Raw genomic sequence first — 72,089 nt, forward strand, 5'->3', positions numbered from 1 at the left:
GCACAATGTACGCGTCATTATCCCCGCCCCTGGCCCTGCTTGGCCCCAAGCCATATTCAGACACCGCGTGAGGTTAGCGTATCCCGGTTTTTGGTTCTAGCGCAACATGGAAAACGGCCAGTGGAGAACCAGGCAATAGAAATGTGGGAGGCACTGTTGGCACGTCCATATAAAACTGCACATGTTATCCCGTGGATACAAAATGCAGGTTAAGAGGAAGAATCGAGGCACGGTGATAAAAAAAAAACGTGATAACCCAGCAGGGTTTGAGCCAGGATAGTGCATAACAGGTCTAAAAGTGTGGTGTCGGGCTACATGGTGGGCAGCAAAGGGCAGTCCATCAAAATTGGTTGTACTATGCATACTATACGTCTTCACCAACCCACATTAACCAGAGTGGTGAAATGTGGATTTGAAGCTGTCGTGACTGCAAGGATCCATACTCTTTGGTTCTATTGGGTAAAGTCACGTAGGTAAAAAATAAACCAACAAAAATCACGACGTTTTGGCCACAACACAAGTGGCCTTCTTCAGGTGAAGGAACAGAACTGTCGGGACGACAGCACTTCAATTGAAATGTGGTCAAGTAACCACCATGATCTGTGTGGTCACGGGGAAGCTCTCGCAGAAGCTGACAAGCTTCCATCTTGGCAGTAATCATGTTGCCTCTTTTTTACTCTCAGCGTCTCTGCAGCGCTTGCCGCGCTCGCACTCCTCGCCCCATTCACCCCCACCCTCCCCCTCTCTGACTTATTTAACTGCCCTAACCCTGGTTTCTCTCCCACTTCAGTAAAACAGTTTCCTTGCTCTGGTTGTCACACCTGATGATGAGTGCTTGTGTTGCATTCGAAACGTCGTGATTTATTTCTATTTTTTTTCACCTACGTGACTTTACCGAAAGAACCAAAGAGTATAGCTGACAAGCTGTCAGGGCAAAAATGACTTTGCATATTCCAACTAATATTTTTTGCCCTGGTTTGTGTCTGACCATGCTGGGCACGGCTTTGTTAAAGTGTACGATATTCAATGGGGTAAAAGTCCCCTAATGGTAATACAACTTTATACCACAGGTGTACTCACACTGGAGCAGCGTCGACATTTATGAGAAAGCTTTACACATGAGTACCATGTGCGGTTCTTTACCGACATTCCCATCCCTGCACCTGCCTCCCCTGTCCCTAATGCAATGAACCCTCTACCCCCACATTACCTATGCAGAGCTCGTGGAGAGAATGAATGAGGAGGAGGGAGCGGAGGGGCATGAGGCTCAGCCTTCAACGGTGCCGCAAGACTTTTCGACGTCATCATTTCAATCTACCCTGGCCCAGGTACGATGCGGCACAACGTGGATTTGCACTGCCTATAAATTAGCTTGGCTAATGTCAAAGATGGGAGATTCCTGGTATTTACAGATTTAGTTGTTGTTTGCATTCGCCAACTAATGGGCCCCAAAGTGTAGACATGGCTGCTCCTCATTTATAGATTTGCAGCCTTTGCAGCAGTGCGTTTTGGTGACTATACTGTGCTGATGAGTCCGAATGAGGATTACACCGGTCCACAGTTGCATATCACTGCATAACTGCTGCTGTTAGTCTGTCACATTTGCTCAACTTTATTTTGATGGTGGTTTAAGATAGCATTACCACAATGCACTTTAGAAAATACTGATGTTTTTTGTATAATGCACAGGGGCTAGATGCTTTGTGTACACATTTCTCCAGGTCTCTGGTTTCCTCCCATAGCTAAATGACACAGTGTAACTGGTATTGGCCAAACGTACCAATGCTGAAAAAATACATGCAAATTATTCAATTGGAATTAAACTAAGCAACTTCGTTCTCGACTGCAAAAAAACAGAACTTGGTAGGACCCTCCTTGAAAATAAAAATGTAAACTCATTGAGGTTTTCCTGGGTAAACAAGTACATCATCATAGCAATAAACAACTTGCATACAAATAGCAGATTAACTTATGTCCTGATACATGTATCATGAGCTTATGAATAAATATACATTTCATGCATAAGCTATTACATCTCTCATATTCGTGTGTGTGCTTGCCTTTGCGTGTAGGACACTATCTACTTTTGCGATGGAGTCCGTCGGATCGATTTCATCCTCGCGTTCGATGATGAGGTCCATTCTCAGGACGCCATCAACAATCAGGTGAGAACGAGGAACCTACAAATAATGCTCCACCTTCCTGCACCCAGCATTATCACCCCTCCCCACGTGCAACACCACACGCCTCTAAACCTAGGTTTGACGCAGTGGTGCCAGCTCAGCTCTCTGACTGCTGAGTCACCCTGCCACCTCCATACGAGTCTTTAAATCCACAGTATACATCCTTTATCAAACTGTATCGTCAACTGCAGACCATGCTAGTCAATGAACGCTAGACTCCCATCACTCAACTCGCACATCCATACCCTGAACCATACGCCTCACTGCTTTGGCGAACAACAATCAATTATCGTTACGTATCACACTCCATCCACAACTCCTCAATAAATACACCACTTTCATATTGCACACACCGACACCCAGACATAACTTACAGGATATATGTAATATCCGCATTCTAACTGCCAAATGGAAAACTATTATAACAGTGCTGAAGTACCCAGTATGCATTCTCTGCAATATTGATGTTTTTGTTTATTTTGTTGCTATTGTACCCACGCACAATGGATCTATCTCCCTTGTAAAATAGCAAAGCAACTAGCTAAGTGAGACCATCCCTGTAACAAATAAGGTAAACTCAAAGAGTTGATTGACAAAGAGCTGTGCAAATTTTTATTTTATTAAGGTCTGCTGAAGTGACACCGACTGAAGCAGTTCAGTGATGCTACTTTGCAGAGCCGTTCTCTGATTGATTCCCATGTGAGGCTCTACTCACTGTAAGAGTTCAAGAAGTTTCCTCACCTCTTGACTTGACTCCCACAGTGACACAACTGAGAACAATGTATAACACAGATGGTCAATTTTGTTTGACAGAAGAAGAGGACCGAATATCAGGCAAGCCTGATGAAGATGGGGCTAGATCTCGAGATTGAACCCAAGGAGGTAAGTTTCCTGCGTGTCTCTCTGCTATAGATGACAGACACTGTATACAAATAAAAAGGTGTTAGACTGTGATTGCTTCATAATTTCACTGCTAGCACACATTCCTTGAGTAAGAGCGCTAAAGATCCCCGCTGGAGGGTATATGGCCTACTCTTCTCTGCTTGCCAGACGTCTTGAAAGAGATAGCGAATACCCATACTTTACCCCACCATGCACAATCTTAAGATGGATTAATTGTGGCTTACCCATTTATACTGGAGGGTATAACAGTCTCCACCTTAATGTGGCATGCCAGCTATTTATACTGTAGTAATAAGTGTTCGATAACTGCACGTACGTTATGCAATTTGCTTTTGGGTTGTGCCACACGTTGATCGGCACGAGGTGCTAACAACACGTGACACAAGCACGAAAATCCACGCGGCCGTGGACACTCTTCCAAATGAGACCATCCTGTTCCCTTGAACTCTCACCTGGTCAAACAAAGTCTAATAAATACAACTAAATGCACTCATCTAGAGTCTGACGATGAACTTCGTGCCATCCACTAGGAGTCGGTGAGCGGACGCACCACCTTTGTGAAAGTACACGCGCCATGGAACCCACTCACCACCTATGCCGAGATTCTACACATCCAGGCAAGATTCTGATGGTCATTGTAATGATGATCATGATGATGCCGATGATTGTGATGATGATTGTGGTGATGATTGTGATTATGATGGTGATAATGAATGTGATGACAATAATGTTTGTGAAGATTCATCATGGTTGTGATGATAATTGCGATGATCATGCATGTGATACAGAGTATGATGGTGAGGGTGATGATTGTGATGATTATAATTTATGACGTTCAACGATAATAATCGTAGCACTGACATTACGAGATATCGAGAGACGTAAATATACAAACGGATTAGAAAAACGTACATTTGGAAAAATATGCATATTAGCAACATATTGACTCTTTTTAGAAAAGTGAATGGGCTCGGGAAGGGCACGTTGCTTGAAGGGATGATGTCTGCTGGCCGAAAATGACATTGGAGTGGCAGCAGAAGGAGAGAACGTGCCCAAGATGATGTATATCATAGAGATGGCGAGATAAGATTGGCTCATGTGCGTGTGCTCATGACTGGGGATATTGGTGGGACAACTTGAAGAGTGGGTGGGATATGCAGTGGAGGCTTTTGGCATATTAATTGTTGCATTATAGGACTTGTTGTATTATAGGACTTGTTGTATTATAGGACTTGTATTATAGGATTTGTATTGAATGTTGTATTATAGAACTTGTTGTATTATAGGACTTGTTGTATTATAGGACTTGTTGTATTATAGGACTTGTTGTATTATAGGACTTGTTGTATTATAGGACTTGTTGTATTATAGGACTTGTTGTATTATAGGACTTGTATTATTATAGGACTTGTTGTATTATAGGACTTGTTGTATTATAGGACTTGCATTATTATAGGACTTGTTGTATTGTTGGACTTGTATTATAGGACTTGTTGTATTATAGGACTTGTTGTATTATAGGACTTGTTGTATTATAGGAATTGTTGTATTATAGGACTTGTATTAGAGGACTTGTTGTATTATAGGACTTGTTGTATTATAGGATTCTTATAGAACGTTGTATTATAGGACTTGTTGTATTATAGGATTTGTTGTATTATCGGACTTGTTGTATTAAAGGACTTGTTGTACTATCGGACTTGTTGTATTATAGGACTTGTATAGATTGCAACAACTTGGGGAGACCTTCATCCATTCGTGGACTGATTTTGGCTGATGATGATTCCATGTGCTCGAGGCAAAGGGTTTAATACATTTAAAATCAAACAGGTGCCACTCAAGGAGAGCGACCTCCCCCAGGTGTCAGGCTCAGACAGTGGGCCTCTTCACTACCTGGGAAACATTCACCACCTGAAGCCGGGAGCCGTGCCCAAACAACCGGACTCTTTCACGGCACCCTACCGGCGTTCGCAGCAGGACATCTATCCTATAAAGGATCATGACGTCCTCATCCCACCGGCCGTACGCAGCCAAATCGTACGTTTGTATCAATAATGCTGTATAAATAATGCCAGAATGGGGTGGTTTTTTTGCAAAAACATGTTAATTTAAAAGGGTTTTGTCGTGTTTTTATCATTTTAATTAAAGTTTTCAGCTCTGTATCGCAACTTGCGATCTCTGAGTGACATGTGGTTAGAAGTGTAAATCATTATGGTTTATTAAGAATGCCTGGATTTATGATTTATGGGTTGTGGTAATATGTGTCCCTGTAGAGAAAGCTACCAAATTTTTGGGATTCTTAACCAGGAGACATGGTGAGCTAGCAGCCCCACCCTTTGTAAGTCCTGCCCACATTATATAACCACGTCCCCTCAATCACTCTCCCCTGCACAACAAAAGAATGAAATACTACTGTTGATATGGTTCTTGGTGAGCAGGTATCCTGTCGAGCCAATATTGTGGGCATTTGGGGTTTTGATAGTATTGTATTCTGAATAAATTGCCTTTGTGCATGGAAAGCATGCATAAAATGTCTCCTTGAAATCTGGATATTGTACTTGCTGAAATTGGTACATATCTGCTTCAGTTTTTGGGGTGTTCTATGGACCTTTCCGAGTCGGGACTCAATAAGAGTTGTGGGCCCATTATAACTGTGTAGGCTGGTGGTGGTTGGAGAGGGGGAAACATTTCAGAGTGGAGTGAGTCAATAATAGCTTACCCACCCAGCCCTATGTTTCATGCATGTTATGTTTGTCATGTGTGTCATGTGTGCTCACACAGGTCCACTACATGCTGCAAAACCCCATGCCACAAGACAGCACGAACATATTAAATATCAACCAAATGATTGAAAATGGCTGCTATACTGCAGCCTATCCACTGCATGACGTAAGTTGTTGGGGGGGTAGGGGGTGGAGGGCACACTGACACCCTACGGGAGGCCCAGGTACGACACCTGAATTGCACACCTGTATAGGACGCTATAGCATAGTCTAAAGCTTACCACATACTTAACATTAGTGTCCCACAGAGATGCGCCGCATAGGTGTCCAGGTTCCCCAGCTCACTAAACACACCTCTGATTTGCATGGTTGGCTACATACGGTGCAAAAGAAGTTCAATATCCATGCATTGGAAAGGACTCCACGAGCACTCTAGAGAGCCATTCTCAAGGGTATTTGGCCGACTATTTCACGTGGGACAGAAGTCTTTGGAAGAATTAGAAGTACCCACACTTCATCCCACAACACGTGAACAACCAATAGATTAACTGTGGGTGCACCCATTTACACTGCTTGCTGGGAAGAAGCAGCGTGATTAAGAAACGTGGTCATTGTTTTAACTGTCGTTCCCATGAAATCAAATGGGCGACCTCTAACTTTGCAAGTCCAGTGCAGTGTGCAACACCATTACACCACAGCAGCGCCACGGCAGAGTTTTGGGGGGGTGGAGCTGGTAATTTGTGAATGTCTATGCAGTGTTTGTGACTAACAATTGCTTTCCCCATGTCAGAGTGAGTCTGTTCATCCCACCAAAAACCCGAACACGCTGGGCGACCGCAACACGCTGCGACGGGAGTGGGCGAGAGCCGGGCGCTCTTTCAAGGAGCAGCCTCTTGACCTTGTGCGGTAAGTTCATGCCCTATCCACTGCTGGATGAAGACTTCCCCAAGCCTTCGCCATCTCTCCCAGTCTCCTGATGCAACGATCCATGTGGCTCCTGCACACATGCTGATTTCATTACTTAAATCTCTGTGGTGCACATCCTCTCAGACGCATTCCTTCTCTTGACTGCCACATCATTCTTAGTCTCGACCACAGGCCATCGTACCTCTTAGGGACGTGCCCTGTCCAGAAAGGTCCTAAGGCTGGACTTGAATGCTAGCTGGGAGTTGATAGCACAGACGGCTGGGGAAATGGAGTTCCAGAATAGCATTTGCCCATGCCTTCCCTGCTCTTCACATTTCCCTCCAGCCCATGGTCCTTGCTTACATATTCGATAGCTACACCACTGGTGCCATGTGCGGTTGGTGATGTTTGCGCTGTGTGTGCGAGTGATGTTGTCGGCACAGGTCATACTTCGGGGAGCAAGTGGGGCTCTATTTTGCATGGCTCGGCTTCTACACAAAGATGCTGATCTTCGCTGCAATCGTCGGCCTGATCTCCTTTTTCTTTGGAGTATTCAGCAATGACCGTGACATCACTAGGTACTGGCCCGACACATGCATACAGACAAATGCATACAAACACACACACACATACACTCATGTGTCAGATGTAGAACTCACACAGATCTCCTGTATAGCAATACAGACTGAACAATGAGTATCAGCAAGCACCTACTAAGGCTATACACAAGTACATATACACGTAAAGTACATATAGACATACATATACACTTATATACAATCCCATGGGATGCTGCCATGGCGTAATAGTTACATTTCTAGAATTGCAGTTTATAGATTTCCAGTGCGATCGCCTGGCATGGCAGCTGAAATAATGGCTAGGTTTCTTCAGTTATCCCACATATGCTCAGCAGTATAAACGGAGACACCGCAGTTAGATGATTGGCAGTTCAGATGTGATGGGGTAAAATGTGGGTACTCCCACCGTGTCCAAGACGTCTGGCCATCATGGACGAGTAGGCCAAATATCATCTCGAGGGGCAATCTAGAGCATTCTTTAGTGGAGGACCTTCCACCAGCAGTGGCATGAGCAAGCAATTTCAGGGCCACATCTTTAACATTTCACTATTAAAGTACATATGCACATATATACAATCTCATACAGTTTATATACATATACAGTACAAATATAGTACATTCAATATATTGTATATGTATATATGTTCCAAATGTCTCTGTTTCTAAAAGTAAATCCAAAAAATCAAGCCTAGCTACAATATTTCGGACAATCCAGGGAAAATTAAACATTGTTTTGGATTGCTCAGAAAACATGACATTGCCCATTGTGACGTCACTCACGACGACACGTATCACGTGGCATCGGGTTTCGTCACTCTTGTTCACATGAATATATTGTACATTCTTACCAATTGTAAATAATCCGAAAATCAAAAGCAAAAAATATTCAAATCCAAAATGTTTAAATGTGAAACGTATCCTTATAATACGACTTACACACATAGACTCTTTGGAGCTGCATGACGGACAGCGGGGAGCAAGTGCAGGAAATACATTGCTGTACTCTGTGTCTGGAGTCTTCGCTTCCCATATTCAACCCGTACTGACCAGTGTGGGATGACTAGAATTAAATAGCCCTCATGACCCACGAGGTGTGGGGAGGCCCTCAGCCAGAAGTCGATTGATAAAAGGGCTGTAAACACCCCTGGAAATCAATACATAGAGATGTTACACCACTGATATCAACGAAAATTATAATTAAACATCAGCAAATACCTTCTTTGGATCTTTCGGTAAAGTCATGTAGAATGAGAATAAAATAATAAATTGATAGAATAAAATAACACAATAATATTCTCACGACGTTTCGGCCACAACACAAGCGGCCTTCATCAGGTGAAGGGACGAGACTGTCTGGTAGGACAGCGCTGGAGTGAAAGAGCCACGTTCAGATCACGGCCTTTAAGCTGTGTGAGAGGAACAACGCGCCTTGACAAAGGAATTAGCATATAATTTAGCATTGAAATGGCTGAATGATTAGCTTGTGACTGGTCACAGAAATAGCTATGTTAAAAGTTAAAGCATACACATCCGCAGAGGCACCCCTTGATAAAGGAATTAGCATAGAATTTAGCATTGAAATAGCTAAGTTAAAGCATACACATCCGCAGAGGCACCCCTTGACAATGGAATTAGCATAGAATTTAGCATTGAAATAGCTGAGTGATTAGCTTGTAACTGCTCACAGAAATAGCTACGTTAAAGTCAGAGCATACACATTCACCGAGGCACTTAGTACAAATCAAACAGGAGAATTTAGCATTGAAATAACTAGGCGAATTTAGCATTGAAATAACTGAGTGATTAGCTAGTGACTGATCACAGAAATGACTATGTTGAAGTCAAGGCCTACACATCTGAGCTATTCACAGTACTATATAGTGAACCAATAAGAAAACGTGCCAGTTTGTAGGTGGGGGAGTTGATAGTAGCTGCGATCGTTGAGAACTACTCAACGATGGCAGCTATACAAAAATAAAAAGAGATCCCACCAACAGCCTGGTCACCAAAACGAACAAAATCATCTCTGATTCAACAGCATTAATTGATGAGATCAAACAGTTCTCGTTGAAACCCTCTGCTGCCAGACCACCAAGATTATATGGCCTTCCAAAGATACACAAAGAAGATACACCCCTTCGTCCCATCGTCTCTACTATCAACTCCCCCACCTACAAACTGGCACGTTTTCTTGCTGATATACTGCGACCTTTCACTGGAAAAACCACCTCTGCGGTACTAAATTCTACTCACCTGGTATCGACAATCAAAGGCATTTCCCTGTCCCCAAACGACCTGCTTGTCAGTTTTGATGTGGTGTCCTTGTTCACCAAAGTCCCGGTACCTGACACCATCGCTATCATTGAAGACCTGGTTCATCAAGGACTGCATACTGATGTACCCCCCCTGGTGAGACATTGCTTAACCAACACATACTTCACCTGGAATGGAACTTTCTACAAACAAACTGAGGGCACCCCAATGGGCTCCCCCCTATCTCCGGTTGTAGCCAACGTATTCATGGAAAAATTTGAAACTGACGCCATCCAGACTGCCACTCTACGCCCGACCTTATGGAAGAGGTACGTTGATGACACCTTTGTCATCTGGCCACATGGCCAGCCTGCTCTAGACCAATTCCGCGACCACATCAATTCCATACACCCAGCAATCAGATTTACCATGGAGGTCGAAAAAGATGGCAAACTACCCTTTTTGGATGTCTTAATTAAAAGGAGACATGATGGTTCAATGAGCCACTCTGTCTACAGGAAAGCTACCCATACAGATGCTTACTTGAAACCGGATTCCCACCACCATCCATTCCAGAAGAACTCCCTCATCAAGACTCTATACCATAGAGCCCAATGCATTTCCGACCAGGAACACATTACCAGTGAACTCAAGCACGTACACCAGGCTCTCAGGGCTAATGGCTACTCCGACTACACAATCCGCAAAGCCATCACTCCAGTCATGAAGAAGGATCCTCTTGTGGAGCCACTCAAAACCATCACCTTACCCTACATTGCAGGGGTCACTAAAAAGATCTCCAAAATCCTGAATAAACACAAGATCCAGGTCCGATTCAACACAGTACATAAAATCCGTGATTTAGTTCCATCTGTAAAAGATGCTGTTCCAGACATACAATACCCGGGCGTTTACAAACTAAAGTGCCTCTGTGGTAGTAGCTACATTGGAGAAACCAAAAGACATATCTCGGACCGCATCCGCGAACATAAAGCAGACTTGAAACACGGTAGGACGAACTCCTCGGCCGTGGCAGATCACTGTTATAATTCAGTGGGCTCACATGACATTGACTTCTCCAAGACGGAGGTTCTTTGCAAACCAACCGGCTACCATGAGAGATTCGTTCATGAGGCCATTCACATATACAAGCACAGAGACAATTTCAACCGAGAAGATGGATTCTGGCTTAGTAACCACTGGAAAGATGTTTTAAACCATTTCTGTTCTTAATTAATTGTATTTTTACGATGACCTTCAGACCGCAGCTCTTTCGCCAGCATTGACTCTTAATACCTCTCACACCACGGTTAATGGTATGGTTTTACAACATGGAGTATAATAGCGCCTCGCAGCTGTCTCTCTCCCCCTCCTCTGTTCCGACCATGGACGAACTCGTCCGTCTGAACGGGGCCCGTAGCTATCCGTGGTGCTAAAGTTGAGGGTAAGAATCCACCCATTTTTTCGCCATATAGCATTGTGATATATAACGACTTATTGTTGGTAGCTTAGCTGATTGGAGAATATAGAGTTTATTGATAACATTAAGGTAATTTATATTTTAGTTTTTTATTGGTTCACTATATAGTACTGTGAATAGCTCAGATGTGTAGGCCTTGACTTCAACATAGTCATTTCTGTGACCAGTCACTAGCTAATCACTCAGTTATTTCAATGCTAAATTCACCTAGTTATTTCAATGCTAAATTCTCCTGTTTGATTTGTACTAAGTGCCTCGGTGAATGTGTATGCTCTGACTTTAACGTAGCTATTTCTGTGAGCAGTTACAAGCTAATCACTCAGCTATTTCAATGCTAAATTCTATGCTAATTCCATTGTCAAGGGGTGCCTCTGCGGATGTGTATGCTTTAACTTAGCTATTTCAATGCTAAATTCTATGCTAATTCCTTTATCAAGGGGTGCCTTTGCGGATGTGTATGCTTTAACTTTTAACATAGCTATTTCTGTGACCAGTCACAAGCTAATCATTCAGCCATTTCAATGCTAAATTATATGCTAATTCCTTTGTCAAGGCGCTTTGTTCCTCTCACACAGCTTAAAGGCCGTGATCTGAACGTGGCTCTTTCACTCCAGCGCTGTCCTACCAGACAGTCTCGTCCCTTCACCTGATGAAGGCCGCTTGTGTTGTGGCCGAAACGTCGTGAGAATATTATTGTGTTATTTTATTTTATCAATTTATTATTTTATTCTCATTCTACGTGACTTTACCGAAAGAACCAAAGAAGATGAATCATTGCAGTCACGAAAGCTTTAAATCGAAATCAGCAAATACATTTTACTTTGGAAAATGCTTGATGTTGGAACCCATAATTTAGTCTGACTTTGTTTAAAGGGAGGGTATGACACATTCAAAGGTGGCATGACCTTTAGGCAAATTATATTTCTCATCCAAGTGTACTATGCCCATTAGTCTGTTTATGTTCGTGCGTGTCTATGTGTGCAGTGGAGAAATATGCAACAACACCATCGGAGGATCCCTGGTCATGTGTCCCCAGTGTGACCAAAAATGCACCTTTTGGAGGCTAAATGATACCTGCGAGACTGCGAAGGTATCACACAAATACACCATCGATGTTCCCTCTAAATAAGGATACTTATTGGTTTTTGGTGCTGTGCATCATTATCACAAAGCCAACTCACGTTGCTGAGATTGTATCATTAACATTAACCATGATCACTAGATTGCAGCACATCATGCTAAACACTATGCTGCCATTCGTGTGGGTGTTAAAATGTTTTATACTAATAATACACGTGTGATCATTTTTAAGGTAGTTAGTTATAGTTTTAGCAAATAGGGCATTTTAATGGACTAAGTCGATGGTTAGACAAATACATGAAAATGAATGCATCGTCACATCCCAGCGGGAGTGCAAAAGTTACTTTGTCTGAGTAAATCCGACACGATGTATTTCATGAGTATTTCTCCACGATCAATACAAGTGGACAAAGTATTTTGAAATCTGAATTTCAGTGCTAATTAGTTGACATGTCATGCCGAAATAATGATTATTCACTTTAAAGTGTCAGAAATGTATGTCCACAATCATGGAACTGCCTATTGCTTATTTTGCTCTTTCTGTCACATTTATACAGATTTGTTTGATACATGAATAGCGCTATAATATCAGACATTGTAGAGCATTGTCATCTCCACAATTTAATGGATGTTTCATGAGTGATTAATCTATTTTAACTTAAAAATCAATCGATGCATCATTACTTTCCTGCTGTTGATATTGAAAAGACGTGGATGCTAAGATTTAAGGTTTAATTGTGACTAACACCTCTGATTGTGCCGTTGCAGACTTCACACATGTATGAAAATCCGGTCACCATATTCTTCGCAGTTTTCATGGGACTTTGGGGTAAGTGATGCTAAGCATTGGCACACATTGTCCAGACACAGTGACAATTATCAACATGTTTGCAATGATGATGAGCACATTTGGCCACATACAGTGTTAAAGAAGTTCAACATACATACGTACAACCATATACAGTACCATCATGTCTTGCAATGTTCGTATGCAGTGATCCTGACAGTCCTATTATGAACCCACTGCTCAATGAGGGCAAATTTGGACCATGACTTGCACACATTGTCCTACTCTTACGAATGATAACCGATAATCTTTAATGTCCACTGTGAAGCAGATGGTGTGTATTTTTGTGTAATTAATACACGGGCAATATTAATCAGGGCAGCCACATAATTTGAACCACGAACCTCTGCAACAAGCAACGAATGCGGTACCCCAAGGCGATTCCATGAAAAATGCAAAGTGGCCAGGTGGCTCAGAGTTCAGAGTGCTGCGTTGCCGCCGCTGAGATTCTGTGTTGAAATGAAAGTGGCCACCTGCGATTAAACCAGTTTCTCAATTATAGCAAGATGATGGTCTCAACTCAGTCACCGATATCTGCACAACAAATACAAAAAATCCATAATGTTAAAGTTGGTTCTGTACTTAATTAGGCTACATTCCAGCTCTGAGAATAAAAATGTTAGCTTGACTATCACGTAACAAACGCTCCATTCCGTGGCAAAGCATTTGGGAAAGAGCTACCCCTACTGTGTGGACCAGAGATCACAGAGGTAGCTCTGTGACATTCACTTTTGTGTAACGTTTTGTAACACGAAGAGCAGCACTGCTCTGTTATAGATCCAAAGGAAAACTCAATCTCATGCTATGCCACTCAGTGGAAGTGGGATAAAATTGTGGCAATGTACCAAAAAAAGCCAATAAAGGTATTTATGAAAGAAAAAAAAGTATTAATGAAGTTACTTTGAACATTACATTTAACAGACTACATTAGGTAACCTTTGAACCCTTGAGCAATCGATAGTGAAATTACTTTTCTAAGTAAATCCTCCTCGTGTGGTGTGTCGCAACAGCCACGGTGTTCCTGGAATTTTGGAAGCGTCGCCAGGCATCGCTCGCATACCGCTGGGACCTGACGGCAGCGGCGGAGGAAGGAGACCCCATCCGGCCCGAGTACCTGGCTCGCTGCACGACCACGAAATGTAACATCATCACCATGGTAATGCTTTTTGCTGTCACCACGGCGACTACTTCATTGCACACACACACCTCTGTTTTGTAATGTTGCATGTGTAACTGTTCACTGTTTTCCTAGTTTTTCTTCTAACATATTTGTTGGCCTTTGGTCAATTGTGTTTTCCTCCCAATATTATCCCGATTGTCCTATCGGCATCGTTATGAAACAATGTCCATTTGGAACTCTATGTTATGGAAAGGTTTGCTGAAGCAGATGTTACATAATTACTTATAAGATCCCTTCAAGTGAACACACACTAGAGGGTGGCCCTTTCGCATCAGCCCTGCTACAAAGAAATGTTCATGATGGTCAAACTCATCTTTTTTAATTCTGAAAGGTGAAATTTGTCCAAATTAAGAAAAGAAACAAATGTAATATTGGTGACCAGGCTGATCGGCTTACTACTTGGTTTTATTGGAGGCAGCTGCCTGGATTAAAACCAAGAAATATCAGCGCTGCCAGCTCAACTCTCAGACATCAGGACCATCAAATCCATTCCTTTATATCATCGCATGCTTAACTAGTAGTGGGGAAAACAAATAATAGTTCATCAGTCAACCTTAACGGCTCACACTAGCATTGGTCACTCCGACAGACTAATCTATATACAAATGCTTTTCCGTCTGTATCCGTGCATTGTGAGTGCAGAAGGAGGAGCCTCATATGCCTAAGAGGATACTGAGGTTCCGATACTGCCTCTCCGGGATCATGGTGTTGTTCTGGGTGAGTCCGCCAACTCAACAGCAACATTGAACCCCTTCTCCTGATCCAGTGAGCTATGGCCAAGTCACCTGCTATGTGCCTCATCTTGGAGGCGAAGCAGGTTTTGAGCCTGGGTACTGCACGAATGGGTAACCATCATGCACAAAATGGACTGTAGGCTGCTGCAGAGCTACCTTGTGGCCAACAGAGAACTGCATTCTTTTGCTTCCATCCTTTACCAACCTGTACTGGTGTGCATGGTGAAGTATGGGAAAATAACCCTGACAACCTGCACAGGTTTGGGGAGGCCATCATCCAGCAGTGGATTCATATACGGGTTATACACATATATATTTTTACTTGACCCAATCCTAACCTCCACACTCTGCTCCACCAGTCAGAATCGCTCTCAAACTATGTTGTTCCTCCTGTGTGATCCATTGAGTGATTACAAGTGGGGGTATAGATACATGCATAATTATATAACTTACAGCCCTTTGTCAATCCAATCACCTGAAATATCTACAGGTGGCCCAAGGCAATGAATACATCATGAGCCGTATCATGTTATCCACCTGCTCCTGTCAACCTCGATTTGGGTTTCTCGAGACCAGTACTCGGCCTTAAGGCCAGATGGAAAAGATTTCCTCAGCTCCTTGGCCTTGAGTGTGTGGCCTCAGTCCGAGGAGGTTTCTTAGAGGTACCGACCTTGACACTGGCCTCATACTAGCGCACCCAACCTTGAGTGACCTTGACACTGATTGTGGCCTAAAAAGCTGCCGCCTTGGCCTCACCTTGGCCCTGTGGCTTTTGGTCTCAACTTCACATCTGAACGTGGCTCGAGGTCAAGCAGGGCCAGGGATAGTAATTCCTTTCATAACCTTGCATCATTTTCTACAATTGACCACGTGACGTTACCATTACACGTTCATTGTGTGTGATGTTAGCGAAACAGCTCAGGTTTTGTTTAACATGTAGGCTTTTCGCGACCAATATCATCCATAATATTTTTTTTGGATTAGATCGCGTAAATATGTGTCATTAAACCCACCACCACCCGACAAAGCCAATTAGTAAAGTTGTTCACGTAAACAGAACATGCCAATTCGTTACTAGTATAGCAAATTCACAATATCTACAATCTGAGTACGACATTTTGCCAGTCATTTGGTTCTGCTGTAGACAAACGAACTGGCACCTCCTGAGCCAAACCAGGCTAGCTCGGCACAGCTAACTCACGGCTTGGTTATATAGTGGAAAAGAGCTACAAGACTGTCAATCTCACCCACCTGTGTGTTTCTTGTGTTACTGGCAGATCCTCCTGATTCTTGCTGCAATTTTGGGTGTGGTTGTTTACCGCCTGTCCATCTTTGGCATACTCTCCTCGAGTATCCCCAATCATGTGACCAAGATCAAGGTGATCGGTGCCCTACTCACACCTGATATGGTTACCACCATCACGGCCTCCATCCTCAACATCGTAATCATATTACTACTCAACAAAGGTTACGACAAGCTGGCCCTCGTCCTCACTGATCTGGGTAGGTGTCATCACCATCACGGTTTGCATATGTTTATTTTATTATACGCCACAAGAGAACACATGTAAATTTGAAGCTTGGATAAATGTTGTGCATGGTAAATAATGTCGCTGTAAAAATGTTATCATGATTTTAACCTTGCACCATGGGGCCATGAATAGCAGCATCAGTGCATCATCCAGTCACTTGTTCAACTACTGCCTGTTTTTGTCAGAACTCTCTTAAATTTTTCCTCCAGTTTCATTCCGATTGGGCTATCAGAATCGTGTCTTGAGATGAAGTATCCAATGGGATCTCTTGTAGACCAGTGCAACCCTTAATGTCATGAAATGGCCCTAGAAGTGAATATCACTGAGCTACCTCTGAGACCCTTCATTCAAGTGAACTCTGGTTCACACATTAGGGGGAAGCACTTTTCAATCCACACTACTACGGAATATAATGTTAATCTCGTAACAGTCAAATTGCTCATTCTCACAACTAGAATTTCACCAAATTAAGTGATGAACCAAATGGTGTATGTTACAAATGTATATGCCATCATTAGTAACCGTCCTGAAGCCATCAATTCACTGCACTTGAGAACACATGTTACCAGAGGCCGCTGCCTGGATTTAAACCCAGGATCTCAATGGTGCCAACTTAGCACTCTGATTTCACCTCTCGATCCATTGAATCACTGAATGTAATTGTGGGCTGACCCTCACTGCTGCATTGCTACCTTCTAGTCAGCTGTCAGCTATCTGCTTGTGTTGCTCATGTTGCCAGCTACTGAGCCCTTTATTAGTAATTTATCCTGCTGAAGCCTGCACCCCCTCTGAAAGGTGACCCATGATAATTACTAAGATACACCTTATAGATATTTGAGAATCAAGTGCACTGGCTTTCAGACATCATACGGACAGTGTAAATGGCTTAATTGCAAATGGAGACTGAAGGACACTCCACAGGGCGAATGTGGTGAACAACACCTGGTAAACAACTTGTGCACTGTCACTCATTCCCCAGCAACATCTTTGAAATTAACTTTTGATCTTCAAATTCATTTTAATGGATATCAAAGCACGTTACATTGTGAAATGTTGCTATTCCTCAATGCGGCATCATTATCAGTGGCTTCTCGTAGCCTGTGTGCCAGAAACTATGAAAGTAACATCAAAACTGATTGCCCTGTTTGATGTTTGTGTCCATGTGTGCCTTTGTATCACACCCACAGAGATGCCCAAGACGCAAGGAGAATATGAGTATCGGCTGACGTTCAAGAAATTCTTATTTCAGTTCGTCAACTTCTACTCGGCGTCTTTCTACATTGCATTTTTCAAGGGGAAATTCATCGGCTTCCCCGGAAGCTACACTTACTTTGGAAAATGGAGAATCGAGGAGGTGTGTAGATCTGAGGGGTTGGCCCCTCTGTTTTCTATGCTGTTTGTACAACATTTTTATGTTTTACTTTTGTAGTTGATATTTTTCCCAACAATTGTCTTCACACCGTGCTGTTGGTGAAATGTCGAAATAAGGACTCTTTCTTTTGGAACTCTAAAAGGCCTCATTGTCTTCACACCTGGTCACCAGCTCTAGCATTAACACAGTCTCCGGAGTAAAACAGTTTTCGAAACCAGACTTGAGAGAGCACGAGGTCACCACGAGCAGAACACGTGTTAGACTGATGCAATTGGTAACCCAGTTAACTTGAGGGTGTTAGTTTATCACATATTTTGCAAGTAGTACCCTTGTGGTCTCTCATTGGACATTTTCAATTATATACCGTATTTATCAAACGCCATTTATTTAAAATTATATATTTGATCATCCTTAAAAATGTACAGTATTTCAGCCCCCCTCAAGGATATGTTTAGCCACTACCTATGACTCACTGTGGCGCAGTGGAGCACGTTGTGTTAGAGAACGGCCCCGTAATATGATATCAAGAACGAATTCTGGAGTAAGGAATTAAGCAGCATTGCGTTGTGCACACGTTAAATCAATGTCATTAAGACAGTGTTAATGACACGTAGTTTAACATTTACATAATTGCCATTCAGAGTCACCCTGAGTATTTGCAGTCACTCTATGCTCAGAAGAAAGTCCATTGCCCAAAATGTGCACCTGTTGCTCATGTTTCTGTTTGAAGGCAGACTTGTTGACACATGAGATGATTATAATGAGTACATTTGGTGTTATATTAAGGTGCTTACTTCTCCTACTGCAGATTTGTAGGAAATCGTCACGAGGGCGATTCATTGATTGATATCCTCTCAAAAACAATACACATAAAGGATAAAGAATACAGCTTATTATTTAAGTGCCTCTGTGTTTTCTACCAACTTAATTTCATGTTTTACGATTATTATATTTACTAGACGATGCTCTGCAATTAAACTCACCTGATACTAAACACCAACTGCAGTATGCATGTTGTGTGTTGAACTTATTTTGCACCGTACACAGCCTGCATCGGATGTGTGGGGGAAGGACAACAAACAAAACATTATCAGATGCGCCACCATTTTCTTTATTTAAAATACATGAGGGGGAGGGGGAAAGTGTTTCTTATAATCTGGAGAATATTGATATTCTTAATCACTGTCCCCTCTAACATATGGAGCCGTCAGTTTTGCAGTGTGCAATTGACTGAAGAGAAGAATGTGAGAGGATCATTAGAAATGATGTGTGGTATCCATATATGTATTACCCAATATTTCATATCTTCAGTGTTTAACCTGAATCTATTCTCCACCTCATCCCCCCTCCAGTGTCCCCCAAACGGCTGTCTCTTTGAACTGACTTCTCAACTCACTGTCATCATGGTAGTGAAGCAGATGGTTGGCAATTTTCAGGAGGTCATCATCCCGTAAGTATCGCATGAACACATGATAGCTGTGAAGTCTGATTACGGCGTTTCCTCGTGTAACGCGGTAGATGCGTTCCTGAAAATTTCCGCGTGAAGTAAAAACGCGCAAAGCAAGGAATTACTGAGTTAATCACATTTTCACAGTACATTCAACCTGCAGTCATCCCATTGTGGGATAAATAACTCAGGCTAGGCTGCCGTGTTACTGTATCATTCGGCATCCTTTATCAAACTGCTCAGCCGCGCAACTCAAGACAGTCGTTCATCGTCGACTGCTCAGGAAAGCATTATAATGGCCGCGTTCGGCGTTTTAACAGTGTGCATTCCACATTATAATGGACACGTTCCACGTTGTGTGAAAAGTTTTCCCAAATATAAGAACCATGTTACAATGAAAATGTGTTGTGTGAAAACGCATTCAGCGAAAAGTCGTGTCGACAGCTTGTTAGCAGTGTGCACTGGTTAAGCAGTGAACACCAGTCAAGTGGACAAAGTTCACCTCGTTAGTATCATGCGATATTCCGATCAGACGCTTCGTACATAGTTTCATAATATTAGACAAGCAACTCCCATGACTGAAAGAGTGTAGTGGATTGACAACGGGCTAAATGAAAAACAGCTACTACTTAGGTTTTAGCAGTTGTTTTGTACAGCTCTCTGACATGTTTTGTGTCATACCGCATATTGTTTGGCATGTCTTGACGTTTCGCTCCACGTGCTTGGGATATTCAAATGATACAACCTGAAAACGCAGTGGAAAGCTATGAAATAGCAAACCTAGTGTTGATGAACAAATGGATATGCACGTGTGTAAGGGTGTCTCTGTGTCTGCACATGCGTACCTCCCTCCACAATTCCCCAGATGGTTCAGCAATTGGTGGGCCCAGCGTCGGGCCAAGCTAAGGCCTGAGGCTGTCTACACGCGCTGGGAGCAAGACATGGACCTACAGCCCCAGAGCCCACTTGGACTCTTTGATGAATACCTCGAGATGGGTACAATGAGCTCAGAGGATCACACTACGGAGTCAACGCGTTTTACTTTATTATAAAAAAACACACACAATTGGGTATCATTTGACTATATAGGCACGTGTGTACGGCCCCTGTGTATCTGTCGGACATTGTTGTGGGAGGGAAATTACCCACACTTCGGGTTGTTGAAGGCAGGGAGCACAGATGTAAGAGCTTAGATGTACAATACAATAATGTAATTTGCTGCACTGTCCTCTGCTGCTCACAACCCCACAACAACTGTTGCATGGTCACCCATCCAACCAATTTCCAGGCTCAGCTCTCCTTAACTTCTGGGATCTGATTAAATCTGACGCATACTGGGTGATTTGGCCATAGGCACCAATCTATGGATATACTGTAACACAATTGTCTTTGAGCATGCGCGTATGTGCATATGTACGGAGTTAAGTTTTAGAAACAATAGGAGCACATATTTACTCCTCTTGTCTGCTAACCAATGCAGCTACATTGGTCAGCTTGGGTTGACGTTTCTCCCCATAATATATATTTAAAACTCTGGTGCATCATGTCCACTGTGGTTAACTGCTGTGATTTGTTGGCATTTCAATCACAGTGCATATGCCTAAAAATGTGTGGTACGGTTAATGGAGTCCTCAATACAGGGTGTGATCTTGTCATTATAGCCACCTAGTGGTGGAAAATGCTGCAAAAGAAACCCAGGTGAACCAGAGCTGAGCATTAAAGATGGTAGTGGCTGGTCGCATCTCAGTGGCCAATGTAATGGACACGATAATTTTGTGAACAAATTATACGAAAATGTGATCATATTTTGGGGTCTCCTTTGACTAAAACACATTCAATGCATTGAAAACATGTTTTATTTGCTTAAAGTAATCACAGCATAACAGCATTAAGAGTCTATGTCTATATCCTGTTTCACTCATTATTCTATCCTTGCCCCCCTACCCATTCTCAAAATATACCCCAGTTATCCAATTCGGGTTTGTCACTCTCTTTGTGGCATCATTTCCACTTGCGCCATTGCTCGCACTGCTCAACAACATCATTGAAGTGCGGGTCGACGCGTGGAAGCTCGTAACAAAGATGAGGAGGCCTGTGGTTTCGCGAGCAAGAGGAATTGGAGCCTGGGCCGACATTCTGAGTATCGTTGCCACCCTCTCCGTAATCACCAATGTAAGTCGCCAGATTGTCCGCTCGCTTTCTCGCTCAATATCCCATCTTATGAGTGACATAACATGTCATGTTAGCCGTGTGGGTTCTTTTTACCATACTTCACCATTCTGGTCATGGCAGGTTTGAGAAGAGGTGTAGTGGGGGACTAGGAGCGGTTCAGGTATCACTCGTCACTGATGTTAGTCGTAGCTGGAAGTCAATTGCATGTGTGCTGAATTCAAAGTGCAGTGCACGAATCACTGCACCACCGCTCCTATCCACTCTCTCCCAAAATCGCAAAAGATAAAGCCTTGCAATTGCTTGCTCATGTCACTGCTGGCAGAAGGGCCTAAACTAAAGGTAGCTCTCGAGAACCCCTCTACACGGTATTTGGCCTACTCTTCCATGATGACCAGACATGTAAGATGTGGAATTATCTGTGCTAAAACAGTGATGAACCCATTTATATTGCTAATTGGACAGAGGTGGGGGAGATTTAAGAAAATGATCCATTGCTTCAACTGTTGTGTCAGGAGACTGAACTGACGACTGCCAGATTGCAAGTCCTTATATGCTAACCATTACACTCTGGCAGCAACCCCCCAAATTGTATTTGTGAAAATGATTGTAATTGTCAAGGTGAGATGTTCAGAAGCCTTGGTAAAATCATTGCATGCTAAGTGACTGCTATCGCTGTGCCTCCGTATGCTTATTCCACAGTCATGCATCTTGGCGTTCACAACGGACATCATCCCACGCCTGGTGTATTATTATGGATACTCAGCAGAGTATGGAACAGGTTCGCCTACAATGCATGGGTACACGGAGGACAGCCTTTCAATTTTCAAGATCAGCGACTTCAAGGAGCAAAATCATCCCAACATCCTGCCAGCCTGGTTTGATCCGGCAATCCACACAACCTGCAGGTTTGTGCTATTCAGTGTCATGCCCAGCTATCGGGGGTGCCGTCCCTGCGAATGTGATGCACTGATCTCTGGGTGTGTTGTCCAGGTAGATGCGACATCCTTCTGGGTGTGGCGTCCTCCTGGCTCTGCCCCTTCCTGATTAGGCTCGTTCTCTTCCTCTTTTCACTCTGTGACTTTCCTTTTAAGACCCACACTTCCCCTAGGCCCCACCTCTGTTTAGGCTCTGCCCCTTACCCTGGACACAGGGTTTGGCTTAGTTGGGTAGTAAGGGGTTGTGGTAGGGTTGGGGGAGGAGTGTGCGTGGTGGGCGGGGACAGTAAAGGGGGTGGGGGAATTGGAGGGGGGGAGCAGTGGGTACGGGTGGGATGGCTTCACAACCAAAGTCCCACTCAGAGAAGTATAATAATAGATTGATATAAATTCTAGCTCATTCTTACCTTGCTAAAGAGTAATGTTATTTATTTATCTATCAATCCACGACTGCTTAATTGAGTCTCAAGATCCCTTTGCAGGAAGACTGCGCATTGGGATTCCAGTTTAAGTTGGTTTTATGCATGTGGGATGCAATAAGAGGTGCTGGAGAACCCATGATAATGAAATGAAGCTTAAAGGTCCATACAGACATGAAACCACTTGCTCTACAGCCATCTTCTGGTCACCTCACAGCACAGTTAGTTAAGAAATTGATGCGATCTACCAACCCTTTTCTCTAACGTTTTTGAATTGCTGACATACACAACTATAATCAATATAACCATATTGATCGATATTTAATATAACCTTCCTTGACTATGACCAAATCACCACGAATGCAGCTGATCTTAGATTCCGGAAGTCAAGCAGGCTTGAGCCTTGTTCGTGCTTAGATTTATGATCACCATGCACAATGCAGGTGCAGTAGGCGACTGCGGAGCTAGGTTGTCAGCAGTGGGTAGTTCAGCAAAATTAACAGTTGTGCTATATTGCTCTCCCATTATCTTTAATCCCTGCCTTCACCAACCTGGCATGGACCAGCGTGAACCATGGTCAAAAGAGCCCCCACAAGCTGCACGTTGTGGGAAGGCCCTCTTTCAGAAGCGGATTTTTTAAAGGGCTGTGAACGCATATACCGTTTGTGCACAACCATACTTGTTCAATTTAGCGCCAACTCTACTTTCGAGGCACTTTGCTCAATATAGTCCATGCGTGCTTGTGGTTGTACGTGTGTAGGTATCCTGGTTATCGCTACCCACCGGATCATCCCCAAGCCTACTCCGTCACCAAGCAGTACTGGCAAGTACTGACGGCAAAGCTGGCCTTTGTCATTGCCATGCAGGTACACATCAACATGCACACACACATTCATAAACCCATTGAAAGATAAAGGTACAGCCCTCCAATTACTTGCTCATGGCACTGATGGCAAAAGGGCTCCTGCTATAGTGAGCTCAAGAGAGACCCTTAAGATGTATTTTAACTGCTCTTCCACACTTGTCAGACGTCTTGGGAAGATGTGGGAGTTCCCACACTGGACAGCACCAAACTCAGCCGACCAATTGACTGGATGTATTCCATTTACACTGCTAGGTGGATAGAGGCAGTGGAATGTAAAAAAACTTTCACCATTGTTTACACTGCCACGACCAAAGATCAATTCACACCCGCGACCTCTGGATTGCAAGTCTAGTGTGCAAAGCCTTACACTACTGCACCATCGTATAGACTCATCTGTGAGCAGTTGTTAAGGTCAGCAGAGCAAACCGTGATCATTGTCAATGGGTCATTACAGATAATGTCAGTAATGCTATTACACCTCACAATTGCACAGTATTTCTGAGATCACAAATAATAGTGGTAATACAATACTCACTTTCATCATGCAGCAGACGATTCATGTTGTTGATGCAATTTGTCACACATTAGCATGTGTACGTGTGGGTGGGAAGGGGAGCGGCTGCGTTGTTGTTTGTGAACTGCGCTACCAATCCTGTGTGACCGGAGTACTATTTCTGGCCACAGCCAACAACAGTGGAAAATATTAGAACCAGTGTTGAGCTTCCCTTAAGTTGATTCTGTCTTAAAATGAGTACTTGATGAAGTGTGTGAAAATCATCACTGGCGAGATAAAGGTGCACACCACCCCCACAGGCACTGTGCCACCCTTCATAGATGCACTTGTCTCAGTCTGTGAAAGGCTACACAGGGAATCTTTGTAGTGGTGACATGGCCGAGTGTGTTTGCTGATTGTTGCGGTAATTTGCGGCTGCCCAGGTGAATACGGTGGGTGCATTAACTGCACATCATAAATGTTGCCTGCTGCATAGTGAACGTAAAAAACCCATTAAGTAATAAAAAAAAAGTGCCTCGGTATAATTTGCCAAATGTTCAAAAATTACTCAAATGACTTAATTTAATTTGGGAAAAACGACGTAACAATATAATATGCCTAGGCTGCAGGTCCCCGGAATAGTTGATCTGAGATGTAAAGCACTTTGAGATGCTGCCATATTATATTTAGTAAGCACCCTTTACATGCATATCCTGAAACTGAAAATCCTTTACCTGTGTGTGGACGTGTGCAGCACGTGGTGTTACTCACGAAGGCCTGCATTGCATACATCATCCCGGACACGCCATCCCATGTGCGCGCCTGCATGCGCCGCGAGCGCTTCGTCGTACAGACGATTCTGCAGCAGGCAGAGCTGGGCCGTCTCCGTAACACCCTCCTCACCGATGCCCCCAGCTCACCGCCATCGCCTCAATTCCACGTTGAGGATGAGCAGGCAGAGATGGGCCTGCTTCGCTGCTCACTGCATAAGGAGTCTCCTGGCGTATTGCACCCACCCCAGCGGTGCCACATGGAGAATGAGCAGGCAGAGAAGACTGGTGACGACTCACTGTTGAAGGGATCCGAGGAGGAATCAAGCAGCGAGGATTCGTCAACTGTCTTCTACAGCATATAAATCTACTCAGACTTTTAAAGGAGGCTGCTATCCTAACGCTGTTTGCACGTGGACAAGGACATTGCAGTCGAGGACTATCTGTATATATATTAATAAAAAATAGTTTATGATTTAACATGTCTCAATCATCTCATGTCTTTTCATACGAATCACGATGTGAATGAGGAAAACTAGAAATTATTGTTATTTTGTAAATATTTTTTATTTTGGTTTAACACGTAGGCTTTCGGGCCCAATATCATCCATAGAGGTGTTTTTTGGGTTAGATCGCGTACATATATAAACGTGTCGTTAAAACCCGCCACCACTCGATATAGCCAACTAGTAAGGGTTGTCACGGAAACAGAACAAGCCAATTCGTCACTGGTACTTTGGAGAGCCAAGCCACAACATTTATAATCGGAGTACGACGTTTTGCCAGTAATTACAATTAGCTTCATCAGGCGACAGCCAGATTTGTGACACTCGCGCAAAGTGGGGGGGGGGGGGGGGGGAGATTACCGAGTCAACGTACATTATGCATGTGCATAATGAGAGCATTTTGATCTTGTCCTTCCTGTCTATTGTGTATTAAAATAGCCGTACCAATGGTAATCCCTATTGAAGTATGGTGCCCTTTATAGGCATGCATTTAAATAATGTATTATTTGTTGGCACCCGTGTTCAGCAGTAGCAGAGCACACGTGCCAACAAGGACACTCAGTTGATTTTAATGTTGAAGTTATGTGCAAAACTAGCTACTGCTGGCCAAGAATAATTCGAGAATATCGAAATTGAAAGAAAAATTTACCGTTCGGATAGCTACCGCCTTTGTGCTGTGTGGAAGCGACCCATCAAATAGTACATTAGATGAAACTCCGAGTACCCACTCAGGAGGTATAGTGGTAAAGCAGTGGAGGAAAAAAAAGCAAATTTTTAAATTTGCCCTTGTTGAATGATAGAGTCGAGACACACAACAAGCGAGATTAAGAAAGCGCATCGGAAGAAATAACGGAGGTGAGAGAGAGAAACAATTGCCTCCTGAGAAGGAAAGGCATTCCTACCGAGGGAGACAAGTTGACAAAGATTTTGATAATGGGAACCGGTGGCGTGGCTCGATCTTCCCTAGGTGCGCAACACGCTACCGAAGGAAAACAGAAAATCCTATTCAAAGGCTAAAATAAGCTCCATTTTTTGTATAAGAGCCCGATAAACAATAACCCCATCCATAGACTGAGGAAGAAAGGGAAGAGCCTGAAAAAAGGGGAGGAGATTACGACGGAGATGGGTTGGAGGTGGAGAGAAGGGGAGAGGGGAGGCCGTAAAGGCGGCTGCACATTCAAGGAAAGTGGCGTAGAAAGAGTTGAACGGGGACATGGAGACAACAGACAAAGGGTGGAGAAAGAGGAAGGGAGGATCTTTCAGTGCTCCCTACAGGAAACCCACAAAACTGAATTTCCTAAACTCGTGTCTCCTCCGTGACAGCAGCACCACCAACTCCACAGACTCACGCTCCCCTAATCGACAATACCATCTCCATTGCCGACCAGCCACGAGATGGCTGCTCTCAACACCTCGGTCGTGGTGTATGCAGCAAAAGACTTCCGGCTGGTGAGCATCCGGCCATTGCGAGGGTTGGAAATAAACTGAAGCACGGGGCGACTCCCACAACCTTCGGGTATTTCCCAACTGGATGACGTCTTGGGATGAAGCCAGAAGTAAGCCAAATCTGCACTCAATAAATGGGACAAAGATCCCAGAGAAGTCTCCAGAAATGTCACAGGAGGCTCGGATGTGAGAAACCAAACTCCATGTGGGGTCCTCCAGACCTTTGCCCTCCAGTTCATCAACCTTTGTAAAAGCAGGACGTCTCAAAGGTACGTAGCATGGGTGAGGGACGATGTTGAGAACCACGTTCCGAGATGAGGCACTTTGACAGGTTGGGGTCCGAGTAAACTTTTAATGGAGCTTTCGATTTAAAGCTTTCGTGACTGCAATGATTCATCTTCTTTGGTTCTTTCGGTAAAGTCACGTAGAATGAGAATAAAATAATAAATTGATAAAATAAAATAACACAATAATATTCTCACGACGTTTCGGCCACAACACAAGCGGCCTTCATCAGGTGAAGGGGGCGAGACTGTCTGGTAGGACAGCACTGGAGTGAAAGAGCCACGTTCAGATCACGGCCTTTAAGCTGTGTGAGAGGAACAAAGCGCCTTGACAAAGGAATTAGCATATAATTTAGCATTGAAATGGCTGAATGATTAGCTTGTGACTGGTCACAGAAATAGCTATGTTAAAAGTTAAAGCATACACATCCGCAGAGGCACCCATTGTTAAAGGAATTAGCATAGAATTTAGCATTGAAATAGCTAAGTTAAGGCATACACATCCGCAGAGGCACCCCTTGACAATGGAATTAGCATAGAATTTAGCATTGAAATAGCTGAGTGATTAGCTTGTACCTGCTACAGAAATAGCTACGTTAAAGTCAGAGCATACACATTCACCGAGGCACTTAGTACAAATCAAACAGGAGAATTTAGCATTGAAATAACTAGGCGAATTTAGCATTGAAATAACTGAGTGATTAGCAAATTTGAGGGTAAGAATCCACCCATTTTTTCGCCATATAGCATTGTGATATATAACGACTTATTGTTGGTAGCTTAGCTGATTGGAGAATATAGAGTTTATTGATAACATGAAGGTAATTTATATTTTAGTTTTTATTGGTTCACTATATAGTACTGTGAATAGCTCACATGTGTAGTTATTTCTGTGACCAGTCACTAGCTAATCACTCAGTTATTTCAATGCTAAATTCGCCTAGTTATTTCAATGCTAAATTCTCCTGTTTGATTTGTACTAAGTGCCTCGGTGAATGTGTATGCTCTGACTTTAACGTAGCTATTTCTGTAGCAGGTACAAGCTAATCATTCAGCTATTTCATTGCTAAATTCTATGCTAATTCCATTGTCAAGGGGTGCATCTGCGGATGTGTATGCCTTAACTTAGCTATTTCAATGCTAAATTCTATGCTAATTCCTTTAACAATGGGTGCCTCTGCGGATGTGTATGCTTTAACTTTTAACATAGCTATTTCTGTGATCAGTCACAAGCTAATCATTCAGCCATTTCAATGCTAAATTATATGCTAATTCCTTTGTCAAGGCGCTTTGTTCCTCTCACACAGCTTAAAGGCCGTGATCTGAACGTGGCTCTTTCACTCCAGGGCTGTCCTACCAGACAGTCTCGCCCCCTTCACCTGATGAAGGCCGCTTGTGTTGTGGCCGAAACGTCGTGAGAATATTATTGTGTTATTTTATTTTATCAATTTATTATTTTATTCTCATTCTACGTGACTTTACTGAAAGAACCAAAGAAGATTTTAATGGAGCTCACCCTACGACATTATGGATAGAAGGATAGTGTGCCGGCACAATCCGGACACCCTGCTACACCAAAACACTCTGCTGCACCAAACTCCCTGGTACAGCTAAACACTGGCACGATTACGCTCAAATACACACAAACTCTCGCTCGGCCAGTTGGTACACAGGTTGTCAGTTGTGGGGGACGCGGGCCCCCGGATCCCCCCCCGAGGGAGGGCTGATCTTGAGAGGGCTGCGGGCTCCGGACTCCTCGCTCGAGTGAGAGCAGCCGCTACTCGACTCCTCGCTCGCGGTGAGAGGGCTGCCGCTCTCTGGCTCCTCTCCTCGCGCCGCAGCCCCTCGGGTCCGTGGGTCCTGTTTGTGGGGCATAGCTCGGGGCTGGCACGTGGCTGCCTGGAATTAATCCGTCGCTTCTCAGCCACTCAAACGCGATGTCTCCGCTCACACAACCCCACGCACCACTCACACGAACTGAACGGGGGTTCAGGGGTCAGAGGGAATGACGTCCTTCGCACACGCGTTGCCGCCGAGGGCGGGCAATGGAGATTGTTTAAAGGGCTGCGGGGCGGGGATTTTTTTAGAGCGACACACCAATCGCTCGCGCGGGACGGCGGGGTCGGGGGTCAGAGGGCAGGGACGCCACTCGTACACGCGTAGCCGATTGGGGGGTTATATTGGAGTTTATTTGAAGGGCTGGAGGGGCGGATATTCGGGATTGGTGTTAGCCCGCACGCAGCAGGGCGGGAGTCCGGGGTCACAGGACGAAGCGCTCGCTCGCCGAGTCCTTTGGGCGCGGCGTTTCTTCTACCGTGACACCGCGCGCCGACCACACGCGTTACGGCGAGCGCAAACACACCACCATGCACTTTCCCCACACTCGTAGAAACCACACGAGGCTGTTATCGATCACTAACGATTTATTCCCGGCGTGTCTGCGAGCCACTATTACCCGAATCAGTCTGAGTCAGCAGGGTGTGGTGCCGCCGCAGCGGAGCCACTCCAGCGGAGCCGTGCCCACCGCCGCGACGCCGTCACCGATGCCTCGGATTTCCCGCCACTCTCCCGGGGCCGGTGCCTTCTCAGACGTCCGCGTTTTGCCCACTGCACAGTCGTGAGGCCGCCGCAGCAGAGCCGCTCTGCCGAGGCCGTGCCCACCACCGTGAAGCCGCCACCGGGGGATGCCGACGCCGACGCGGTGCACCCTCGCCCCCCCCCGCACGAACGCACACACGCCCCACGTAGAGCCGGGAGGGGAGGTCACCCGGCCGATAGGTTTTTTTCCAGAAGTCCCTAATGGGATCGAACTTCATGGTTTCCTGCGGCCGGGAAATTGGGCGATCTTCCCCCTGTAGCTGACATGCACTGCGGCGCCATGACCTAATATTAAAGTTGCATGGTCACGGCAAGGGCCATCGTGCCACCGCGAGTGGAACCACGCACGCACAAGCACGGGTCAGTGGACTGGTAGCGGGAGAACAGAGAGCGGACGTCGGAGAGATCACTGCGGCGACATCACCCGAGCTGGGATCCGGGTATCGAAAGGGCGGGAAAATCCGAGCCCCTGATTGGACGGGAGGCCAAGAGAGCGAAACGGCGAAATTCCTTTGTTGTAGGTGGGATAAAGGGAGGGGGATTCAGGTAGCAAGACAGTCTTCTTCAAAAATCATCGCGGTCCACGCAGGAGGGGAGTCAGCCGTTCGAGACGTCCGCGTGACGAACTTCAGCGCAGCCAGGCTCAACCCTCTACTGATCGCTTTCCTACAGCTTCCAGCGCAGCAGAGTGGAAGTACACGTGAGTAAGAAAGAGAGGTAAGTTTGGGCTATTTGATCGAGGGTAGATAGCAGAGCGATAGGCAGATGAAATACAGTCTAGGATCCCAAGGGGAATAAGCTGACATCCACTGACCCACACAATTATGCGTAGCTTAACGGGTTGCTCGCAGTAAATAAAATAACTGGTAGGGGAATAAACTGTTTCGTGTGGTCTTTGGAGGGTGAAGAGGAGGGTGGAGAGTGTTTTGTGTTCGTGCGCACACGCGGCTGTTTGCGGCGAATAAGGGAGTAGAGCGTGCTTGGTGTCCGTACCTGTACGATCGTTTACAGTATTGTTCAGCGCGCGCGTGCCTACACGACTATTTTCGGTGGTGCCCAGCGCTCTCGTACCTGCGCAATCGCTTACAGTAGAGCTTTGCGCTCGCGTGCGTGCGCGGTTGTTTACAACGAGGCGGAGTGCTCAGTGTGCGCGTGCCTACGCGTCTGGTTTCGGTGGCGTTTAGCGCTCGTGTACCTGTACGATTGTTTACAGAAGGGCTTAACGCTCGCGCACCTGTGTGATGGGGTGGCGGGGTGGCGGTCGCGCCCCCCGCGATTGTCTAATAGCGAGATAGCGAATTAAGCACCTAGCGTGCGCGAATACGCAGCTGTGTAAACAGCCCGTTAAATCGGAGCAAAGTAATCGCGGCGTGTTTGTTTTTGCTTAACCGCGTGGAGCGTGGGTGGGAGGGAATCCCATGGCGGCGCGCCGCGCCTGTTTATTCCCGTGCAGGACGGGGTTTTACTTTGCGAGTGCGCTCACCGCGACACGCCGCCGTTGAACAGGGTAACGCATCGCAAGCGCAAAGCGTACGAGCCGCTAATTAAGCTACGCAAACGCGGTCGACATCCCAGGCAGAGGTACAGGGGGGCGAGGCATTAGGGGTCGGTAGTCTGGACCTGACAGAGCAACCGGGGGGGTAGCGGTATGAATGGACCGGGGGAGTCGGGGACAACGGCCCCGACAATTCAGCGATGGCGGGGGACGGTAGCCCCCACAGAACCACCTCATGTAAGAATAGAGCTCGTGGAAGAAGATATCATTGCACTACTCATGACATCCCTTCGTGACCGTTTTATATCCACTAGGAGGTTATTGACATTCCTTACACATCACGCGACATCAGAAGTGTTTGCTGGAAGAAGTGTTTGGTAACTGGATAAGACCATCAATGAGAAGCCAGTTTAATCATGGCTCGGTGACTGAAACCCAGAGTTTCACGGTTTAACCCAACATCCGAGCAGCACCACATCAGATCTCTAGACTCCTCAGCGCAGGCATACAAATATCGTCAACAATGCGTACATTAACTAATTTGTGAAATTATGAATTACATCCAAATGAAATGTAGTGTGTGCATTACTAGGACGTACCTAAAGGTGCCAGGTTGGGTTCATCCACCTTGGGGATGCTCTGCTCCACGCAGCCTCCTGCTTCCGTGCAGTCCATCCTCTTGATGTCCGAATTCTGGCTGTTGCTACTGCTGCAATTGGTGACGCTGGTGGTGGTCTTTTTTCTTTTAATGGACTTAGGTCGACTTCGCTTTTCCTTCTTCTTCTGCTGCAAGGCCATCAACACTTTCATGCTCGTAATAGGATCGAGAGCAGCGTATGGTTTATTCTCACTGACTGGTGAAGCAGTTTCTTATGTGGGCTTCTAGGCACCATGCCAGTTGGAATTTTTTCCCACAAACGTCACAAGAGATACGTTTTTTCGCTCTTGTAACTCTACCGGATTGAGGTGGGGTTGAGATGGGTGCTGGTGAAGTGCCATCAATGGTGAAGGCAATTCTCCCAGCACCACCTTGACTCGCAGCGGAGTTGCTCTCGCACATCTGAAACAAAAGACAAAGGTCACGCGCATGACACCCGTGTCACGAGTGTACTCACACAGGCATACTTAAGGTGACATAAGATTCATATATACTAGAACTCATTATACCAGAACTCCACAATATTGCAGTTCCTATCATGTACGATTTTACCCTCTTATCCACCCAAATAATATTTTGTTTCGAAACAACAATGACGAACTACCTCCATTTTCGTAATGTTACCCACCTAATAGGGCTTTCTGTATATACACACCAACAATATAATGATTGCACCACACGTTCAGTCCACTATTCACGACACTCTGACTCGCAATCTCCATATAAGACTGTAATATCATTTATGTATGAGGGCCCGTTAAAAAGTTTTGAGACGGACACTTTTTTTACAAACAACTACGTAAATTATAGTCTTCAATGAAAGTACAGTATAGTACTATTAATGGTACTTATAACTGAACGTCATTATCTCTCATGCTAATATTACAATGTCAACTAGTTACCCAGGAAAGCTTTATTGAGTCTAAGTACTGCATTTTCAGAAAGGTCCCATTGCATTGAGATGTTTGTGTGAGTGGAACCCAGAGAGACCCCACCTTGCATATGGAGAAATAACACAACTCCACACAGATGGATTAAACCCACAAGCTCAAAGCATTCCCTGTTCAACAAAGTACTCAGTGTAATGTTTAATATAATTTATTTGGCATTATATAGTATCGTAATTGTATAGTCAATATACAGCAGTGTGGTATACAGTAGGGTTGGTAAAATAATACATAGTGTAATATTACAAGTCTAATATTATTATAATCTAAGGTAGTGTATAGTAACGCAGTGTATAATTCAATGTTGGTGTCTGTCTATGGCAGTTTATAATAAAAAATATTATTTGGAGGCATATTATAATAATTTTTGCGACATAGAAGTGTAATGTATAATGACTTATTGTTAGTAGCTCAGCTTAGTGGAGAATATATTGAGTACATTGATTATATTGATGTAGTTTATATTTAGTTCTTTCACATCGGTTTATTGTATGATAGTTGGGTAGTTGCAGTTCTTTAGCGTCAATATACTAAATGCCTCTGTTGATATATAAACTCTGACTTTAACATAGCTACTTCCGTGACAAGTTACATGCTAATTCCTCACATTAACATCATGCTAAAATCCCAGTTACATGCTAATTTCTGACTTTACCATCCTGCTAATCTATCACATTAACACAGCTACTTCAATGCTAAATTCTTCTGTTGATATGTAAACTCTTTTGGCAAGGCGCTCTGCTCCTCCCACCCAGCTTAAAATATGCTGCCAAGCTTAGCAGTGTTCATTGGAGCACTGTCTTTCCGACAGTTATGTTTCTTCACCTGAGGACGGCTGCTTGTGTTGTGGCCGAAACGTCGTGAGAATTTTATTTTATTATGTTTTATTTTTATTATTTTATTATTTCCCTTCTACGTGACTTTACCGAAAGAACCAAGAAGATGAATCCCTGCAGTCACGAAAGCTTTAAATCGAAATGTATTCAAATCAAGTTGTTTTCTTTTTACCACAGTACTTTATGGAATCCTCAAGAATAAATGCATTTGTGGAAGTATTAAACTATACTTGAAGATGTGTGAGAATGTAATTCTGCAGATGCAAGCACAGGCAAACTCGTATCTGCATATACAAGTTTCTGGGCCTCCTCACTTCACCAAACCCACATTGACTGGCATGGTGAAGTATGGTTAAACAACTCCCACGAACGACATGGTGTGGGGGAGGCCTCTATCAAAACGCTGGATCGACAAAGGGCTGATACATGTCACGACTTTGTTTGTTAAGACCGTTCTCTCGTCAGCACAAGCCGTCTATGTGGACAATAGAGGGCACGACACACGTGTACACGATGTTTGTGTGCGTATATTCAGCGTGTGTATCACGCAATAATTATATAAGGTCGCGATTATGCTCAAAACGAACCAAATGTATAACATCACGAATAACTTTGGAAGTCTCCAGAGCCTGAACAATATTTGAAGTAGACACTGACCCAGTTACTATTAATAGCTCAGATGTGTAGGCTTTGACTTTAACATAGCCATTTCTGTGACCAGTCACAAGCTAATCACTCAGTTATTTCAATGCTAAATTTTCCTGTTTGATTTTTACTAGGTGCCTCTGTGAATGTGTATGCTTTGACTTTAACATAGCCATTTCTGTGACCAGTCACAAGCTAATCACTCAGCTATTTCAATGCTAAATTCTATGCTAATTCCTTTGTCAAGGGGTGCCTCTGAGGATGTGTATGCTTTGACTTTAACATAGCCATATCTGTGACCAGTCACAAGCTAATCACTCAGCCATTTCAATGCTAAATTCAATGCTAATTCCTTTGTCAAGGCGCTTTGTTTTTCTCACACAGCTTAAAGGTCTCGATCTGAGCTTGGCTTTGTTCGCTCCAGCGCTGTCCTCCAGACAGTCTCGTCCCTTCACCTGATGAAGCCCGCTTGTGTTGTGGCCGAAACGTCGTGAGAATTTTATTGTGCTATTTTATTTTTTCAATTTATTATTTTATTCTCATGCTACGTGACTTTACCGAAAGAACCAAAGAAGATGAACCAAGAATATGGCGTGTAGATGCTGCCATCTGCCGGCCACCAACGTGGCGTGTAGATTCTGCAAATTGAAAAATTAAAATAATAAATTGAAATTAATAAGCAAAAATCCAGATTCATATTCTTGGTTCTTTCGGTAAAGTCACGTAGATTTAAAAATAAAGAAATAAATTAAATAAAAAATAATTCGGAAATAATAAAATTACTTTTATTTGTAATTTTTAAATTGGCATAATCTACATGCCATATTCTTGGTTCTTTCGGGAAAGTCACGTAGATTTGAAAATAAAAATAAAATAATTAAATGAAAATCATGAATTTTTATTATTATATTTTGATTTAAAGCTTTCGTGACTGCAGGGATTCATATTATTGGTTCTTTCAGTAAAGTCACGTAGAAGGGAAACAATAAAATAAAATAAATATTTTTAAAAATATTATTTAAATGTTTAGTTTTCTTTTATTATTTATATTTTCTATCTACGTGACTTTACACAAAGAACTAAGATAATAGCGTGTAGATTCTGCCAATTTAAAAATAAAAAAATGGAAAATAATAAAAGCTTTTATTATTATTTTCAATTTATTATTTTAAAATCAAAATTTTGGTTCATTTTTTTATCTCTGTGACTTTACCGAAAGAACCAAGAATATGAATGTGGGTTTTTTGCTTTTATTATTTTCCATTTCACACTTTTTATTTGATTTTATTTGATAATTTTTTTTTATCTTCTATCGACGTGACTTTACCGATAGAACCAAGAATATGGCGTGTAGATGCTGCCAATTTAAAAATTAAAATAGATTGAAAATAATCATCCAAATCCAGATTCATATTATTGGTTCTTTCGGTAAAGCCATGTAGGTTGAAAATAAAAATAATAAAATTAAATAAATAAAATACAAAAGATAAATGGAAAATAATGAAAGCTTTTATTATTTTCAATTTATTATTTTAATTTGCATTTTTTTTTAAATTGGCAGAATCTACACGCCATATTCTTGGTTCTTTCGGTAAAGTAACGTAGATTTGAAAATGAAAATAATAGAATTAAATGAAAAAATACTAAATCATGATTTTTTTTAACTTTTCTTTATTATTTATATTTTACCCAAAGAACCAAGAATCTGGCGTGTAGATGCTGCCACCTGCCAACGTTAGTGGCCACCAGATGGCAGCATCTACACGCCATATTATTGCTTCTTTCGGTAAAGTCACGTAGATAGAAAATAATAATAAAATTAAAAAAATGAAAATTATGAAAGCTTTTATTATTTTCAATGTATTATTTGTATTTTATAAATTAAATTATATTATTTTTATTTTAAAATCTACGTGACTTTAACGAAAAAAACAAGAATTCGGCGTGTAGATGTTGCCACCTGCCGGCCACCAACGTGGCGTGTAGATTCTGCCAATTTTAAAATTAAAATAATAAATTGAATATAACAAAAGCTCAAATAATATTAAAAGCTTTTATTCAATTGATTATTTTAAAATTGTATTTTTTTTATCTCCGTGACTTTACCGAAAGAACCAAGAAAATGAATGTGGGTTTTTTGCTTTTATTATTTAAAATTTCACATTATTTGATTTGATATTTTTTTATTTTCTATGGACGTGACTTTACCGAAAGAACCAAGAATATGAATTCCTAAAGTCACGAAAGTTTTAAGTCACAATCTACACCCAACAATGGTGGCCAGCAGATGGCAGCATCTACACGCCAGATTATTGCTTCCTTCGGTAAAGTCATAATACTGGTAGGAACGAAGTTGTAAACTGAGTGTACCAGCCTGCAATAGATTAATATGTCCGTCCGTCCGTCCCCTTTCAATACTTTAACGAAGTGAAATACTGGTAGGAACGAAGTTGTAAACTGAGTGTACCAGCCTGCAAAAGATTAATGTGTCCGTCCGTCCGTCCCCTTTCAATACTTTAACGAAGTGAAATCTCGTGCTGTTGGGTGTGAAATCAGCAATAGACAGCGCAGAGACTTGTCCTACCAGCCCACCCTGCAGGGACCTGTTAATAAAATTAAAATAATACATTGAAAATAATAAATTGAAAATAATAAAAGCTTTTATTAGTTTAAATATTATAATTTATATTTTTTAATTTAATTTAATTATTTTTATTTTCAAATCTACGTGACTTTACCTGAAGAACCAAGAATATGGCGTGTAGATTCTGCCAATTCAAAAATTAAATAATAAATTTTAAATAATAAAAGCTTTCATTATTTCAATTTTTTTGTATTTTTAATTTAAAAAGCTTTTAGTATAGCTTTTATTATAATATCATAATCTTATAATCAAAGCTTTTATTATAATAAAAGCTTTTATTATTTTAGGATTCTCCTCCACGGCGGCCTTTGTCTCCCCCAGTAGCGATGTTTACGACACACCGCACCAGGTACTCATCTGAGGCTGAGTCGACCTCACACTCTCTTACTGTCTCAAAACAACAACCGCCATTCGCCACTAAGTGGCGGTGACGTCACCACGACGCTTGTGCCAGGCTATGTGCACCTTGAGGCTACGTGAAGTGTCGATCGCCGGCTGGCAGGAGGTCACGGGGCAGACCCAGGTGCCACTGGTCGACTGACTGAGATGACTGAGATTACTGGCTGATGCACCACCTGTGCCCCCTACTGTGCCAACTTGCTGAGCTTTAGCCACCCGACGCTCCGCTCGTTTTTCTGAGCGTCGCTCCTCTGCCCTCCGTTGTTGTTGGAGGGCGACTGCCTCCAACTGCCCAGTAGCGTCCTTCACGAGCCTCCTCCACAGAGGCCGATCTTGACACCGCTGGTACCAGTCATTGGCAAGTCCACACAGCTCCACATCCTCCTGTACCACATCACTCCATCTCTTCTCTAGTCCGTGCCACGCCCGTTTAGCTCCCTCGATCCGGCCGAACAAAAGCTGTTTGGGCATGCGGTGATTGGGCATGCAGGCTAAATGGCCCAGCCAACGCAGCCTTGCCTGCTGGAGGAGCTCACCGATGGGACTTTGTCCAGATCTTTCGAGGATTTGTGAGCTCCTCACACAATCCAGCCTGGTTAAACCCAGGATTGATCGTAGGCAGGTCAGCCTAAATGTTTCTAACCGGTGAAGATGCTGCATTAGGGGGGTCCACGTTTTGCAAGCGTAGAGAAGGGAGGGAATGACTGTGGCCGAGAAGAACCGAAGCTTCATGCGGAGCGACAGACCAGGTAGCTTCCACACAACGTTACACAACCGATGAAAAGATAATGCTGCTCGACTAATTCGGAGTGAGACCTCTGCTGTTAAACCGGAGCCGATCATGAGCACACTGCCCAGGTATGGAAAACTCTCCACTCTCTCCCCAACTGCCCCATCGCCGATTGGGAGTTGTGGGGGTAGAGTGCCCGATGGCACAAAATACCCAGGCAGGTGCTTCGTTTTGGTTGGGCTGATGGTAAGGCCCCACCTCTTTGTGGCACACTCCAGTTTCAGCAGCAGCGCCTCCAACTCCTCCTCTGAATGAGCAGCAATTACCAGGTCGTCGGCATACATAATGTGGTTGACCAATAGGGAGACATCCCTTGACCGCACCTGGGCATCGATCAGCCTCCCATTGTATCTGTACCAGACGTAAATTCCTCTGGTACAGCTACTGAAGGCTTCACGAACTATGTGGTCGAAATAGATGTTAAATAATGTTGGAGCCAGAGGACATCCCTGTCGCAGGGAATGGCTCTGACTCCCGGCTATGTAGTTTTACTCGGGTCTGCTCACCATCATGAAGGTCCTTAATGAGTGTGAGCAGAGGGTCAGGGACTCTGAAAGCACGAAGAACAACCCAGAGCCCAGGCCTACTGATGGTATCATAGGCCTTGACCAGGTCAATAAAGCAGAGATGTAGGTCTAGTTGGAATTCCCTCCACCTCTGCTGTAGCAGACGGACAGAAAATGACATTTTTGCAGGACCGCCTATTCCTGAAACCGCATTGGGGCTCCGCAAGCCTCTCCTTAGCGTACCTAGCAAGGCGATGTTGAATAATCCTTGCCAGGACCTTTTCTGGCACACTGAGGAGTTAGATGCCCCTGTAGTTGTTACAGTCTGTGCGGTCCCCCTTCTTAAAGAGGGGGACCGCCAGGGCATCCTTCCAATCCTGCGGAACCCGTCCAGTGGCCCAGACTGTTGTTATGATGTCATGTAGGGCAGTCTACGCACAAACGCAACCCTCCCTCAGCATTTCGCTTGGGAGATCTCTCTGCTCGGTGCCTTTCCTGGTCTCAGACTCTGGATCGCCCTCAGTACTTCCTCAACGGATGGTACCTCAGCCAGCCACTCACAGAGGGTGACTTCCTCCTCCAATATTTGAGGCACCGCATCCTCAGCAGGGTCATCCCCACTTTGTCCCATGATGTTTTCCAGGCTGAGGGATTCCCCCTCCCCCAGGACCTCACAGAAATGCTCAGCAAATCTACAAACCTGTCGCTGGGGGTCGGAGATTGGATCACCCTTCGTTCCCCTAATGATGGTGTAGTGGGTACAAATTGACGAAGAAACTTCTGATGAGGCAACACGATATTTATTGTCTTGGCCCCTTTTTGGGCCATGGACATTAGCCCTGGCGTGATAGCGCTTCCGCCCCCTATTGACGATAAGGGGAAGCTACCAGCCCACAGAGTGGTGAGTGACGATTACCCCTACAATGGTAATAGGTGTGGCGCTGTAGGTTACTTTTTTTAATGGAGTTAAATAGGGATTTGTAATCGCGGGCCACTGAGGCAGACTCCATCTCCTCAGCAACCCGCGACCACCACCCATCCTTGCAGCGCCTCACGGCTCTCCGAACCTCCGAGCGAAGGCTGCGGTAAGCCTCCTCATTCTCTGACGTGGGATGCTGTAGACGATTAGAGTGGGCCTGTCGCTTTTTCTCAACCATCCTGAACACCTCCTCTGTCAGCCAGGGTCTCTGGGGAGGTCTGGACTGCGTACACAAAGCAGCCATTGCAGCTGCATGAGTCAGTCCTAAACCTCGCCCATTTACCCTCGACATCAGGAGGAGTGGGGGACGATGCTGTCTCACTCACACTCACTCACAGCGCGAGACCGACTCATTACATCTCGCGGAGGATCGCGCTGCTGAACAAAAAAAGTTCCGTGGTTTCAGTTTGCAAGCGCGAGTTCGCGTTTTAAGGCGATGGGGGCCGTCCATAAATGACGTCACGCACCTGGGGAGGGGGGGGGGGTCAGACATTTGTGACGATGTGTGACGAGGAGGGGGGTTTAAGAAATGTGACGTCACATCAAAATGCGCAACTTTAAATAAATATAGACAACACATTCTATTTAGTTAAATAGACTTTTTAATGTTTTCTCCGACAACAACAGAGTGCAGCACCACATTAAATACGCGCTACAATGACAATAGTTTACAGCGATTTGAGTCATATTTAATTTTCAAAATGGAAATATGATTTGGGGGGGGGGGCGGCAGAGCTTTGTGACGTCAAATTTGAGGCGGGGGGGTCTGACTTTTTGTGACGCCGTGACGAGGGGGGGGGGTCAAAAATCGTCCAAAATCGCGTGGTCATTTATAGACGACCCCATATAAAATAATTCTTATTTCATGGCAGTTGGTTCTGAAGTGCGACTGTTTGTAATTTGGGCGTTCATAAGTCGAGGACTGCCTGTAAATAAAAATTCCAATTGTGGATGTGGGACTTGCTGGTAACAGCTTCTCTTCACAAGGCAGCAGACATCGTGCTGCTCGCAGCAGACATCGCGGCTGTCGCGATTTTCACCTGAAGATGATGGCTTGTGTTGCTATCGAAACGTCATGATTTATTTTGTTTTATTTCAAGCAAAGTGATTTTACCGAAAGAACCAAAGAGTATGGATTCCTGCAGTCACAAAAGCTTCAAATCAAGATCGGTTTGAATTATTTATCGAGTGTGGGTAGAATCTGTGCAGAGTTGTGCTGTTTCCCCATATGCAAGGTGGGGGTCTCTCTGGGTTCTACTCACACAGAGCCAAACGCTCATTAATGTAATTGCCAAATATCTCAATGCAATGGGAAACTTCTGAAAAAAATCAGTCTTTAGACTCAATGAGGCTTTCCTGGGTAAATAGTTAATATTGTAATAATTAGCATAAGCAATAATGAAGTCCACTTATGAGTGCCACGAATAGTACTATACTGGACTTTTAATTAAGAATATTTTACGTAGTTTTTTTGAAAAAAAGTGTCCATTCTCAACACTTTTTGACGGGCCCTCATGCAGAAATTATATTGCAATCTTAAATGGGGATTGGGAGTCAAGTGTGTCATGAATAGGGACTGAACGTATGGTGCTATAATTAGCTTGCTGTTGTGTATATACAGAAAGGATCTCTGGTGGGTAACATTGGGAAAATAGAGATAATTAGTAATTGTTGTTCATATACAAAATCTTATTTTGGTGGTGATTTGAAGCTTTCGTGACTGCAGAAATCCATACCCTTTTGTTCTTTCGGTAAAGTCACGTAGGTAGAAAAATAAAATAAAAAATAATATATTACGTTTCGATCGCAACACAAGCGGTCGTCCTCAGGCGGAAAATATAATCCGCTGCATCTCCGACCAGCGCCACCTAGCCAGTGAACTGGAGCACATATGAAGTGGGTAAATCATCGGTGGAGAACTTCTTGTGAGGCAACACGATATTTATTAACACTCTATTTTACAGGGTCCCTAACACAAAGGAGTAGCGGCCCCTTCACCCGATACCTGGGGAGGTATGGCCTCCGGACTACACGGGCCCTAACACTGGGAACCCGTTAATTCCCCGTCCTCTGGCTGGGGGCCCTAGGGAAGTCTATGCTGACCCGACCGTCCCAGGGTCTTCGAGTCCTGACCACTGGCCTCACTGAGCTCCGACCCTTGGAAGGACGACGGAGCTTGGGGTCCAGGGTCCTAACTTCAGCCCAGGTCTACAGTCTTCGGCTTGGAGATGCCTGAGCCGGACCCTTGAGAGGTCCGGCTTATATACTGGTTCGTGGCTTGCTCCGCCCTAGCCACGCCTCCCTTCCAAAACTTTCTGGAAGGTGACATCATTCCCCAGTCCCCCCTCCCGAGGTCCGGGGAATGTGTCTCAGGATCCACTTCTCAGGGATTGTCGTTGGCCCTTTGGGCCATAGTCATTAACAGTGGCATGATAGCGCTTCCACCCCCTGTTGAAGAGAAGGGGGAGCTACTCGCTAACAGGATGGGCAGTGCCGATTAATGCCTCTACACATACACCAAGCCCTCAAGATGAATGGATACTCAGACCGCACAATCCGCAAAGCTGTATCTCCAGCTATGGGGAGACAACCATCTGAGGGCCCAATCAAAACCATCACCTTGCCATACATAGCAGGTGTTACCAAAACTATTTCCAAAATCTTAAACAAACACAAGATCCAGGTCCGATTCAATACAGAACACAAAATCCATGATTTTATCCCACCTGTGAAGGATGTCATTCCTGACATGCAATACCCAGGCGTCTACAAACTAAGCTGTGTCTGCGGCAGCAGTTATATTGGGGAAAGGAAACGACATGTCTCGGACCGTGTTCGCGAACACAAGGCAGATTTGAAACATGGCAGAACCAATACCTCTGCCGTGGATGATCATTGTTATAACGCAGTGGGCGCGCACGATATTATTTTTTCCGAGACCAAGGTACTCTGCAAACCTTCGGGCTACCATAAAAGATTTGTCCATGAAGCCATCCAGAAAAATAAACACGGAGACAATTTCAACCGAGAAGATGGGTATAAGCTGAGCAATCATTGGAAGGACGTTATTAACCAAGCAAAGTCGTAACTTGCTGTGGCGCTCCCATTCGTTCCTGCCGTTTGGCTGTTATCTCCGACTCTCTGAGTTGCATTGCCCTGTTAGGTGCCTCTGCATTAATGGGCTGGGGTCTCACTAACATGGCCACCTCTCAATTAAAAGCTTTCGTGACTGCAAGGATTCATCTTCAAGATGAAATAAATCATCAGGGAGTTCTCCGTGAGCATCGTGCGCGCTCCAAATCCAGAGTTGAGCCGTGGTCTCAGCACCCAGCCAGCCACCTTCTCTTCTTGGCGCAGTCCGAGTCCAGCGCGCTATCGAAGGGCACGTGGTGAATGCTCAGGACGTGTCTCTTGAGCTTCGACTTCTGCGTCGCTCCGTACGATCAGTCGCTGCACGGGAAGGGCTTTTCCTCTGGAACACAAGACATCCACCGTTGAGCACACGCACGCGCTAATACATAATTTATTTATCACCATGCAGTGGATACCATAGCATTACTATGCATATGGGACGTTTTATCAATCACGGTTGCTGACCACAGGCACAAAGGCCCAAAGGCCTAAAATGCCAAATGGCCAGCAACAAATACCTCCGATTAGCACGGTTGGCTACGTATGGTATAAAAGAAGTTCAACATATTCTTGGTTCTTTTGGTAAAGTCACGTAGAATGAGAATAAAATAATAAATTGATAAAATAAAATAACACAATAATATTCTCACGACGTTTCGGCCACAACACAAGCGGCCTTCATCAGGTGAAGGGACGAGACTGTCTGGAGGACAGCACTGGAGTGAAAAAAGCCACGCTTAGATCACGACCTTTAAGCTGTGTGAGAAGAAACAAAGCGCCTTGACAAAGGAATTAGCATATAATTTAGCATTGAAATGGCTGAGTGATTACCTTGTGACTGGTCACAGAAATGGCTATGTTAAAGTTAAAGCATACACATCCGCAAAGGCACCCCTTGACAAAGGAATTAGCATAGAATTTAGCATTGAAATAGCTAAGTTAAAGTATACACATCCGCAGAGGCACCCCTTGACAAAGGAATTAGAATAGAATTTAGCATTGAAATAGCTGAGTGATTAGCTTGTGACTGGTCACAGAAATGGCTACACCACACACCGGTGTGCTGTACTAGTGATGAATTGGCATGTTCTGTTTACGTGACAACCCTTACTAGTTGGCTGTCGGGTGGTGGCGGGTTTAACGACACATTTAAATTGTAATAGGTTTTTACCCTTTTATCTGGCACCATAACTAACACCTTTATGCAAACATGATCCCTTGTATAAAGGTGTCAGTTTTGGTGCCAGATAAAAGGGTAAAAACCTATTACTATATCTTGCTACTGGCAAAGGAGGTCTCATAATGTAAATTCTTACCCCGAGCTCTCAATACTCTGATAGTGCGCTGTTTTTGAGTTGTATGCCTTTTGGCGTCATCTGGTCCAACACCAGTGGAGACTAGGCTCTAAGAAAAGCCGTCTCGGGTGTGGACCAATCAACTTCAAGGATAGTGTATATCACTATCAGAGTTGTCTCTTTTTGTTTGCATTTTGACTGCATGTGTTGTGGTTATTGCAAACATGATCCCTTGTATAAAGGTGTCAGTTTTGGTGCCAGATAAAAGGGTAAAAACCTATTACTATATCTTGCTACTGGCAAAGGTCTCATAATGACACATATATTTACGCGATCCAACCCGTAAAACCTGTATTATGGATATTTGTCGCGAAAGCCTACGTGTTAAACTGCCATGTATTTTTTACGTCTATTGCTGTATTTTCTTACGTGCAATATATTTAATAAACCATCCTAATTTATTCATATTTTTGTTCATAGTTATATCATTGTTGCGCGTGCGGTGTGGTCAGTGGATATTGTTCAGTGGATCAAACCGAGACAAATATTTTTGCAGCAGCTGTGGCTGCACATTGCAACAGCGCATTCCGAATGGTGTAGAACGCATCGCCCATAATCTGTATCTGTGTGCAAACACCAGGAATGGTTGGTAAGAAACACGTTTGGTTTTAAATGAACAGAACTCGAGCTTCAGCCATATTGTTCATTATAGACCCCACTATGTAAGCATTAATCACGCAAACCTTGCGCCTGATTCATTTGAGTCGCTGGGCTCATGATCAACAGGGCATTTGTGGCAATGTGTTAATGTACCACAGATTAGCACGGTTGGCTACGTACACTGCGAAAGAAGTTCAACACATATTCTTTGGGTCTTTCCGTAAAGTCACGTAGATAGAACAATAAAATAATAAAAATAAAGTGAATAAAAAAGTAAAATATATCACGACGTTTCGATCGCAACACAAGCAATCGTCATCAGGAGAAAAATGATGAAGATTGCTTGTGTTGCGATCGAAACGTCGTGATATTTTTATTATAATTTTGTATTCACTTTATTTTTATTATTTTATTGTTCTATCTACGTGACTTTATCGAAAGACCCAAAGAATATTAATTCCTGCAGTCACGAAAGCTTTAAGTCAACATTCAAGCACAACACACATTAATACATTTTGGAAAGCGAGTATCCTTGCACGTACAATGCACTGGACCGCATGTTCGTGTTAAGTGAGTCAGGGGCTTTGTCACTGCCTACCCCATGATGTAAATAATCTCAGGGAATTCAATTGCAAGTGTGCAATCTCCCTTCCGGTGGGCATCGAGGATGAGTTATACCCTGGCTTGCCAGGAGGCAGTGGAACACAACTGTGGAATCCTTTCCATCTGCACGGGATAGAACGTTGCCCCCTTGCTCACATTCGTTCGTTTTCTGCGAGTGTACTGGTTTCCCCCCACATGTAAACACTCAGTAAGTGGCTGCAAATATCGGAATGTAAAGAGAACCGCAGATCTTGGGCGAATGTTGGGAGTGCCGGCTCACCGCCTGGCTGCTGTCTCCCCGCTCGTCTGTGGGAGACATATAGAGGTACTGAATAAGATTTATATTCTCTACATAACATGATTCCTATCTACACAAAGAACTCACCGCGTGGAGTACAGCAAGTGATATTCCACGAAATAAAAAATAAAGTACATGACCACAACAGAAGCCAATGGGTACAGCTGTGCATACACGTACACAACATATACACGATTCCTACTGGTGGTTGGAACGATTCACCACTGCCGGAGAGTCAGGAATTGTCATGATTCAGGATCATGAATGCAAATTGTCCCCGTGCTCAAACCTGAGTACGATTTAAAAGGTCATAGAACGCCTTTGTCGGAAGCAAATACTTCCCCATGTCACTGCGATGGGCAGATTCATGCCGTTGCAGTCGGCTTACACATTGTCAGTAGACCCCCCATACGCAAGCGTACACATTTGGTTAACCCCTCCTCCCCCCTCCATGCATACATACTAAATGGATGCCCCCTAACAGCTACACCACCACTCCCCACACGAGACAAGCACGTGACTCTCGGTGTAAATGGAGCCGGAGCGCGAATAAACGTGCCGATGCCACAAGTACAGTTGCCACCATTTCCACGACAGAGCAAACCCAGGCACATTTCTCAGCGAGCCCAGGTCTATTGTTAAAACAGTGCAGTTCACGGTGATAAAATTCAACCATAGCCATACCCGGGGTACCAGATCTCGACACAAATCAATTCCTGCTGCCACCCGAACACTGTCCGGGGGTCAAACACAGACAGGTGGCAGCCCCAGTCGCGAGGCCACATCTGCACCGACTCACGGCAAACGTGTGCAGGGCCAGCAGGAAGAGCCCCGGGATCTCGGAGCGCAGCCACTGGTTCCACGCGCTGTCTCGGTCCACGTCCTCGCGTGACGACGACGACACTTCAAAATCACCTGACCGGATGGAGGGGGGTGGGAGGGAGAGTAAGAAGGTACGAAGGGGAACCTTCTAACTCTTTCACAGGGACGCGTTCTTCGCGTGCGTCACCCTGCAGCCAACCTCTCTGCTCTCGTGTGTGAACGTGGGTCAGTTTGGTTTAATCGTTCAGAATGAATGGGGCATAACCCTGGCCCTTGTGCAACTTTTCCATGAGATAATACCAAACACATAATTCATGTGTGAATGTGTCTGTGGCCTGCAAGCAAAACCTACATTCTCTCGAGTCATATATCGGGAGCAGTCACAGGTGGGAAAGCATTGCCGAATTCCTTGAAAGGCTCAACTCTTCTAGATTTAAAGCTTTCGTGACTGCAAGGATCCATACTCTTTGGTTCTATTCGGTAAAGTCACGTAGGTAAATAATAAAACAACAATAATCACGACGTTTCGGCCACAACACAAGCGGCCTTCATCAGGTGAAGGGACGAGCCTGTCTGGAGGACAGCGCTGGAGTGGAAGAAGCCACGCTTAGATCACGACATTTAAGCTGTGTGAGAAGAAGAAGAAGACCACGGGCTTTGACAAAAGCCAAAGCCCGTGGACAAAAGCCAAAGCCCGTGGTCTTCTTCTTCTTCTGACACAGCTTAAATGTCGTGATCTAAGCGTGGCTTCTTCCACTCCAGCGCTGTCCTCCAGACAGGCTCGTCCCTTCACCTGATGAAGGCCGCTTGTGTTGTGGCCGAAACGTCGTGATTATTGTTGTTTTATTATTTACCTACGTGACTTTACCGAATAGAACCAAAGAGTATAGGCTCAACTCTCTCCAACTTATGTTAAAAGCATTTACAGTGAGGGAAAAAGTATTTGATCCCCTGCTGATTATGTACGTTTGCCCACTGACGAAGAAATGATCAGTCTATAATTTTTATGGTAGGTAAATTTGAACAGTAAGAGAGACAGAATAACAACAACAAAATCCAGAAAAATGCATGTAAAAAATGTTCTAAATTGATTTGCATTTTAATTAGGGGAATATGTACTTGACCCCTCTGCAAAACATGACTTAGTACTTGGTGAAAAAACCCTTGTTGGCAATCACAGAGGTCAGACGTTTTTTTGTAGTTGGCTACCAGGTTTGCACACATCTCAGGAGGGATTTTGTCCCACTCCTCTTTGCAGATCTTCTCCAAGTCATTAAGGTGTGGAGGCTGACGCTTGGCAACTCGAACCTTCAGCTCCCTCCACAGATATTCTATGGGATTAAAGTCTGGAGACTGGCTAGGCCACTCTAGGACCTTAATGTGCTTCTTCTTGAGCCACTCCTTTATTGCCTTGGCCGTGTGTTTTGGGTCATTGTCATGCTGGAATACCCATCCACGACCCATTTTCAATGCCCTGGCTGAGGGAAGGAGGTTATCACCCAAGATTTGACGGTACATGGCCCCGTCCATCGTCCCTTTGATGCGGTGAAGTTGTCCTGTCCCCTTAGCAGAAAAACACCCCCAAAGCATAATGTTTCCACCTCCATGTTTGACGGTGGGGATGGTGTTCTTGGGGTCATAGACAGCATTCCTCCTCCTCCAACACGGCGAGTTGAGTTTATGCCAAAGAGCTCCATTTTGGTCTCATCTGACCACAACACTTTCACCCAGTTGTCCTCTGATTCATTCAGATATTCATTGGCAAACTTCAGACGGGCATGTATATGTGCTTTCTTGAGCAGGGGGACCTTGCGGGTGCTGCAGGATTTCAGTCCTTCAAGGTGTAGTGTGTTACCAATTGTTTTCTTGGAATGGTGCCAGCTGCCTTGAGATCATTGACAAGATCCTCCCGTATAGTTCTGGGCTGATTCCTCACCGTTCTCATGATCATTGCAACTCCACGAGGTGAGATCTTGCATGGAGCCCCAGGCAGAGGGAGATTGACAGTTATTTTGTGTTTCTTCCATTTGCGAATAATCGCACCAACTGTTGTCACCTTCTCCACAAGCTGCTTGGCAATGGTCTTGTAGCCCATTCCAGCCTTGTGTAGGTCTACAATCTTGTCCCTGACATCCTTGGAGAGCTCTTTGGTCTTGGCCATGGTGGAGAGTTTGGAATCTGATTGATTGATTGCTTCTGTGGACAGGTGTCTTTTATACAGGTAACAAGCTGAGATTAGGAGCACTCCCTTTAAGAGTGTGCTCCTAATCTCAGCTCGTTACCTGTATAAAAGACACCTGGGAGCCAGAAATCTTTATGATTGAGAGGGGGTCAAATACTTCTTTCCCTCATTAAAATGCAAATCAATTTATTACATTTGTGACATGCGTTTTTCTGGATTTTTTGTTGTTATTCTGCCTCTCACTATTCAAATCAACCTGCCATTAAAATTATAGACTAATAATTTCTTTGTCAGTGGGCAAAGGTACAAAATCAGCAGGGGATCAAATACTTTTTTCCCTCACTGTATGCATTAGTTCTGCCCGTACCTCTTTGTGCCTGTGTAGTGGGCAGGCAAGTGTGGTGGAGCAGCAGGTCCAGCACACGGGTGTCCAGCAGAGCAGAGGAGAGGAACTCCCCGTGGCCGTGGCCGGGGAAGCAGAGGTCGGCGGCGCTGGGAGCGGCGTCAGTTGTGCGGCGTCTGTGGGAGAAGGCATAGCCCTCTGCTGAAGATTATCATCCGCAGACACATCACACGGCTTGCCGGACACGTCACACACTCGGCCCTGTGATTGTGGAGGTGAGACAGGTTCGCGCGTGGCAACGAATGGCTTGTCGCTGGACAAACATCGACGGCAACATCGGGAGAACGCGGCACGAACTCGTGCAGAGTTTCTGGCACCGTATGAATTTACACTCCTTGTAGGTATGTACGTTGAACCTCGTTCGCGCCATACGTCAGCCAGCCGTGATAATCGGAGGTGCAGATGGATGCAATTGAAGGACGTGGAGCAGAGGTGTCAAAATGAAAAAAATAATTGATACAGAAATTACACAAGTCCAGGGGACTTCACCAAGGCCGTGTTATCCCAGACTCTGACAGAGCACAAAGGAAGATTGGCAATGACAAAAAATGGCTTCATAACTTTCATTGTCAGATGGCACACTTGCATCTTCAGTCTTCAGTCGGCGTCAGTAATTTAAGAATGCACGCATGATGCGTGACACCAACTAAAATGGCATCGATGCTGACTAATCACATCCTCTCCAAGATGTGGAACTCAAGAGACGAGGATAGCCTCTTCCAAACAGGACTACCCTTGACAATTGAGTTGTCGCCTGGGTAAAAATAAAATGAACTAGTAGATTTCAACTTGAAAATCCAAACCATCGCACCAACAGTAATGGAAGGAATCCTATATGAGGCGCACACTGCAGTAGCTTCACGTGGACTCTGGTACCTGCTTTAACGTCTGTGTGAGAAGCATCTTCTCCCACTGAAATTCAAACAAAGTTGACAGTTAGACAGGACATGTTTTAAAACATCCGCAGTAAAATTCAAGTATGTATACCATTAAAGTAAACTATTTTTTATTTACCAGGTAAGGCCCATTGAGAGCTATATAGCTCTTTTTCAGACGCGACCTGGCCACAAATCATAGCTTAACGAAGTAGCTTATCACGTGGAAATTTATAGCAGCCAAATACTCTAAACGCATTACTTACAAATAGCTCACAAAGCGGTTATTTTCCCACTACCCTTGGGTTACCTCCTGTCCCGGTCCAGCCGAGACAGTCTGTGAATAGGCATCTGTGTTTGGGTGGCATGAATTAATTTGTACCGAGATCTGGTACCGGTACTGTGCTGAACTTTACTACTGCATGGTTGTTGACAGACCTAGACCGACTGAAACATAGGTCTGGGTTTGATCTCCATAGTGGAAAATCTGGTAACCCGAAAACTAACCCAAACCCTTCCACATTCAACGATAAACACTTTAAAACCGAGTTCGCTCGGAAATGACCCCACTAAACCGCACGTATGTAAACGTTTGACTTCAGTGGTTCCTCCGCCGCGTGCGAACGATGAAGTGCACGGCCTCTCGTGATGATGACCTCACACCCGCATGGCTGCACGAAAGGCGGTGCTGACGAGCATGAGGCAGGTGGAAGAGGCAAAACGAGGAGGCAAGATTAGAGTGCTGTAGTCGGTGGGGTATAGTGGGGCCTATTTCCGAATGATTGATTTATGCGGAAATAAAATTGATCAAGAGTCCGTTACTTTGTAAACATTAGCATGTATCTACTTTAATACCAAGTCTGCAGGGGTGGGAAAGATGAGGTCTATTCATTCTGGTGGGCAAAGGGAATTTAGACACTCCAAGTTAAGTCTGGTGGCATACGGATAAAATGCACCTTATAAATGTTAATAATGATTATTAATCCATCTTCTTCTTCACTCCCACGGTGTTTCCAACCAGAGTTAAGCCATGTAATGATCTGACGTGCTGTACACTTGTACAGTGTTACTGAATTATTGTATCATTATGAATTCAGTGCCCCTTCTGCGACCTTTCCCTAGATCCCCCTCTTGTGTATAACCTGGCCTGCTGACGTCAGGGCCGTAAGCCGCAGATCCCTTTCCCTGCCAGCAACCAGCGCTATCTGTTACATTACGATTCTATGCCACTACACAGGGACTCCTCTACTTACGAACATTCGACTTACGAACTTTCAGAGATGATATGATCAAACCTGTCCATATGTCCAGTTTCCTGTTCAGACCGAGAGTCGCAAGTTCAATCGCCGCACAATAGGTGGTGATGGTGGCATCTACATCTGCAGAACGTGAAGAACCAGAGGCAACCGTCAAAGCCATTCCCCGTGTTTAGTGTACAAGTCGTAAAACGTGTTTGAAATCGACGGGAGTAAAGTTGGACTCACGAACAAATCGACTTACGAACAGACATATGGAACTTAACTCGTTTGTACGTACAAGAGTCTGTATATGGTGGTCACTCTGAACAACACAGACCCAGCCTCCTTTTTACAATTTTTGGTCCATTAAGACATTACCAGACGCATCTTTCTGTGCTAACGACCACACAATACACATTAGACGTGTCACAACAGGTCATGTTTAATAGTCTAAACTTGTCTGGAGTAAGTCGCATAGGTAGACATTTCTGCACATTTGCAGAATTACATGTCTATGATAAAGGAACCATGTGTATTGAATTACACAGGGGTGCTTGATCATGTGTGGATGCAGATTCCCGCAGCAATAGAGGGAATAGGTTGTTCGCAGCGCCACTGATTAATCAGAATCAGAATCTTTTTTATATCCTGGAGGAATCCGATGAGCTATGAAGATCTTTTTCACATATGTCCAGTAGGGGAGGGTCAGCGAGCTATTTCCAAAACCGATGAGAGGCAAGATGGAGAAAATGTAAGCAAATTGCTAAAAATACAAAGTACATACATTCCTGCCAATTGGCAGGAATGTATGTACTCTCCCCTACTGGACATATGTGAAAAAGATCTTCATAGCTCATCGGATTCCTCAGGATATAAAAAAGATTCTGATTCTGATTAATCAGTGGCGCTGCGAACAACCTATTCCCTCTATTGCTGCGGGAATCTGCATCCACACATGATCAAGCACCCCTGTCTAATGCAATACACATGGTTCCTTTGTCATAGGCATGTAATTCTGGAAATGTGCAGAAATGTCTACCGTATGCGACTTACTCCAGACAAGGTTAGACTATTAAACGTGACCTGTTGTGACACGTCTAATGTGTATTGTGTGGTCGTTAGCACAGAAAGATTCATCTGGTAATGTCCTAATGGACCAAAAATAGTAAAAAGGAGGCTGGGTCTGTGTTGTTCAGAGTGACCACCATATACAGACTCTTGTACGTACAAACGAGTTCGGTTCCATAGGTCTGTTCGTAAGTCGATTTGTTCGTGAGTCCAACTTTACTCCCGTCGATTTCAAACACGTTTTACGACTTGTACACTAAACACGGGGAATGGCTTTAACAGTTGCCTCTGGTTCTTCACGTTCTGCAGATGTAGATGCCACCATCACCACCTATTGTGCGGTGGTTGAACTTGCGACTCTCGGTCCGAACAGGAAACTGGACATACGGACAGGTTTGATCATATCTCTGAAAGTTTGTAAGTCGAATGTTCGTAAGTAGAGGAGTCCCTGTATAGTGGCATAGAATCGTAATCTAACAGCATAGCGAATGCTGCTGGCAGGGAAAGGGATCTGAGGCTTACGGCCCTGACGTCAGCAGGCCAGGTTATACACCAGAGGGGGATCTAGGGAAAGGTCGCAGAAGGGGCACTGAATTCATAATGATACAATAATTCAGTAACACTGTACAAGTGTACAGCACGTCAGATCATTACATGGCCTAACCCTGGTTGGAAACACCGTGGGAGTGAAGAAGAAGATGGATTAATAATCATTATTATTTACATTTGTAAGGTGCATTTTATCCGTATGCCACCAGACTTAACTTGGAGTGTCTAAATTCCCTTTGCCCACCAGAATGAATAGACCTCATCTTTCCCACCCCTGCAGACTTGGTATTAAAGTAGATACATGCTAATGTTTACAAAGTAACGGGCTCTTGACCAATTTGATTTCCACATAAATCACTCATTCGGAAATAGGCCCCACTATACCCCACCGACTACAGCACTCCAATCTTGCCTCCTCGTTTTGCCTCTTCCACCTGCCTCATGCTCGTCAGGACCGCCTTCCGTGCAGCCATGCGGGTGTGAGGTCATCATCACGAGAGGCCGTGCACTTCATCGTTCGCACGCGGCGGAGGAACCACTGAAGTCAAACGTTTACATACGTGCGGTTTAGTGGGGTCATTTCCGAGCGAACTCGGTTTTAGAAGTGTTTATCGTTGAATGTGGAAGGGTTTGGGTTAGTTTTCAGGTTACCACCCTTTCCACTATGGAGATCAAACCCAGACCTATGTTTCAGTCTGTCTAGGTCTGTCAACAACCATGCAGTAGTAAAGTTCAGCACAGTACCGGTACCAGATCTCGGTACAAATTAATTCATGCCACCCAAACACAGATGCCAATTCACAGACTGCCTCGGCTGGACCGGGACAGGAGGTAACCCAAGGGTAGTGGGAGGATAACCGCTTTGTGAGCTATTTGTAAGTAATGCGTTTAGAGTATTTGGCTACTATAAATTTCCACGTGATAAGCCACTTCGTTAAGCTATAATTTGTGGCCAGGTCGCTTCTGAAAAAGAGCTATATAGCTCTCAATGGGCCTTACCTGGTAAATAAAAAAATAGTTTACTTTAATGGTATACATACTTGAATTTACTGCGGATGTTTTAAAACATGTCCTGTCTAACTGTCAACTTTGTTTGAATTTCAGTGGGAGAAGATGCTTCTCACACAGACGTTAAAGCAGGTACCAGAGTCCACCTGAAGCTACTGCAGTGTGCGCCTCATATAGGATTCCATCCATTACTGTTGGTGCGATGGTTTGGATTTTCAAGTTGAAATCTCCTAGTTCATTTTATTTTTACCCAGGTGACAACTCAATTGTCAAGGGTAGTCCTGTTTGGAAGAGGCATCCTTGTATCTTTAGTTCCACATCTTGGAGAGGATGTGATTAGTCAGCATCGATGCCATTTTAGTTGGTGTCACGCATCATGCGTGCATTCTTAAATTACTGACGCTGACTGAAGACTGAAGATGCAAGTGTGCCATCTGACAATGATAGTTATGAAGCCATTTTTTGCCATTGCCAATCTTCCTTTGTGCTCTGTCAGATTCTGGGATAACACGGCCTTGGTGAAGTCCCCTGGACTTGTGTAATTTCTGTATCAATTTTTTTGTTTCATTTTGAAATCTCTGCTCCACTTCCTTCAATTGCATCCATCTGCACCTCCGATTAGCACGGCTGGCTGACGTACGGCGCGAAAGAGGTTCAACGCACATACCTACAAGGAGTGTAAATTCATACGGTGCCAGAAACTCTGCACGAGTTTGTGCCGCGTTCTCCCGATGTTGCCGTCGATGTTTGTCCAGCGACAAGCCATTCGTTGCCACGGGCGAACCTGTCTCACCTCCACAATCACAGGGCCGAGTGCGTGACGTGTCCGGCAAGCCGTGTGATGTGTCTGCGGATGATATTCTTCAGCAGAGGCCTATGCCTTCTCCCACAGACGCCGCGCAACTGACGCCGCTCCCAGCGTCGCCGACCTCTGCTTCCCCGGCCACGGGGAGTTCCTCTCCTCTGCTGGACACCCCGTGTGCTGGACCTGCTGCTCCACCACACTTGCCTGCCCACTATACAGGCATAAAGAGGTACGGGCAGAGCTAATGCATAAATGCTTTCCACATAAGTTGGAGAGAGCTGAGCCTTTCTAAGAATTCGGCAATGCTTTCCCACCTGTGACTGCTCCCGATATATGACTCGAGAGCATGTAGGTTTTGCTTGCAGGCCACACACATACACATGAATGATGTGTTTGGTATTATCTCATGGAAAATAATAAATTGCACAAGGGCCAGGGTCATGCCCCATTCATTCTGAACGATTAAACCAAACTGACCCACGTTCACACACGAGAGCAGAGAGGTTGGCTGCAGGGTGACGCACGCGAAGAACGCGTCACTGTGAAAGAGTTAGAAGGTTCCCCTTCGTACCTTCTTACTCTCCCTCCCACCCCCCTCCTTCCGGTCAGGTGATTTTGAAGTGTCGTCGTCACGCGAGGACGTGGACCGAGACAGCGCGTGGAACCAGTGGCTGCGCTCCGAGATCCCGGGGCTCTTCCTGCTGGCCCTGCACACGTTTACCGTGAGTCGGCGCAGATGTGGCCTCGCGACTGGGGCTGCCACCTGTCCGTGTTTGACCCCCGGACAGTGTTCGGGTGGCAGCAGGAATTGATTTGTGTCGAGATCTGGTATCCCGGGTATGGCTATGGTTGAATTTTATCACTGTGAACTGCACAGTTTTAACAATAGACCTGGGCTCGCTGAGAAATGTGCCTGGGTTTGCTCTGTCGTGGAAATGGTGGCAACTGTACTTGGGGCATCGGCACGTTTATTCTCGCTCCGGCTCCATTTACACCGAGAGTCACGTGCTTGTCTCGTGTGGGGAGTGGTGGTGTAACTGTTAGGGGGCATCCATTTAGTATGTATGCATGGAGGGGGGAGGAGGGGTTAACCCAAATGCGTACGCTTGCGTATGGGGGGTCTACTGACAATGTGTAAGCCGACTGCAACGGCATGAATCTGCCCATCGCAGTGACATGGGGAAGTAATTGCTTCCGACAAAGGCGTTCTATGACCTTTTAAATCGTACTCAGGTTTGAGAACGGGGACAGTTTGCATTCATGATCCTGAATCATAACAATTCCTTGACTCTCCGGCAGTGGTGAATCGTTCCAACCATGGTTTTTTATTTCGTGGAATATCACTTGCTGTACGCCACGCGGTGAGTGCTTTGTGTAGATAGGAATCATGTTATGTAGAGAATATAAATCTAATTCAGTACCTCTATATGTCTCCCACAGACGAGCGGGGAGACAGCAGCCAGGCGGTGAGCCGGCACTCCCAACAATCGCCCAAGATCTGCGGTTCTCTTTACATTCCGATATTTGCAGCCACTTACTGAGTGTTTACATGTGGGGGGAAACCAGTACACTCGCAGAAAACGAACGAATGTGAGCAAGGGGGCAACGTTCTATCCCGTGCAGATGGAAAGGATTCCACAGTTGTGTTCCACTGCCTCCTGGCAAGCCAGGGTATGACTCATCCTCGATGCCCACCGGAAGGGAGATTGCACACTTGCAATTGAATTCCCTGAGATTATTTATATCATGGGGTAGGCAGTGACAAAGCCCCTGACTCACTTAACACGAACATGCGGTCCAGTGCATTGTACGTGCAAGGATACTCGCTTTCCAAAATGTATGAAAGTGTGTTGAACTTGAATCTTGACATAAAGCTTTCGTGACTGCAGGAATTCATATTTTTTGGGTCTTTCGGTAAAGTCACGTAGATAGAACAATAAAATAATAAAAATAAAGTGAATACGAAATAATAATTAAAATATCACGATGTTTCGATCACAACACAAGCAATCATCATCATTTTTCTCCTGATGACGATTGCTTGTGTTGCGATCGAAACGTCGTGATATATTTTACTTTTTTATTCACTTTATTTTTATTTATTGTTCTATCTACGTGACTTTACGGAAAGACCCAAAGAATATGTGTTGAACTTCTTTCGCAGTGTACGTAGCCAACCGTGCTAATCTGTGGTACATTAACACCTTGCCACAAATGCCCTGTTGCTCATGAGCACAGCGACTCAAATGAATCAGGCGCAAGGTTTGCGTGATTAATTCTTACAAAGTGGGGTCTATAATGAACAATATGGCTGAAGCTCCAGTTCTATTCATTTAAAACCAAACGTGTTTCTTACCAACCATACCTGGTGTTTGCACACAGATACAGATTATGGGCGATGCGTTCTACACCATTCGGAATGCGCTGTTGCAATGTGCAGCCACAGCTGCTGCAAAAAATATTCGTCTCGGTTTGATCCACTGAACAATATCCACTGACCACACCGCACGCGCAACAATTATATAACTATGAACAAAAATATGAATAAATTAAAATGGTTTATTAAATATATTGCACGTAAGAAAATACAGCAATAGACGTAAAAATACATGGCAGTTTAACACGTAGGCTTTCGCGACAAATATCCATAATACAGGTTTTATGGGTTGGATCAAGTAAATATATAAATGTGTCGTTAAAGCCGCCACGACCCGACAGCCAACTAGTAAGGGTTGTCACGTAAACAGAACATGCCAATTCATCACTAGTACAGCACACCGGTGTGTGGTGTGTTGGAGAGCCAAGCTACAACATTAACCATCGGAGTATGACGTTTCAGTAATTACAACTAGCTTCATCAGGCAACACAAGATTTGGGAGAAGTCCACCTGTTTAATTCCTTATATAGAGGCGTAGATGTGGTGACAGCACTTGTGCGCTCTTTGACCGCAAAGTTGGGGGGGGATTAATGAATCAACGTACATTATACATGCACATTATGCTAGCCCATTGATCTTGTACTTAGTGTCCATTGTGTGTACTAAAACAGCCGTACAAACGGTAATTTGATGATTCTCTTCCATGCAGCACTAAGTCGGTAGCTATCCAAACGATTACAATTATTTTTATTTCTTTAAATTTCGATAGATTCTGTAATTAGTCTTGGCCCGTAGTAACTAGTTTTGCACAGAACTTCAACATTATCAAAATCAATTGAGTGTCCTTGTGGGCACGCGTGTTCTGCTGCTGCTGACAGTTGTATTTGTGAGCATTTCATATTTCTGTGGTGTTCTTTTAGTCTCGTGCTGATCATTCGTCCTGTTTGCCATACATAGCATTTGCCACAAGTGCAATTAATCCGGTACACACCTTCTGTTGATAGCTTCAGTAATAGAACAGCAAAGAAATATCCAATAGGCCTTTTCGTAGGTTTCCATATGCCTTCTGAATTTGCCTGGCTGATCAAAGTTTCGACCGCAGATGCCATTGGTCAGGGGTCTCTTTGTCCGTTCTCATGTGGGACTCTAGGCATGATGGCAGTTGGAATGCTTTCCCACAGACTTGGCAAGACATTTGTTTTCTCACTCTAGTGACTATGGGAGTGAGGTGGAGTCGAGACGGGCGCTGGTCAGGCGTGGCGTTTCCCAGCAGGCGCCTTCGTTCCATGCACGGTTGCTGTGATAGCAATAACTTCGTTGCACGCAGGTGCACCCTTTGCAGAAGGTGGCATTGTCTGCAACTCTGCCTCCTCACCACCAGGACTCGACAAGCTGCTGCTGCTGGAGCTGCTGGTGCCATCCATGGCAAAGGCAATTCTTCCAGCACCATGACTCGCATCCGAGTAGCTCTGACACACCTTTAACACCGCATTGGCAAAATTGCCGTCATTCACCATGCCACGTGCGCCCCTTGAGTTATTTCCATGGGTCTCCATATGCCTTCTGAGTTTGTAGGGCTGATCAAAGCTTTGATCGCAGATGTTGCAGCTTTGACCACCGGTCTTGTGCATTCTCATGTGGGACTCTAGGCACCATGCCAGTTGGAATGTTTTCCTGCAGACGTCGCAAGAGATTTGTTTTCTCACTCTAGTGATACTATCAGATTCTAGTGACTCTATCGGATTCAACACCGCATTGGCAAAACTGCCGTTATTCACCAAGCCTGGTGCACCCTTTATCATGTAATCCTTTTCGTGGGTCTTCATATGCCTTTTGAATTTTCCTTGCTGATCAAAGCTTCGTCCGCATATGCCGCAACATTGATCACGGGTCTCCTTGTGCGTTCTTACGTGGGATTCTAGGCACCATGCCAGTTGGAATTTTTTTCCCACAGACGTCACAAGAGATGAGTTTTTTCACTCTTGTAACTCTACCGGATTGAGACGGGTGCTGGTGAAGTGCCATCGATGGTAAAGGCAATTCTCCCAGCACCACCATGACTCGCAGCGGAGTTGCTCTCGCACATCTGAAACAAAAGACAAAGGTCAAGCGCATTACACCTGTGTCATATGTGGACTCACAAAGGCATACATAAGGTGACAAGATTCATTATAACAGATTCATTATAACAGAAGTCCTCAATAGTGCAGATCCTATCATGTACTATTTTGCTCCTTATCCACCCAAATAAGTACTCTTTGGTTCTTTCAGTAACGTCACGTACGTAGAAAAATAAAATAAAAAACAACATTACGACATTTCGATCGCAACACAAGTGTTCGTCGTCAGGTGGAAAAAATAATCCAGCGGTAGAACTGCTGAACCAGCGAGAGAGCTGTTAAAACAAGAGGTTATATACGTGGTGAAGGGCAACCAGGTGGGGTCTGAGCTGGAAAGGAATTCCATCCCCGGATGCAAGCACGTCAGTTGTGTTAATGGGGGAGATTAGGGAGAAGATTAGCATGAAATGAGCTTCCGTCGCCGCATAAGAGTATCGTCCTCGCATATGGGCACAAGAGCAGTGTTAATGGGAGATCAGCACTGTGTTGATGGGAGAGATTAGGCAGAGAGATTAGGGAGATTAGCAAGTTAATGTCATGTCTATGTGTAACACAAGCTGCGGCGCTGCCAACTGCGCTGTGAGAGGCAAGCACGTCCACGCAAGAGAACCACCGCAGTGAGACACACAGCCCATCACACAGCCAGAACCATCGATACATCGAGGCTAAGGGAGCAGAGGTGGCCATGTTAGTGAGACTCCAGCCCATTAATGCAGAGGCACCTAACAGGGCAATGCAACTCAGAGAGTCGGAGATAACAGCCAAACGGCAGGGAAGAATGGGAGCGCCACAGCAAGTTACGACTTTGCTTGGTTAATAACGTCCTTCCAATGATTGCTCAGCTTATACCCATCTTCTCGGTTGAAATTGTCTCCGTGTTTATTTTTCTGGATGGCTTCATGGACAAATCTTTGATGGTAGCCCGAAGGTTTGCAGAGTACCTTGGTCTCGGTAAAATAATATCGTGCGAGCCCACTGCGTTATAACAATGATCATCCACGGCAGAGGTATTGGTTCTGCCGTGTTTCAAATCTGCCTTGTGTTCGCGAACACAGTCCGAGACATGACGTTTCGTTTCCCCAATGTAACTGCTGCCGCAGGACACAACTTAGTTTGTAGACACCAGGGTATTGCATGTCAGGAATGACATCCTTCACAGGTGGGATCAAATCACGGATTTTGTGTACTGTATTGAATCGGACCTGGATCTTGTGTTTGTTTAAGATTTTGGAAATCTTTTTGGTGACACGTGCTATGTACGGTAAGGTGATTGTTTTTATTGGATCCTCAGAAGGTTGTCTCCCCATGGTTGGAGATACAGCTTTGCGGATTGTGCGGTCTGAGTATCCATTGATCTTGAGGGCTTGGTGTATGTGTAGAGGCATTAATCGGCACTCCCCATCCTGTTAGCGGGTAGCTTCCCCTTTCTCGTCAACAGGGGGCGGAAGCGCTATCACGCCACTGTTAATGACTATGGCCCAAGGGGCCAACGACAATCCCTGGGAAGCGGATCCTGAGACACATTCCCCAGACCCCGGGAGGGGGGACTGGGGGATGATGTCACCTTCCAGAAAGTTCTGTAAGGGAGGCGTGGCTAGGGCGGAGCAAGCCACGAACCAGTATATAAGCCGGACCTCTCAAGGGTCCGGCTCAGGCATCTCCAAGCCGAAGACTGTAGACCTGGGCTGAAGTTAGGACCCTGGACCCCAAGCTCCGTCGTCCTTCCAAGGGTCGGAGCTCAGTGAGGCCAGTGGTCAGGACCCGAAGACCCTGGCACGGTCGGGTCAGCATAGCCTCCCCTAGGGCCCCCAGCCAGAGGACAGGGAATTAACGGGTTCCCAGTGTTAGGGCCCGTGTAGTCCGGAGGCCATACCTCCCCAGGTATCGGGTGAAGGGGCCGCTACCCCTTTGTGTTAGGGACCCTGTAAAATAGTGTTAATAAATATCGTGTTGCCTCGCAAGAAGTTCTCCGCCGATTATTTACCCACTTCATATGTGCTCCAGTTCACTGGCTAGGTGGCGCTGGTCGGAGATGCAGCGGATTATTTTTTCCACCTGAGGACGACCGCTTGTGTTGCGATAGAAACATCGTTATATGTTATTTTTTATTTTATTTTTCTACCTACGTGACTTTACCAAAAGAACCAAAGAGTATGGATTTCTGCAGTCACAGAAGCTTCAAATCATCACCCAAATAAGATTTTGTATATGAACAACAATGACTATCTCCAATTTCCAAATGTTACCCACCAGAGATCCTTTCTGTATATACACAACAGCAAGCGAATTATAGCACAATACGTTCAGTCCCTATTCATGACACACTTGACTCCCAATCCTCATGTAAGATTGCAATATAATTTCTGCATGAGGGCCCGTCAAAAAGTGTTGAGAATGGACACTTTTTCCAAAAAACTACGTAAAATATTCTTAATTAAAAGTCCAGTATAGTACTCTTCGTGGCACTCATAAGTGAACTTCATTATTCCTCATGTTAATTATTACAATATTAACGATTTACCCAGGAAAGCCTCATTGAGTCTAAAGACTGATTTTTTTCAGAAGTTTCTCATTGCAATGAGATATTAGGCAATTATATTAATGAGCGTTTGGCTCTGTGTGAGTTGAACCCAGAGAGACCCCCACCTTGCACATGGGGAAACAGCACAACTCTGCACAGATTCTACCCACACTCGATAAATAATTAAAACCGATCTTGATTTGAAGCTTTTGTGACTGCAGGAATCCATACTCTTTGGTTCTTTCGGTAAAGTCACGTAGGTAGAAATAAAACAAAATAAATCACGACGTTTCGATAGCAACACAAGCCATCGTCTTCAGGTGAAAATCGCGACAGCCGCGATGTCTGCTGCGAGCAGCACGATGTCTGCTGCCTTGTGAAGAGAAGCTGTTACCAGCAAGAGTTTATATAAGTTTTTGAGAACAAAGGTAGCCAAAGTAGTGCTAATGGGTTTTTATAGTGTAAAGGTAATAAATAGCGTGCCATGTTAAAGGAAATGAACTTAGATTAGCATGTTGGATTATAGTGCAAAGTTAATTTGCTTCCGTAGCGCATAAGAGTTCAGATTAGCATGTAGGATTAGCATATGTATTTTGATAAGAGATGCATGTAAAAGTTAGTGAAAAAAATAGCAAGTTAATGTCAGTCTATGTGTAAGCAAGAATAGCATGTTAAAGTTGATGAGAAAAGTATGTCAAAGTCAATGAGCGAAGTTAATGAGAATATCATGTTAAAGTCAATGAGAGATGAGCAAGTCGATGTCAGTCTACGTGTAATAAATAGCGTGGTATGTTAAAGTTAATGAACTTAGCATAAGAACGGCTGGCGGGAGAGAGAGAGAGAGAATGTGTTTTAATGAGAGAAGCATGTAAAAGTTAATGAAAAAATTAGTAAGTTAATGTCAGTCTATGTGTAACCAAGACTGGCATGTTAAAGTTAAAGAGAAAAGCATGTAAAAGTACATGAACGAAGTCAATGAGAATATCATGTTGAAGGCAATGAGAGATGAGCAAGTCGATGCAGTCATGCCGGTGGTAGCATGTCCACGTGTGACAAAAGCAGCCGTGTTAGCGATCCAAAAGATGGCCGTGCCAACGCGTTCGGGTGCGGAGCTCGCTGCCGCCACGGAGCTCGCTCCCGCCGCGGAGCTCGCTCCCGCCGCGGAGCTCGCTCCCGCCGCGGAGCTCGCTCCCGCCGCGGAGCTCGCTCCCGCCGCGGAGCTCGCTGACGTCACAAAGCTCTGCCCCCCCCCCCCAAAACCATATTTCCATTTTGAAAATAAAACATGCTTCAAATCGCTTTAAACTATTGTCATTGTATTTAATGTGGCGCTGCACTCTGATGTTGTAGGAGAAAACATTTATTAAAAAGTCTATTTAACTAAGTAGAACATGTTGTCTATATTTATTTTAAGTTGCGCATTTTGACGTGACGTCACATTTCTCAACCCCCCCCCCCCCTCGTCACAAATGTCTGACCCCCCCCTCCCCAGGTGCGTGACGTCATTTATGGACGGCCCCCATCGCCTTAAAATGCAAACTCACGCTTGCAAACTGAACCCGCGGAACTTTTTTTGTTCGGCAGCGCGATCCTCCACGAGATGTAATGAGTCGGCCTCGCGCTGCGAGTGAGTGTGAGTGAGAGAGCATCGTCCCCCACTCCTCCTGATGTCGAGGGTAAATGGGGGAGGTTTAGGCCTGTGACTCATGCAGCTGCAATGACTGCTTTGTGTACGCGGTCCAGACCTCCCCAGAGATCCTGGCTGACAGAGGAGGTGTTCAGGATTGTTGAGAAAAAGCGACAGGCCCACTCTAATCGTCTACAGCATCCCACGTCAGAGAATGAGGAGGCTTACCGCAGCCATCGCTCGGAGGTTCGGAGAGCCGTGAGGCGCTGCAAGGATGGGGGGTGGTCACGGGTTGATGAGGAGATGAAGTCTGCCTCAATGGCCCGCGATCACAAATTCCTATTTAACTCCATCAAAAAAGTAACCTACACCGCCACACCTATTACCATTGTAGAGGTAATCGTCACTCACCACTCTGTGGGCTGGTAGCTTCCCCTAATCGTCAATAGGGGGCGGAAGCGCTATCACGCCAGGGCTAATGTCCATGGCCCAAAAAGGGGCCAAGACAATACATATCGTGTTGCCTCAGAAGTTTATTCGTCAATTTATACCCACTACACCATCATTAGGGGAACGAAGGGTGATCCAATCTCCGACCCCCAGCGACAGGTTTGCAGATTTGCTGAGCATTTCTGTGAGGTCCTGGGGGAGGGGGAATCCCTCAGCCTGGAAAACATCATGGGACAAAGTGGGGATGACCCTGCTGAGGATGCAGTGCCTCAAATATTGGAGGAGGAAGTCACCCTCTGTGAGTGGCTGGCTGAGGTACTATCCGTTGAGGAAGTACTGAGGGCGATCCAGAGTCCGAGAACAGGAAAGGCACCGAGCAGAGATGATCTCCAAAGCGAAATGCTGAGGGAGGGTGGCGTTTGTGCGTAGACTGCCCTACATGACATCATTACAACAGTCTGGGCCACTGGACGGGTTCCGCAGGATTGGAAGGATGCCCTGGCGGTCCCCCTCTTTAAGAAGGGGGACCGCACAGACTGTAACAACTACAGGGGCATCTAACTCCTCAGTGTGCCGGGAAAGGTCCTGGCAAGGATTATTCAACATCGCCTTGCTAGGTACGCTAAGGAGAGGCTTGCGGAGCCCCAATGCGGTTTCAAGAAAGGGCGGTCCTGCAAAAATGTCATATTTTCTGTCCGTCTGCTACAGCAGAGGTGGAGGGAATTCCAACTAGACCTACATCTCTGCTTTATTGACCTGGTTAAGGCCTATGATACCATCAGTAGGCCTGGGCTCTGGGTTGTTCTTCGTGCTTTTAGAGTCCCTGACCCTCTGCTCACACTCATTAAGGACCTTCATGATGGTGAGCAGACCCGAGTAAAACTACATAGCCGGGAGTCAGAGCCATTCCCTGCGACAGGGATGTCCTCTGGCTCCAACATTATTTAACATCTATTTCGACCACATAGTTCGTGAAGCCTTCAGTAGCTGTACCAGAGGAATTTACGTCTGGTACAGATACAATGGGAGGCTGATCGATGCCCAGGTGCGGTCAAGGGATGTCTCCCTATTGGTCAACCACATTATGTATGCCGACGACCTGGTAATTGCTGCTCATTCAGAGGAGGAGTTGGAGGCGCTGCTGCTGAAACTGGAGTGTGCCACTAAGAGGTGGGGCCTTACCATCAGCCCAAACAAAACGAAGCACCTGCCTGGGTATTTTGTGCCATCGGGCACTCTACCCCCACAACTCCCAATCGGGGATGGGGCAGTTGGGGAGAGAGTGGAGAGTTTTCCATACCTGGGCAGTGTGCTCATGATCGGCTCCGGTTTAACAGCAGAGGCCTCACTCCGAATTATCTTTTCATCGGTTGTGTAACGTTGTGTGGAAGCTATCTGGTCTGTCGCTCCGCATGAAGCTTCGGTTCTTCTCGGCCACAGTCATTCCCTCCCTTCTCTACGCTTGCAAAACGTGGACCCCCCTAATGCAGCATCTTCACCGGTTAGAAACATTTAGGCTGGCCTGCCTACGATCAATCCTGGGTTTAACCAGGCTGGATTGTGTGAGGAGCTCACAAATCCTCAAAAGATCTGGACAAAGTCCCATCGGTGAGCTCCTCCAGCAGGCAAGGCTGCGTTGGCTGGGCCATGTAGCCCGCATGCCCAATCACCGCATGCCCAAACAGCTTTTGTTCGGCCGGATCGAGGGAGCTAAACGGGCGTGGCACGGACTAGAGAAGAGATGGAGTGATGTGGTACAGGAGGATGTGGAGCTGAGTGGACTTGCCAATGACTGGTACCAGCGGTGTCTCTACTGGGCAGTTGGAGGCAGTCGCCCTCCAACAACAACGGAGGGCGGAGGAGCGACGCTCAGAAAAACGAGCGGAGCGTCGGGTGGCTAAAGCTCAGCAAGTTGGCACAGTAGGGGGCACAGGTGGTGCATCAGCCAGTAATCTCAGTCATCTCAGTCAGTCGACCAGTGGCACCTGGGTCTGCCCCGTGACCTCCTGCCAGCCGGCGATCGACACTTCACGTAGCCTCAAGGTGCACATAGCCTGGCATAAGCGTCGTGGTGACGTCACCACCACTTAGTGGCGTATGGCGGTTGTTGTTTTGAGACAGTAAGAGAGTGTGAGGTCGACTCTGCCTCAGATGAGTACCTGGTGCGGTGTGTCGTAAACATCGCTACTGGGGGAGACAAAGGCCGCCGTGGAGGAGAATCCTAAAATAATAAAAGCTTTGATTATAATATTATGATATTATAATAAAAGCTATACTAAAAGCTTTTTAAATAAAAAATACAAAAATTTTTGAAATAATGAAAGCATTTATTATTGAAAAATTATTATTTAATTTTTAAATTGGCAGACTCTACACGCCATATTCTTGGTTCTTCAGGTAAGTCACGTAGATTTGAAAATAAAAATAATTAAATTTAATTAAAAAATATAAATTATAATATTTAAACTAATAAAAGCTTTATTATTTTCAATTTATCATTTGAAATTTTAACATACAAAAAAATAAAATACAAATAATAAATTGAAAATAATAAAAGCTTTTATTATTTTAACATAAATTGAAAATAAAAGCTTTTATTATTTTCAATTTATTATTTAAATTTTATTAACAGGTCCCTGCAGGGTGGGCTGGTAGGGCAAGTCTCTGCGCTGCCTATTGCTGATTTTACACCCAACAGCACGAGATTTCACTTCGTTAAAGTATTGAAAGGGGACGGACGGACACATTAATCTATTGCAGGCTGGTACACTCAGTTTACAACTTCGTTCCTACCAGTATTATGACTTTTACCGAAGGAAGCAATAATCTGGCGTGTAGATGCTGCCATCTGCTGGCCACCATTGTTGGGTGTAGATTGTGACAAACTTTCGTGACTTCAGGAATTCATATTCTTGGTTCTTTCGGTAAAGTCACGTCCATAGAAAATAAAAAAATATCAAATCAAATAAAAATGTGAAATTTTTAATAATAAAAGCAAAAAACCCACATTCATATTCTTGGTTCTTTCGGTAAAGTCACGGAGATAAAAAAAAATACAATTTTAAAATAATCAATTGAATAAAAGCTTTTAATATTATTTAAGCTTTTGTTATATTCAATTTATTTTTTTAATTTTTAAATTGGCAGAATCTACACGCCACGTTGGTGGCCGGCAGGTGGCAACATCTGCACGCCGAAATATAAAATAAAAATAATATCATTAAATTTAAAAATACAAATAATAAGTTGAAAATACTAAAAGCTTTCATAATTTTCATTTTTTAAATTTTATTATTATTTTCTATCTACGTGACTTTACCGAAGGAAGCAATAATATGGCGAGTAGATGCTGCCATCTGGTGGCCAACAACGTTGGCAGGTGGCAGCATCTACACGCCAGATTCTTGGTTCTTTGGGTAAAATATAAATAATAAAGAAAAGTAAAAAAAAAATCATGATTTAGTATTTTTTCATTTAATTCTATTATTTTCATTTTCAAATCGAGGTTACTTTACCGAAAGAACCAAGAATATGGCGTGTAGATTCTGCCAATTTAAAAAATACAAATTAAAATAATAAATTAAAAATAATAAAAGCTTTCATTATTTTCCATTTATCTTTTGTATTTTTTATTTAATTTTATTATTTTCATTTTCAACCTACATGGCTTTACCGAAAGAACCAAGAATATGAATCTGGATTTTGATTATTATTTTCAATCTATTTTAATTTCAAAATTGGCAGCATCTACACGCCATATTCTTGGTTCTATCGGTAAAGTCACGTCGATAGAAAATAAAAAAATAATCAAATCAAATCAAATAAAATGTGTGAAATGGAAAGTAATAAAAGCAAAAAACCCACATTCATATTCTTGGTTCTTTCGGTAAAGTCACAGAGATAAAAAAAATGAAACAAAATTTTGATTTTATAATAATAAATTGAAAATAATAAAAGCTTTTATTATTTTCCATTTATTTTTTTGTATTTTTAAATTGGCAGAATCTACACGCTATAATCTTAGTTCTTTGGGTAAAGTCACGTAGATAGAAAATATAAATAATAAAAGAAAAGTAAAAATTTATATAATATTTTTAAAAATATTTATTTTATTGTTTCCCTTCTACGTGACTTTACTGAAAGAACCAATAATATGAATCACTGCAGTCACGAAAGCTTTAAATCAAAATATAATAATAACAATTCATGATTTTCATTTAATTATTTTATTTTTATTTTCAAATCGACGTCACTTTACCGAAAGAACCAAGAATATGGCGTGTAGATTATGCCAATTTAAAAATTACAAATAAAAGTAATTTTATTATTTCAGATTTATTTTTTATTAAATTTATTTCATTATTTTTAAATCTACGTGACTTTTCCGAAAGAACCAAGAATATGAATCTGGATTTTTGCTTATTATTTTCAATTTATTATTTTAATTTTTCAATTTGCAGAATCTACACGCCACGTTGGTGGCCGGCAGATGGCAGCATCTACACGCCATATTCTTGGTTCATCTTCTTTGGTTCTTTCGGTAAAGTCACGTAGCATGAGAATAAAATAATAAATTGAAAAAATAAAATAACACAATAAAATTCTCACGACGTTTCGGCAACAACACAAGCGGCCTTCATCAGGTGAAGGGACGAGACTGTCTGGAGGACAGCGCTGGAGCGAACAAAGCCAAGCTCAGATCGAGACCTTTAAGCTGTGTGAGAAAAAACAAAGCGCCTTGACAAAGGAATTAGCATTGAATTTAGCATTGAAATGGCTGAGTGATTAGCTTGTGACTGGTCACAGATATGGCTATGTTAAAGTCAAAGCATACACATCCTCAGAGGCACCCCTTGACAAAGGAATTAGCATAGAATTTAGCATTGAAATAGCTGAGTGATTAGCTTGTGACTGGTCACAGAAATGGCTATGTTAAAGTCAAAGCATACACATTCACAGAGGCACCTAGTAAAAATCAAACAGGAAAATTTAGCATTGAAATAACTAGGAGAATTTAGCATTGAAATAACTGAGTGATTAGCTTGTGACTGGTCACAGAAATGGATGTGTTAAAGTCAAAGCCTACACATCTGAGCTATTAATTATAACTGGGTCAGTGTCTACTTCAAATATTGTTCAGGCTCTGGAGACTTCCAAAGTTATTCGTGATGTTATACATTTGGTTCGTTTTGAGCATAATCGCGACCTTATATAATTATGACGTGATATACCCGCTGAATATACGCACACAAACATCGTGTACACGTGTGCCGTGCCCTCTATTGTCCACATAGACGGCTTGTGCTGACTAGAGAACGATCTTAACAAACAATGTCGTGACATGTATCAGCCCTTTGTCGATCCAGCGTTTTGATAGAGGCCTCCCCCACACCATGTCGTTCGTGGGAGTTGTTTAACCATACTTCACCATGCCGGTCAATGCGGGTTTGGTGAAGTGAGGAGGCCCAGAAGCTTGTATATGCAGATACGAGTTTGCCTGTGCTTGCATCTGCAGAATTACATTCTCACACATCTTCAAGTGTAGTTTAATACTTCTAAAAATGCATTTATTCTTCAGGATTCCATAAAGTACTGTGGTAAAAAGAAAACAACTTGATTTGAATAAATTTCGATTTAAAGCGTTCGTGACTGCAGGGATTCATCTTCTTGGTTCTTCGGTAAAGTCACGTCGAAGGGAAATAATAAAATAATTAAAATTAAACAATAAAATTCTCACGACGTTTCGGCCACAACACAAGTATCCTTCCTCAGGTGAAGAAACAGAACTGTCGGAAAGACAGCGCTCCAATGAACACTGCTAAGCTTGGCAGCGTATTTTAAGCTGGGTGGGAGGAGCAGAGCGCCTTGACAAAGGAGTTTACATATCAACAGAATAATTTAGCATTGAAGTAGCTGTGTTAATGTGAGATATTAGCAGGATGTTAACGTCAGAAATTAGCATGTAACTGGGAGATTAGCATGATGTTAATGCGAGGAATTAGCATGTAACTTGTCACGGAAGTAGCTATGTTAAAGTCAGAGTTTATATATCAACAGAGGCATTTAGTATATTGACGCTAAAGAACTGCAACTACCCAACAATCATACAACAAACTGATGTGAAAGAACTAAATATAAACTACATCAATATAATCAATGTACTCAATATATTCTCCAATAAGCTGAGCTACTAACAATACGTCATTATACATTACACTTCTATGTCGCAAAAATTATTATAATATGCCTCCAAATAATGTTTTATTATAAACTGCCATAGACAGACCCCAACATTGAATTATACGCAGCGTTACTATACACTACCCTATACCTTAGATTATAATAATATTACACTGTATTATTTTACCAACCCTACTGTATACCACACTGCTATATATTGACTATACAACTATGATACTATATATTACCAAATAAATTATATTAAACATTACACTGAATACTTTGTTAAACAAGGAATGCTTTGAGCTTGTGGGTTGAATCCATCTGTGTGAAGTTGTGCTATTTCCCCATATGCAAGGTGGGGTCTCTCTGGGTTCCACTCACACAAACATCTCAATGCAATGGGACCTTTCTGAAAATGCAGTACTTAGACTCAATGAAGCTTTCCTGGGTAACTAGTTAACATTGTAATAATTAGCATGAGAGATAATGACGTTCAGTTATAAGTGCCATTAATAGTACTATACTGTACTTTTATTGAAGACTATTTTACGTAGTTGTTTGTAAAAAAAAGTGTCCATTCTCAAAACTTTTTGACGGGCCCTCGTACAGAAATGATATTACAATCTTATATGGAGATTGCGAGTCAGAGTGTTGTGAATAGTGGAGTGAACGTGTGGTGCCATCATTATATTGTTGGTGTGTATATACAGAAAAGCCTATTTGGTGGGCAACATTAGGAAAATGGAGGTAGTTCGTCATTGTTGTTAAACAAAATCTTATTTGGGTGGATAAGAGGAGTAAAATCGTACATGATAGGAACTGCAATATTGTGGAGTTCTGGTATAATGAGTTGTAGTATATATGAATCTTATGTCACCTTAAGTATGCCTGTGTGAGTACACTCGTGACACGGGTGTCATGCGCGTGACCTTTGTCTTTTGTTTCAGATGTGCGAGAGCAACTCCGCTGCGAGTCAAGGTGGTGCTGGGAGAATTGCCTTCACCATTGATGGCACTTCACCAGCACCCATCTCAACCCCACCTCAATCCGGTAGAATTACAAGAACGAAAAAACGTATCTCTTGTGACGTCTGTGGGAAAAAAATCCAGCTGGCATGGTGCCTAGAAGCCCACGTAAGAACGCACAAGGAGACCCGTGATCAATGGTGCGGCATATGCGGAAAAAGGTTTGATCAGCTAGGAAAATTAAAAAGGCATTTGAAGACCCATGAGAAGGATTACATGATAAAGGGTGCACCAGGCTTGGTGAATAACGGCAGTTTTGCCAATGCGGTGTTGAATCCACCGTCGCCCTATGAGATGTGCTCAGTCTGCGGATTTTTAAGTCCTATTGAAATCCTGAAAACTCATGAAAGTCTTCACGCACAGTTCTTGTACAGACCGAAGCCTGAACATGATTACACTTCGACAAAAGATAGCGGCGTTAAGATAAATGACATGAAATCCAATTTTCTTGAATGCTTTGGCCTAGTTCCACGTCAACAAACTGCTTCACCAGTCAGTGAGAATAAACCATACGCTGCTCTCGATCCTATGACGAGCATGAAAGTGTAGATGGCCTTGCAGCAGAAGAAGAAGGAAAAGCGAAGTAGACCTAAGCCCATTAAAAGAAAGAAGACCACCACCAGCGTCACCAATTGCAGCAGTAGCAACAGCCAGAATTCGGACATCAAGAGGATGGACTGCACGGAAGCAGGAGGCTGCGTGGAGCAGAGCATCCCCAAGGTGGATGAACCCAACCTGGCACCTTTAGGTACGTCCTAGTAATGCACACACTACATTTCATTTGGATGTAATTCATAATTTCACAAATTAGTTAATGTACGCATATGTTGACCATATCTGTATGCCTGCGCTGAGGAGTCTAGAGATCTGATGTGGTGCTGCTCGGATGTTGGGTTAAACCGTGAAACTCTGGGTTTCAGTCACCGAGCCATGATTAAACTGGCTTCTCATTGATGGTCTTATCCAGTTACCAAACTTCTTCCAGCAAACACTTCTGATGTCGCGTGATGTGTAGGAAATTGCAATCACCTCCTAGTGGATAAAAAACGGTCACGAAGGGATGTCATGAGTAGTGCAATGATATCTCCTTCCACGAGCTGTTCTCTTACATGAGGTGGTTCACTGCTGTGTGAGAGTTGCACAGGGATACTTCATCTCATGACATGGAGCCAATAGCACCATTGGAAGGAAACTGAGCAAAATACATTGCTTGACAAATTCCAAAAAGTATCTATTTCTTAA

At 44.1% G+C, this 72,089-nt stretch overlaps 1 protein-coding gene across 1 annotated transcript; it reads left to right on the plus strand.

The window, feature by feature from the left end:
- Nucleotides 1-6,581: 6,581 nt before the first annotated feature.
- LOC142929090 (anoctamin-5-like) lies at nucleotides 6,582-53,213 on the plus strand (the record flags this gene model as incomplete). The annotated part of the gene is made up of 13 exons (XM_076069542.1): nucleotides 6,582-6,715; nucleotides 7,159-7,293; nucleotides 12,011-12,116; nucleotides 12,875-12,935; nucleotides 13,964-14,109; nucleotides 14,776-14,850; nucleotides 16,145-16,370; nucleotides 17,587-17,753; nucleotides 19,124-19,221; nucleotides 20,084-20,214; nucleotides 21,185-21,390; nucleotides 22,090-22,295; nucleotides 53,183-53,213. Coding segments are annotated over 13 exons (1,722 nt in total), but the record flags the coding sequence as incomplete, so codon positions are not given.
- Between the last annotated feature and the right edge of the window lie 18,876 nt (nucleotides 53,214-72,089).

Source organism: Petromyzon marinus, chromosome 25 (genome assembly GCF_048934315.1).
Source record: "Petromyzon marinus isolate PM22_M1 ecotype Great Lakes invasive population chromosome 25, UKy_Petmar_22M1.pri1.0, whole genome shotgun sequence".
NCBI lineage: Eukaryota > Metazoa > Chordata > Hyperoartia > Petromyzontiformes > Petromyzontidae > Petromyzon > Petromyzon marinus.